Source organism: Pseudophryne corroboree, chromosome 4, assembly GCF_028390025.1.
Source record: "Pseudophryne corroboree isolate aPseCor3 chromosome 4, aPseCor3.hap2, whole genome shotgun sequence".
Lineage (NCBI taxonomy): Eukaryota > Metazoa > Chordata > Amphibia > Anura > Myobatrachidae > Pseudophryne > Pseudophryne corroboree.
Genome location: NC_086447.1, coordinates 729,051,223 through 729,123,311, shown reverse-complemented (window position 1 = coordinate 729,123,311; position 72,089 = coordinate 729,051,223). Strand labels below are relative to the sequence as shown.

The 72,089-nt window shown below is 47.7% G+C and overlaps 1 protein-coding gene and 1 pseudogene across 2 annotated transcripts; one reads left to right on the top strand and one right to left on the bottom strand.

Annotated features, from left to right (window-relative positions):
• Positions 1–13,022: 13,022 nt before the first annotated feature.
• On the bottom strand, positions 13,023–13,141 carry LOC134912372 (5S ribosomal RNA; annotated as a pseudogene).
• Positions 13,142–49,814: 36,673 nt separating this feature from the next.
• On the top strand, positions 49,815–63,466 carry LOC134910250 (TOG array regulator of axonemal microtubules protein 2-like). 2 transcript variants are annotated; one of them, XM_063918074.1, is made up of 7 exons: positions 49,815–51,228; positions 51,652–51,813; positions 54,554–54,700; positions 60,767–60,886; positions 61,016–61,154; positions 62,223–62,317; positions 63,237–63,466. In XM_063918074.1, the coding sequence occupies exons 3-6, from the start codon at positions 54,616–54,618 to the stop codon at positions 62,266–62,268; spliced, it is 390 nt and encodes a 129-aa protein (XP_063774144.1). In that variant the 5' UTR covers positions 49,815–51,228; positions 51,652–51,813; positions 54,554–54,615; the 3' UTR covers positions 62,269–62,317; positions 63,237–63,466. The 2 variants fall into 2 exon arrangements, with proteins under 2 accessions (XP_063774144.1, XP_063774145.1); XM_063918075.1 differs by lacking the exon at positions 54,554–54,700.
• Positions 63,467–72,089: the final 8,623 nt, after the last annotated feature.

Here is a 72,089-nt window from a genome sequence, read left to right as displayed (position 1 = left end):
CTGTGGAGATCACCTGCGATAAAATTTGCCAGCCAACCCCTGGAAGTGTGATAGCTGGGACATGGAGGAGGAGACACCTGGAGCATCGTAAGGTCAGTGACAGCAGTGCTACGGAGTGTGCAGAGGGTGGTTGGGGGGAGGGAGCTGGTTGCATTGCTGGCTCCCTCTGATAGTGTCAGGATTCCAGGCCCACTCCTTCCCACCATTGCTCTCTTCTTGTCCCCCTGCTTCCCACTACTACACCCATCCTGTCCCCATACACCCCCTACGCTGCACTACTACTATTGCTCCCATTCTGTCCCCTACACTCCCTACTCTGCACTACTACTACTCCATCCTGTTCCCTACATCCTCTACTCTGCACTACTACTACTCCCATCCTGTCCCCTACACCCCCTACTCTGCATTACTACTACTCCCATCCTGTACCCTACACCCCCTACTCTGCACTACTACTACTCCCATCCTGCCCCTACAACCCCTACTCTGCACTACTACTACTCCCAGCCTATTCCCCCACTGGTGTGCACTACTACTCCCATTTTACCCCCTGATCTGTACTACTACTCCCTTTTTGCTCCCGCTTCCCACTTCTAATCCTTCCCTGCCCCCCTGATCCACATTACAACTCCCATTTTACCCTTGCTTCCCACTGCAAATCCCTTTCTACCCCTTCATTTTAAAATGGGTGTGTGTGGGGGATGGACAATAATTTTGTGCCTAGGGGGAACCTGACCCTTAAATTTGCCACTGCATAGACCCTTTTGTGCACGTGATGAAGATATACACAACAGGCTTCCAAATTTGCACATCAAAACGTGGGGAGGTAATAAAACTAATTTCTCATACGTCCTAGAGGATGCTGGGGACTCCAAAAGGACCATGGGGTATAGACGGGAGACATGGGCACTTTTTAGACTTTTAATGGGCGTGAACTGGCTCCTCCCTCTATGCCCCTCCTCCAGACCTCAGTTAGATTCTGTGCCCAGAGGAGACTGGTTGCACACTAAGGGAGCTCTACAGAGTTTCTCTAGAAAATACTTTTGTTAGGTTTATTATTTTCAGGGAGCACTGCTGGCAACAGGCTCCCTGCTTCGTGGGACTGAGGGGAGAGAAGCAGACCTACTTCTGTGAGTTCAAAGGCTCTGCTTCTTAGGCTACTGGACACCATTAGCTCCAGAAGGGGACGGCGGCGCGGCTCTGGGAACGAACAGCTAGGCGCACCAAGTGATCACTTGGTGCACCTAGCTGTTCGTTCCCGGAGCCGCGCCGCCATCCCCCTCACAGAGCTTGAAGAGAGGAGCAGGGTGAGTAAAGAAGCAAAGAAGACTTCAAATGCGGCAGAAGACTTCAGATCTTCCGGAGGTACTGCGCAGCGGTCGCGCTGCGCGCCATTGCTCCCTTACACAAGCGGCACTACATGGGTGCAGGGCGCAGGGGGGGCGCCCTGGGCAGCAATAAAACCTCATGTTTATCCTGGCTATATGTATATACATTGCCTAGGCAATGTATAGGGACCACCGCCAATATAAAAAAACGCGGGACCGAAGCGCGCCATATAGGGGGCGGGGCTTCCTCCTCAGCTCAAACCAGCGCCATTTTCTCCACAGCACAGCTGCAGAGACGCTGCTCCTGGCCCTTCACTGCTACCACAAGTAACAGGGTGCACAAAACGAGGGGGGGCACGGCAATTTGGTGTTGATTACTATTATATAAAAGGCGCTTACAGGTCTGGGGCATTGGTTAATTCCTTCAGACCGGTGGGGCGCTGGGTGTGAGCTGGCAAACTCCCTTTCTGTCTCTCTGAAGGTCCTTACTGTGGGTCTGTCCCCTATAGCCCAGTGTGTTTGGGGGTGTCAGTACGTGTGCGTCGACATGTCTGAAATTGAATGCTTTTCCCAGGAAGAGGCTGGTGAGGGAGCTGAACAGAATGTGGGAGTGACTCCGTCAGCACCGCCGACTTCTGATTGGGTAGATATGTGGAAAGTTTTAAATGCGTGGCTTTATTGCATAAGAGGTTAGACAATTCTGAGTCTCAGAACCAAGCATGGAGACAATCCATGGGTGATGTTTTATCACAGTCTCAGGCCCCCTCAGGGTCTCAGAAACGTCCATTTACCCAGGTAGCAGACACAGATACCGACACGGATTCCGACTCCAGTGTCGACAATAATGATGCCAAGTTACATCCTAAAGTGGCTAAGAGTATTCAGTACATGATTGTGGCTATTAAAGATGTGTTGCATATCACAGAAGACCCCACTGTCCCTGACACAAGGGTATGTATGTTTAAAGGAAAGAAACCTGAGGTAATGTTTCCTCCCTCTCATGAATTGAATGCTCTTTTTGAAAAGGCTTGGGAGTCTCCTGACAAGAGACTGCAGATTCCCAGGAGAATTGCTATGGCGTATCCTTTCCCCTCGCCGTATAGATTACGGTGGGAATCATCACCCACAGTGGACAAAGCCCTGGCGCGTTTGTCCAAGAAGGTGGCGCTACCGTCCCCTGACACGGCAGCCCTTAAGGATCCTGCTGATCGAAAACAGGAAACTACCTTAAAATCTATTTATGTTACTACCGGTACGCTACTCAGGCCGGCCGTGGCATCGGCATGGGTGAGTAGCGCTATTGAAAAGTGGGCAGATAACTTGTTATCTGACATAGACACCCTGGATAGGGACAGTGTAGTTTTGACCCTGGGTCACATCAGGGACGCAGCGGTTTATCTAAGGGAGGCTGCGAGGGATATTGGCCTCTTGGGATCAAGGGACAATGCCATGGCAATCTCGGCTAGGAGGGCGTTGTGGACTCATCAATGGAATGGTGATGCTGACTCTAAGAAGGCTATGGAGGCTCTGCCCTACAAAGGTGAAGTTTTTTTTGGTGAGGGCCTCGCGGACCTGGTTTCCACAGCTACCGCGGGTAAGTCTTCCTTTTTGCCTTTTGTCCCTCCACAGCAAAAGAAAACACCTCAATACCAGATGCAGTCCTTTCGGTCGCATAAGTTTAGGAAAGGACGTGGTTCTTCCTTCCTCGCGGCCAGAGGTAGGGGAAGAGGTAAAAGTCCTCCCCGGCTTCAACCAAGTCCACCGCATGATGGTGGGGCTCCGCTGCGGGAGTCCACACCGGTGGGGGCACGTCTTCAACTCTTCAGTCAGGTCTGGGTTCACTCGGACCTAGATCCTTGGGTGCTGGATATTGTGACCCAAGGATACAAGCTGGAATTCCAAGACGTGCCTCCGCACCGATTTTTCAAATCGGCCTTACCAGTTTCTCTTCCAGAGAGAGAGGTAGTATGTGCTGCAATACAAAAGCTGTGTCAACAGCAAGTCATTGTCACGGTACTCCCGTCACAATGGGGAGACGGGTTTTATTCAACCCTGTTTGTAGTCCTGAAGCCGGATGGCTCGGTCAGGCCGATTCTGAACTTAAAATCCCTCAACCTTTATTTAAAAAAATTAAAATTCAAGATGGAATCTCTCCGAGCAGTGATCTACAGTCTGGAAGGGGGGGATTTTATGGTGTCGGTCGACATAAAGGATGCGTACCTACATGTCCCCATATATCCTCCTCATCAGGCGTACCTGAGGTTCGCTGTTCGGGATTGTCACTACCAATTTCATACGTTGCCGTTTGGTCTTTCCACGGCCCCGAGGATTTTCACCAAGATAATGGTGGAAATGATGGTGCTCCTGCGCAAGCAAGGGGTCACAATTATCCCGTACTTGGACGATCTCCTGATAAAGGTGAGATCACAGGAGCAGTTACTGAAAAGCGTTGCGCTCTCCCTGCAGTTGCTGCAACAGCATGGCTGGCTCCTAAATTTACAAAAGTCGCAGTTGATTCCGACAACTCGGCTATCGTTTTTGGGCATGATTCTGGATACCGACCTGCAGAGGATCTTTCTCCCGTTGGAAAAAGCTCAGGAAATCCAGAACATGGTCAAGGAACTTCTGAAACCGCCAAGAGTGTCGATTCATCACTGCACTCGAGTACTGGGAAAAATGGTGGCGGCCTACGAGGCCATTCCGTTTGGCAGCTTCAATGCAAGAATGTTTCAGTGGGATCTGCTGGACAAGTGGTCCGGGTCCCATCTGCAGATGCACCGGAGGATAAGCCTGTCCCCCCAGGGCCAGGGTTTCTCTCCTGTTGTGGCTCCAAAGTTCTCACCTTCTAGAGGGTCGCAGGTTCAGAATCCAAGATTGGATTCTGGTGACCACGGACACGAGTCTCCGAGGTTGGGTAGCAGTCACACAGGTACAAAATTTCCAGGGAAAATGGTCAAGCCAGGAAGCTTGTCTGCACTTAAACGTGCTGGAGTTAAGGGCCATCTACAACGGTCTGCGGCAGGCGGAACATCTTCTTCGCGACCTGCCCATCCTGATTCAGTCGGACAACATCACAGCCGTGACGCACGTAAACCGCCAGGGTGGAACGAAGAGCAGAGCGGCGATGACGGAGGCCACCAAGATTCTTCGCTGGGCGGAAAAACATGCAAGCGCTCTGTCAGCGGTCTTCATTCCAGGAGTGGACAACTGGGAAGCAGACTTCCTCAGCAGACACGATCTCCATCCAGGAGAGTGGGGTCTTCATCAAGAGGTCTTTGCAGAAGTGACAAGTCGTTGGGGACTTCCTCAAATAGACATGATGGCGACTCGCCTCAACAAGAAGCTTCGGACATATTGTTCCAGGTCAAGGGACCCTCAAGCAATAGCAGTGGACGCACTAGTGACACCGTGGGTGTTTCAGTCGGTCTATGTGTTCCTTCCGCTTCCACTCATCCCAAAGGTATTAAGGATCATAAGAAGAACAAGGGTTCGGACGATACTCGTTGTTCCAGATTGGCCACGAGGGCCTGGTATCAGGATCTTCAGGAATTACTCACAGGAGATCCCTGGCCTCTTCCTCTCAGAGAGGATCTGTTACAGCAAGAGCCGTGTGTGTTCCAGGACTTACCACGGTTGCGTTTGGCGGCATGGCGGTTGAACGCCAAATCCTAGCTAGGAAGGGTATTCCCGGGGATGTCATCCCCACTCTACTCAAAGCTAGAAAGGAGGTAACGGCGAAGCATTATCACCGTATTTGGAGAAAATATGTGTCTTGGTGTGAATCCAAGAAGGCTCCTACAGAAGAATTTCAGCTGGGGCGTTTTTCTCCACTTTTTGCAAGCAGGTGTGGATGTGGGCCTGAAGTCAGGCTCCATTAAAGTGCAGGTGTCGGCCTTATCAATTTTCTTTCAAAGGGAATTAGCCTCACTTCCAGAAGTGCAGACTTTCGTGAAAGGCGTGCTACACATGCAACCTCCGTTTGTGCCCCCTGTGGCACCGTGGGACCTTAATGTGTGTTACAGTTCCTTACGTCACATTGGTTTGAACCTTTACAAAAGGTAGAGTTGAAATTTCTAACTTGCAAGGTAGTCATGCTATTGGCCTTGGTGTCCGCAAGGCGGGTGTCCGAATTGGCGGCTATGTCTCACAAAAGCCCCTATCTAATTTTCCATGAGGATAGAGCAGAGTCGAGAACTCGTCAACAATTTCTACCAAAAGTGGTTTCTTCGTTTCACATGAACCAACCTGTTGTGGTGCCTGTGGCTACTGAAGCCTTGGCTGATTCCAAGTTTCTTGATGTGGTCAGAGCTTTGAAAATTTATGTAGCCAGAACGGCTCGGGTTAGGAAGACAGAGGCGCTGTTTGTCCTGTATGCGGCCAACAAGGTTGGCGCTCCTGCTTCTAAGCAGACTATTGCACGCTGAATCTGTAATACGATTCAGCAGGCTAATTCTACGGCTGGTTTGCCGTTCCCGAAATCGGTGAAAGCCCATACCACTAGGAAGGTGGGCTTGTCTTGGGCGGCTGCCCGAGGTGTCTCGGCTTTACAGCTTTGCCGAGCAGCTACTTGGTCGGGGTCAAACACTTTTGCAAAGTTCTACAAGTTTGATACCCTGGCTGATGAGGACCTCCTGTTTGCTCAATCGGTACTGCAGAGTCATCCGCTCTCCCGCCTGGTTTGGAGCTTTAGTATAAACCCCATGGTCCTTTTGGAGTCCCCAGCACCCTCTAGGACATATGAGAAAATAGGATTTTAATACCTACCAGTAAATCCTTTTCTCTTAGTCCGTAGAGGATGCTGGGCGCCCGTCCCAGTGCGGACTCTATCTGCAGTAATTGTATATAGTTATTGCTTATGTTACACAAAGGTTGTGTTTTGGTAAGGGTCAGCCTGTTGCTGATCTCGTTGGTTCACGCTGTTAACTGATGTTAGTGAAATGCCATGTTGTACGGTGTGTTGTGGTGTGAGCTGGTATGTATCTCACCCTTAGTTTAACAAAATCCTTTTCCTCGAAATGTCCGTCTCCTCTGGGCACAGTTCCTATAACTGAGGTCTGGAGGAGGGGCATAGAGGGAGGAGCCAGTTCACGCTCATTTAAAGTCTTAAAGTGCCCATGTCTCCTGCGGATCCCGTCTATACCCCATGGTCCTTTTGGAGTCCCCAGCATCCTCTACGGACTAAGAGAAAAAGATTTACCGGTAGGTATTAAAATCCTATTTTATCACTTAGGATTGTCCCAGGTTTAAGAGAGTGTCTAATTCAGTGGTTTTCAAACTTGGCCCTCAGAACACCAAACACTTCATGTTTTCCATGTCGCCTAGCAGGTGCTCAGGTGTATTCATTACTCACTGACACATTTGAAAAAAATCACAGCTGGAGCAGAGCTAATTATTTCTATGAGAAGACCTGGAAGACATGAACTGTGTGGTTCTAAGGACCGAGTTTGAGAACCTGTGCCCTAACCATATTTTTTAAAATATGTGTAACTAAGATCTCTGAATTTTCTATCACCATATTGAGGTGTATTGAATGCTTGTCAGATCCTTTCCGACGGAAAGGATCCGACAATGCAGTATTCAAAAATATACTGGTAGATTAATTGGCTCCCAACAAAATTAACACTAGCGTGAATGTGTCTGTGTGTACATGTGATAGGGAATATAGATTGTAAGCTCCACTGGGGCAGGGACTGATGTGAATGGGCAAATATTCTCTGTAAAGCGTTGCGTAATATGTGTGTGCTATATAAATAATTGGTAATAATAACTGGTAATAATTCAATTACTTTTTTTAAAGGCGGATTGACATTGTCGGAAAAGGGGCTAAAACCTGTCGGATTTGGCCGCGCTTCCGACAAAACACGTGGATCTGCGGCTATTCCGCCGTTCCACGTGTTTTCCGACAAGTCAGAATTGCTGACTTGTCAGAAAAACGGCACGGGGATGGAATAGGTCGGACAAGATGGCAGTTCCGACTACAATTGAATACCCCCCATAGTGTTCAAGTCTTGTTACCAATACTTCATTGGTGTGCTGGGGAAGTCCCCCCCCCGTCCCCCCCTTGGTTTCTAGAATGGAGTAACCCCTCTCTTTCAGCACTTGAGGGGGTATGTGTCTGTGTACATGTGATAGGGAATATAGGGGTCTATTTACTAAGCCTTTGGTGGAGATAAAGTCAGTGCTTAAAGTGGTCCTAGAGAGGTGGCGGAACCCCCCCTTCTCCCCCGCCGCCCATGTAATAAAGGTGAAAGGGGCGAGGTCTCAAATAGGGGCATGGTCACACAATAGTAATAATGCCCACAGTAGTAGCACCCCTAATACACATAATGCCCACAGTAGTAGCACCCCATAATACACATAATGCCCACAGCAGTAGCACCCCTTGTACAATGCCCACAGTAGTAGTGCTCATTATGCAATGTCAACTGTACTGGTAGTGCCCACAGTGGTAGTGCCCCTTATATAGAGCCCATAGTAGTGGTGCCCCTTATGCAATGCCCCCAGTAGTAGTGCCCCTTATGTCCCCAGGAGTGATGCCCCTTATGAAGTGCCCCATTTGCAATGCCCTCATTAGTAGTGCCCCCATTAGTAATGCCCTTAATGGTAATGCCCCTTGTAGTATTGCCCCCAGTAGTAATGTCGCCTGTAGTAATGCCCCCAGTAATTTAGCCCCAGTAGTTATGTCCCTGTAGTTATGCCCCCAGTAGTTTAGCCCCCAGTGATAATGCCCCTGCAGTTATGACACCAGTAGTTTACCCGCCCTTTAGTTTAGCCTCCCAGTGGTAATGCCCCCAGTAGTTTAGCCCCTGTAGTTTAGCCCTCATGTAGTTTAGCCCCCCCTGTAGTTTAGCCCCCAGTGGTAATGCCCCCTGCAGTTTAGTCCCTGCAGTTATGCCCCCCCAGTAGTTTAGCCCCCCAGTAGTTTAGCCCCATGTAGTTTGTCCCCAGTAGTTAGTCCCGTTAGTAATTCCCCCAGTAGTTTAGCCCCCAAGTAGTAATGTCCCCAGTAGTTTAACCTCCAAATAGTAATGTTCCCAGTAGTTTAGCCACTGTAGTCATGCCCCTAGTAGTTTAGCCCCCAGTAGTTTAGCCCCCCTGTAGTTTGCCCCCTTGTAGTTTAGCCCCCAGTAGTAATGTCCCCAGTAGTAATGCCCCCTGTAGTTTGCCCCATTGTACTTTGGCCCCCAAGTAGTAATGCCCCCAGTAGTTTAGCCCCTGTAGTTACGTCCCCTTGTAGTAATGCCCCCAGTAGTAATGCCCCCCTGTAGTTTGCCCCCATGTAGTTTAGCCCCCCTGTAGTTTGCCCCCTTGTAGTTTAGCCCCCAGTAGTAATGTCCCCAGTAGTAATGCCCCCTGTAGTTTGCCCCATTGTACTTTGGCCCCCAAGTAGTAATGCCCCCAGTAGTTTAGCCCCTGTAGTTATGCCCCCAGTAGTTTAGCCCCTGTAGTTGTGCCCCTTGTAGTAATGCCCCCAGTAGTAATGCCCCCCTGTAGTTTGCCCCCATGTAGTTTAGCCCCCCCTGTAGTTTAGCCCCCAAGTAGTAATGGCCCCAGTAGTTAAGCCCCTGTAGTTATGCCCCCAGTAGTTTAGCCCGCCTGTAGTTTGCCCCCTGGTATTTTCCCCAAGTAGTAATGCCCCTGTAGTTATGCCCCCAGTAGTAATGCACCCTTGTAGTTTGCCCCCAGTAGTTTTCCCCCTTGCAGGTTGCCCCCAGTAGCTTTCCCCAAGTAGTTTGCCCCCAGTAGCTAGCCCCCCTTGTAGTTTGCTCCCTTGTAGCTTGCCTCCTTGTAGTTTGCCCCCAGTAGTTTGCACCCATGTAGTTTGCCCCATGTAGTTTGCCCCAGTAGCATGCCCCTTTGTAATTTGCCCCCCAGTAGTTTGCTTCCAGTAGAAGCACTCACACACATAAAAAAAACTCACCAAGCCCTGCTTCCGCGTCTGACCACAGCAGTCTTCCTGGCGTTCACTCCTCTGAACTATGGGAGAGACATCATGTTCCGCTCCATTCCGGCTCACTTTAACCCCTGGAGATAAAGCACCAGCCAATCAGCTACTAACTGCCATTTTTCAAACACAGCCTATAGTATGGTAGTTAGTAGCTGATTGGCTTGGACTTTATCTCCACCCACTTTATCTCCATCCAAGGCTTAGTAAATAGACCCCATAGACTGTAAGCACCACTGGGGCAGGGACTGATGTGAATGGCCAAATATTCTCTTTAAAACCCTGTGGAATATGGGTGCGCTATATAAATAACTGGTAATAAATAAATAATTACTAGATTGATTGAGCAACTACCATTCTATACAGCAGTTCAGAGATGCACAGATGGGGCCAGCATTTGTTCAAGTCTTGCAATTGATACCCCTTGGTGTGCTGGGGAACACCCTCCCCTCCCCTCTCCTCTATTCACCTCACCTTTCCTTTCCGTGAGGAGATCTGGAAAACATGAACTGTGGGGTCCTGAGGACCAAGTTTGAGAACCTATGGCCTTATTATTTATATAACATATATAATTCTATTAATTACATTTGTGTTATTTAGCTTTATTTGTCATGATATTTTAATACTGGCAAACCATGGGACATAAACTAGAACTGACAAATCAATGTATATTATATAAAATCACCTTTTATCCTGGGCAAGATATGGGCCAGCGCATCATATAATTCTAAAATCCTGCTTGTTCTACATTAGTGTGAGGTATATTACAGTATACAAGCAGTGGATAAAATACTACAACAATAGGACATGTTCAGCTACAAGATGATGTATTTGCATCTGGCAATTGTATCTATGGGACACAGCAGAAAATACAGCATGTTCTGGGCAAAATACCATACAATGTATATCCACAGCCAGCTACAAGAGACTTTCTAAGACAATAGTATAACGGTACAGTATATTCCGAAAACATTGCAATGCCTCTCACCTCTACATAACAGTTAAGTGACCCCTATGTTGCAATGTACTATTGTAGTTTAGCATAACATCTTGTAACTACTCTCCACCAGTAACTGCTGGTGTGAAATCACAGCTACAGTACTGAGCAGCTCTCCATACAGACACCTCCAGCCAGGGGCAGATTGAGATGGAAAACTAGCCCAGTAAATTTATGGAAGCATCCCTAATGGGGGTGCGGTCTGATTAGGGATGGGGTCTCTCCTCATAGAGCCTGATTGTAAGCAATTTCAGCTTTCCTTGCATCATTTGCTGCAGCTATGTGTGAAACCAGGGGCAGATTGGGAGCTAAAAGTGGCCCTGTAAAATTTTGTAGAAGCAGCCCGTCATGGGCAGCACAAGAGGTATAACATACTGTGCTGCCATGGCAGCATCACTGGATGGAAGAGCTGCTGTACTGCATAGATAGAATAACAGAATGAATAGGGACAATGCGGTCTACTAAGTGCCATAGCCATATTAAGGGGGGGTTGCAGGGCATACTGTACCCCAGGCCCCCCTTTGTCAGCCCCCCCCCCCCCCCCCCCCCCAGCCAGAGCACACTGACATCACTAGCTTCCCCTTTTATGCGGCAGCAGCCAGAATGCTAGCAGGACAGTATGCAGTGCAGGCAGAGACACAGGAGTATCATGTTTCATGAGCTACCGACAGAGCATTCCAACTAGAGGACAGATAGTAGGGTGGACAGAGCTGTAAGTGACACAGGGATCCCAGCTTCTCCTCCTCTCCACCTCGGGTCTGAGTCCTGTGTTATCTTAGGAAGGTTTAGAGAGAGAGAGAGACACACACACACACACACACAAACACACACACAGACACACACACACAGTCCTCCTGCATCCTGTCCCAGTGTGTAAGTAGTAAAGAGGCTGCTGCTATTCTTTCATGTGACAAAATAAATTATAGATTTTATTTTTCTATGTGTATTTTAAGGTTAAGTTGTCTTTGTTCCACTACAAGAAAATGTAATAAAATAGTTGTCTTTCATTTAGGTGGCACTGTAAACAGTACCCAGGCATTATTAAACTATCAGTTTAAAACTAATATACACCATTGGTTTAAATTTAGTATACACAATCCATACCACCCAACATAACCTGTTTCAGGAGGGATAAAATGCTCTCTACCTGGACTTCCCTCTTAATTTATGATTGCAATCACCTGTGTTGAAATACCTTCTTATAAATAAAATACTTCAACACAGGTGACACCAATCAAATGTTATGTGGGAAGTCAAGGTAGAGAGTATTTTGACCCTCCTGGAATGGGTCATGTTGGGAGGTATGCACAATCTAATATACACCTCCCCCCCCCCTCCCCTTCCTTCCACAGGATCACCCCTATCTTAAGTGCTCTGGGCAGTGGCGTCACAAGGCGGGTGCGGGGGGTGTGGCCCGCACCCGGGTGTGACGCCTGCAGGAGGGTGACACCAAATGTCAGCTCCTCCGCACTGACAGGAACCAGGTGCTGCAGTGAGAAAGTCTCCTACAGCACCCGGCTCCTGTCACAGAAGAGGAGCCGACAGTGGACGGAGACTGGCCCTGGGGGAAGCCCAGCATCTCCGGATATGCAGGGCACGCCCCCCATAGTGACGATTCTGGGACCCCACGAAGCCACGCCCCCTAAGTACAAGGCCACGCCCCCTTTTGCCGCGATCGCGGCAGGAGATCAGGGGCGCGCACCGGGTGTCACCACACCCGGTGACGCCTCTGGCCCTGGGCACCTCCCATTCTTAATCCGGCCCTGCTGAGTGCGGTGAGATTTCTGTTCATGTGGGCAGTCGTGGCAAGAGGTGGTGGGGGGGGCAAGTACTATATACCCGGGCCCAGGTCTAATGGAGAGGTCCAGGTCCCCACCCCTTACCTGGCAGCAGCACTTGCAGCTCTTCTCCTCAGCCCAGCACACACTGCTTTTCCCATGATTAGGCCACACACCCCGAAAAGTACCTGGGCCCAGCCAGGCTCTCTCCAGCCCTGCATGTGGGGCATGGGGCCACATGACAACACACTAAACAGGCCCCACAGAAACGTCAGCCTACCAGGGATCTTCCTGGTGAACCCTATAGGCGTGTACACACGATGAAATAAATCTGTAAGATTTTGACAATAAGAGTGATGGGGGATACCGCACCTGACCATTGATATTATGCAATCAGCATAAAAAAGAACCAAATCATTTTTAATATTATGCCTAAATTCCTGTTAATTTAGATTGGTGGTGCACCTAGAGTCAGTGTTATGTATAACAATTTAAATGAGAGAAAAAGAAGACTCTTGTGTGGGTGCACTCTTAGAAACGTCAGAAGATGACTATGTAATAAAGTATTAAAATATACAGATTTATTAGTACAGATTAAAAAATAAGACAATCGGTGTATCCAATAATAACAAAACAGTGATAAACAAATATACTTGTTAAAAAGTCCGTCATGCAATAGGTCTAATAGTAACAAGCAAATGCAAATATTGCCCTATATATGGAGACCGTTTATATGTTAATGTAAGTGATCAGTCCCGGTCACTGAAGCCAATAATTTAGTTATCATATGGGAACAAGCAAATAGCTGTAAATAGGTGATGTACAAATCACAAAAATAAACCAATATGATAAATGTTCACACACCTTAACAGTGCATTAGAAATCAAGTATAAAGAGTAAAGCCATAAGGCAGAGGAGAATAAGAGGTGAATCTGCTGTCAGCGTTTGGGGTCAGAGCATCCAAGTAACTCCTACCTCTACTATACTTGGTATTCCTGGGGGGTCATCCACCTCAGTACTGACCAAGCCCACACTGCTTCGCTTCCAAGATCGAAACGGAATCGGGCATTTACAGTGTGGTATGATAGTAGGGGTACAAATACCCTTCTCTGGAGTTGCTGATGAGAGTTCACATGGAAGAATAAGAGTAAGCACAAGATAAAGACAAATTACATAGATAGAGTCAAAGGGGATCTGCTGCCAGTGTTAGACGGAGGTGTCGGGATTAATACCCGCTATCGCTGAATCGCTGGTGAGAGTCCAGAATAATAGTGAAGGAATAAAGGAAAGCAAAATATCTATCCAATCAGACTTAACTATGAAGTATATAATATATAAAGCTTGACAGAGAAAGCTGATCTAATAATCGTACGGCCCAATATTGGCAGATATATCTACATACCTCCCAACATGACCCTCTCCAGGAGGGACAAAATGCTCTGCTCCTGGACTTTTTTTAAAAATTATGATTGCCGGCACCTGTTATGAACAGGTTAATGGATAAGAAAGGTGTTTCAGCACAGGTGAATGCTTTCATAAATTAAGAGGGAAGTCCAGGAGCAAAGCATTCTGTCCCTCCTGGAAAGGGTCATGTTGGGAGGTATGTATCTATCTATCTATCAGTGTGTACCCACCATTAGTCAAAATCGTACATAGACAAAATCTCAAATACAGATAATCAAAATCTGTACTATCTGTGCTATCTGGGCTCTGGGGGAGTTCATGGGAAATCGCATAGTCAAAATCGGGCATAGGAAGGATCTCACTTTTAGGCCCTACACACTGGCCGATAATCCTCAAAGACATGAGCGATCTTGTTAATTATTGAACGAGATAATGGTCATATCTTTGAGTGTGGAGTCACCAGCGATGAACGATGCGCGGCCCCGCGCTCGTTCATCGCTGGTGCCCAGTCGGCTGTGCATGCAGGCCAATATAGACGACCTCGTCCATATTTGCCTGCACTTCAATGGAGCCGGGAGACGGGGGGAGTGAAGAAACTTCATTCCCTTCGTCACGGCCCCCCCGCCGCCGGGTTGCCCGTCAGCCGTATCCGCCGTCGGGCAGCTCGGCGGCGGATCTTTAAATGTGTAGGGCCCTTTTGTGTACACACCTTATGGCCAATCCGCCCTTGCCTCCAGCCTTTATACTGTATGCAAATATTTAAACAAGATTCAGTGAATATTTAGATAATAAGAATTTACTTACCGATAATTCTATTTCTCATAGTCCGTAGTGGATGCTGGGGACTCCGTAAGGACCATGGGGAATAGCGGCTCCGCAGAAGACTGGGCACAAAAGTAAAAGCTTTAGGACAACCTGGTGTGCACTGGCTCCTCCCCCTATGACCCTCCTCCAAGCCTCAGTTAGGATACTGTGCCCGGACGAGCGTACACAATAAGGAAGGATATTGAATCCCGGGTAAGACTCATACCAGCCACACCAATCACACCGTACAACCTGTGATCTGAACCCAGTTAACAGCATGATAACAGAGGAGCCTCTGAAAAGATGGCTCACAACAATAATAACCCGATTTTTGTAACAATAACTATGTACAAGTATTGCAGACAATCCGCACTTGGGATGGGCGCCCAGCATCCACTACGGACTATGAGAAATAGAATTATCGGTAAGTAAATTCTTATTTTCTCTAACGTCCTAAGTGGATGCTGGGGACTCCGTAAGGACCATGGGGATTATACCAAAGCTCCCAAACGGGCGGGAGAGTGCGGATGACTCTGCAGCACCGAATGAGAGAACTCAAGGTCCTCCTCAGCCAGGGTATCAAATTTGTAGAATTTAGCAAACGTGTTTGCCTCTGACCAAGTAGCTGCTCGGCAAAGTTGTAAAGCCGAGACCCCTCGGGCAGCCGCCCAAGATGAGCCCACCTTCCTTGTGGAATGGGCATTTACAGATTTTGGCTGTGGCAGGCCTGCCACAGAATGTGCAAGCTGAATTGTACTACAAATCCAGCGAGCAATAGTCTGCTTAGAAGCAGGAGCACCCAGCTTGTTGGGTGCATACAGGATAAATAGCGAGTCAGATTTTCTGACTCCAGCCGTCCTGGAAACATATATTTTCAGGGCCCTGACTACGTCCAGCAACTTGGAGTCCTCCAAGTCCCTAGTAGCCGCAGGCACCACAATAGGCTGGTTCAAGTGAAATGCTGAAACCACCTTAGGGAGAAATTGAGGACGAGTCCTCAATTCTGCCCTGTCCGTATGAAAAATTAGGTAAGGGCTTTTATAGGATAAAGCCGCCAATTCTGAGACACGCCTGGCTGAAGCCAGGGCTAACAGCATTACCACCTTCCATGTGAGATATTTTAAATCCACAGTGGAAAGTGGTTCAAACCAATGTGATTTTAGGAATCCCAAAACTACATTTAGATCCCAAGGTGCCACTGGAGGCACAAAAGGAGGTTGTATATGCAGTACCCCCTTGACAAACGTCTGTACTTCAGGAACTGAAGCCAGTTCTTTTTGGAAGAAAATTGACAGGGCCGAAATCTGAACCTTAATGGACCCTAATTTTAGGCCCATAGACAGTCCTGTTTGTAGGAAATGCAGGAAACGACCCAGTTGAAATTCCTCTGTAGGGGCCTTCCTGGCCTCGCACCACGCAACATATTTACGCCAAATACGGTGATAATGTTGTACGGTTACATCCTTCCTGGCTTTGATCAGGGTAGGGATGACTTCATCCGGAATGCCTTTTTCCTTCAGGATCCGGCGTTCAACCGCCATGCCGTCAAACGCAGCCGCGGTAAGTCTTGGAAGAGACAGGGTCCCTGCTGGAGCAGGTCCTTTCTTAGAGGTAGAGGCCACGGGTCCTCTGTGAGCATCTCTTGAAGTTCCGGGTACCAAGTCCTTCTTGGCCAATCCGGAGCCACGAGTATAGTCCTTACTCCTCTCCTTCTTATGATCCTCAGTACCTTGGGTATGAGAGGCAGAGGAGGGAACACATACACTGACTGGTACACCCATGGTGTTACCAGAGCGTCCACAGCTATTGCCTGAGGGTCCCTTGACCTGGCGCAATATCTGTCTAGTTTTTTGTTGAGGCGGGACGCCATCATGTCCACCTTTGGTTTTTCCCAACGGTTCACAATCATGTGGAAGATTTCTGGGTGAAGTCCCCACTCCCCCGGGTGGAGGTCGTGTCTGCTGAGGAAGTCTGCTTCCCAGTTGTCCACACCCGGAATGAACACTGCTGACAGTGCTATCACATGATTTTCTGCCCAGCGAAGAATCCTTGCAACTTCTGTCATTGCCCTCCTGCTTCTTGTGCCGCCCTGTCTGTTTACGTGGGCGACTGCCGTGATGTTGTCCGACTGGATCAGCACCGGCTGACCTTGAAGCAGAGGTCTTGCTAGGCTCAGAGCATTGTAGATGGCTCTTAGCTCCAGGATATTTATGTGAAGTGATGTCTCCAGGCTTGACCACAAGCCCTGGAAATTTCTTCCCTGTGTGACTGCTCCCCAGCCTCTCAGGCTGGCATCCGTGGTCACCAGGACCCAGCCCTGAATGCCGAATCTGCGGCCCTCTAGAAGATGAGCACTCTGCAACCACCACAGGAGAGACACCCTTGTCCTTGGAGACAGGGTTATCCACTGATGCATCTGAAGATGCGATCCGGACCATTTGTCCCGCAGATCCCACTGAAACGTTCTTGCGTGGAATCTGCCGAATGGAATCGCTTCGTAAGAAGCCACCATTTTTCCCAGGACCCTTGTGCATTGATGCACTGACACTTGGCCTGGATTTAGGAGGTTCCTAACTAGCTCGGATAACTCCTTGGCTTTCTCCTCCGGGAGAAACACCTTTTTCTGGACTGTGTCCAGAATCATCCCTAGGAACAGCAGACGTGTCGTCGGAATCAGCTGCGATTTTGGAATATTTAGAATCCACCCATGCTGTCGTAGCACTACTTGAGATAGTGCTACTCCGACCTCTAACTGTTCCCTGGACCTTGCCCTTATCAGGAGATCGTCCAAGTAAGGGATAATTAAGACGCCTTTTCTTCGAAGAAGAATCATCATTTCGGCCATTACCTTGGTAAAGACCCGGGGTGCCGTGGACAATCCAAACGGCAGCGTCTGAAACTGATAGTGACAGTTCTGTACCACAAACCTGAGGTACCCTTGGTGAGAAGGGCAAATTGGGACATGGAGGTAAGCATCCTTGATGTCCAGAGACACCATATAGTCCCCTTCTTCCAGGTTCGCTATCACTGCTCTGAGTGACTCCATCTTGAATTTGAACCTTTGTATGTAAGTGTTCAAGGATTTCAGATTTAAAATAGGTCTCACCGAGCCGTCCGGCTTCGGTACCACAAACAGCGTGGAAAAATACCCCTTTCCCTGTTGTAGGAGGGGTACCTTGATTATCACCTGCTGGGAATACAGCTTGTGAATGGCTTCCAATACCGCCTCCCTGTCGGAGGGAGATGTTGGTAAAGCAGACTTCAGGAACCGGCGAGGGGGAGACGTCTCGAATTCCAATTTGTACCCCTGAGATACTACCTACAGGATCCAGGGGTCCACTTGCGAGTGAGCCCACTGCGCGCTGAAATTCTTGAGACGACCCCTCACCGTACCTGAGTCCGCTTGTAAGGCCCCAGCGTCATGCTGAGGACTTGGCAGAAGCGTGGGAGGGCTTCTGTTCCTGGGAAGAGGCTGCCTGCTGCAGTCTTTTTCCCCTTCCTCTGCCCCGGGGCAGATATGAGTGGCCTTTTGCCCGCTTGCCCTTATGGGGACGAAAGGATTGAGCCTGAAAAGACGGTGTCTTTTTCTGCTGAGAGGTGACCTGGGGTAAAAAGGTGGATTTCCCAGCCGTTGCCGTGGCCACCAGGTCCGATAGACCGACCCCAAATAACTCCTCCCCTTTATACGGCAATACTTCCATATGCCGTTTGGAATCCGCATCACCTGACCACTGTCGCGTCCATAACCCTCTTCTGGCAGAAATGGACAGCGCACTTACTCTTGATGCCAGAGTGCAAATATCCCTCTGTGCATCTCGCATATATAGAAATGCATCCTTTAAATGCTCTATAGTCAATAATATACTGTCCCTGTCCAGGGTATCAATATTTTCAGTCAGGGAATCCGACCAAACCACCCCAGCACTGCACATCCAGGCTGAGGCGATTGCTGGTCTCAGTATAACACCAGTATGTGTGTATATACTTTTTAGGATATTTTCCAGCTTCCTATCAGCTGGCTCCTTGAGGGCGGCCGTATCCGGAGACGGTAACGCCACTTGTTTTGATAAGCGTGTGAGCGCCTTATCTACCCTAGGGGGTGTTTCCCAACGCGCCCTAACCTCTGGCGGGAAAGGGTATAATGCCAATAATTTTTTAGAAATTTGCAGTTTTTTATCGGGGGAAACCCACGCTTCATCACACACCTCATTTAATTCATCTGATTCAGGAAAAACTACGGGTAGTTTTTTCACACCCCACATAATACCCTTTTTTGTGGTACTTGTAGTATCAGAAATGTTCAAAACCTCCTTCATTGCCGTGATCATGTAACGTGTGGCCCTACTGGAAAATACATTTGTTTCCTCACCGTCGACACTGGAGTCAGTGTCCGTGTCTGGGTCTGTGTCGACCATCTGAGGTAATGGGCGCTTTAGAGCCCCTGACGGTGTTTGAGACGCCTGGACAGGTATTAACTGTTTTTCCGGCTGTCTCATGTCGTCAACAGTCTTTTGTAAAGTGCTGACGCTATCACGTAATTCCTTCCATACGACCATCCAGTCAGGTGTCGACTCCCTAGGGGGTGACATCACTATTACAGGCAATTGCTCCGCCTCCATACCATTTTCCTCCTCATACATGTCGACACAACGTACCGACACACAGCACACACACAGGGAATGCTCTGATAGAGGACAGGACCCCACTAGCCCTTTGGGGAGACAGAGGGAGAGTTTGCCAGCACACACCAGAGCGCTATATATATACAGGGATAACCTTATATAAGTGTTTTTCCCTTATATAGCTGCTGTATTATTAATCTGCCAAATTTAGTGCCCCCCCTCTCTTGTTTTACCCTGTTTCTGTAGTGCAGGACTGCAGGGGAGAGCCAGGGAGCTTCCCTCCAACGGAGCTGTGAGGGAAAATGGCGCTTGTGTGCTGAGGAGATAGGCTCCGCCCCCTTCTCGGCGGCCTTTCTCCCGCTTTTTTAAGGAAAAACTGGCAGGGGTTAAATGCATCCATATAGCCCAGGAGCTATATGTGATGTATTTTTAGCCATCTAAGGTGTTTTTATTGCGTCTCAGGGCGCCCCCCCCCCAGCGCCCTGCACCCTCAGTGACCGGAGTGTGAAGTGTGCTGAGAGCAATGGCGCACAGCTGCGGTGCTGTGTGCTACCTTATTGAAGACAGGACGTCTTCTGCCGCCGATTTCCCGGACCTCTTCAGTCTTCTGGCTCTGTAAGGGGGCCGGCGGCGCGGCTCTGGGACCCATCCATGGCTGGGCCTGTGATCGTCCCTCTGGAGCTAATGTCCAGTAGCCTAAGAAGCCCAATCCACTCTGCACGCAGGTGAGTTCGCTTCTTCTCCCCTTAGTCCCTCGGTGCAGTGAGCCTGTTGCCAGCAGGTCTCACTGAAAATAAAAAACCTAAAACTAAACTTTTCACTAAGCAGCTCAGGAGAGCCACCTAGTGTGCACCCTTCTCGTTCGGGCACAAAAATCTAACTGAGGCTTGGAGGAGGGTCATAGGGGGAGGAGCCAGTGCACACCAGGTAGTCCTAAAGCTTTTACTTTTGTGCCCAGTCTCCTGCGGAGCCGCTATTCCCCATGGTCCTTACGGAGTCCCCAGCATCCACTTAGGACGTTAGAGAAAAGATGTTAATGCTGAAGCAGGCAGTGGTATTTTATATAAAGTAGCTGCAATGATGTGGAAAAGAGCAGCAAATTAGCTTTACTAATATCAAGGAGCAATAGTGGACCAGGTTTTAAGTATATCCATGCTTTGCCACAGGTGACATAATTAGTACCTCAATGTGATTTAACCATCTGTGCTGAGTCATAGCTATACTTAAAACCTGGACTGTTATTGCTCCTTGAGGACAGACTTCACAGACTGTGGCCATTTGGGGGCGGGGTGGGGACAGCACTGGGCAACTTTCACATTTTCTGTGAGGGGCATGTCCTCCAAAGACGCAACTGCTGCGCAAAACCATCCATCTCTGAATCAGGCCCCGTGTTAGAACAGAAGATACAAATTCCACAATTGAAGATATCTCCATACCAATACTGTACTTACTGTATATAAATCATATTAGTTGTAGTAATATCCAATCTCCTGGCCTTTGAGCTGCTTCTAAAAATTGAAACAACAAAACATAGCCTAGTGGTGTAGTATGTACAAAACACATCATTTACTCTACACAGAAAACTTCATATTAGTCCCGTACATTAAAAAAGACAAATTAAAGCGTGCCTGGTATATAATGTACATCAAGAAGCAAGGTTTCAAACACCACCCAACGTGTTTCATCCTTATTTAGTACCTGGGACTTCTTCAGGGGATATTGCCAATAATAGTGGGTGGCGCCAATATTATGTAGCTGTCCTAAAACCAAAGCCAAACACAGTGACGTTTCTAGACAATTTGGCTCCCGGTGCGAACAGTAAAAAAATGCACACACCCCCATAGACATTCAAAATGCGCATACCCCCACAGACATTAAAAGAAAACCTGTTTTGTGCTCGCCGAGGGGGCAAGGCCTCACTAAATGGGTGTGGTCTCATTTTAAAATGGGAATGGCCTCGCAGTAAAAGACTACTATTGACCCTGCAACAACAGACCTCTGCCACCCCAGGAATAATTAAAAACTCCACTATATTAAGCCCCACACAGTAATGTCCCTTGCACCATATCGTGCCATACACCGCAATGCCCATGATACATGATGCCCTACAGTAAAGCTTCTAATTACTTTTAACTTACCTGTTCATTGCCAGGGGTTTCACGCGCTGGGTGTCATGCTCGTTGCCAGAGGTTTCATGCGCTGGGTGTCATGCTCATTGTCAGGGGTTTCATGCGCTGGGTGTCATGCTCGTTGCCAGAGGTTTCATGCGCTGGGTGTCATGCTCATTGTCAGGGGTTTCATGCGCTGGGTGTCATGCTCCTTGCCAGAGGTTTCATGCGCTGGGTGTCATGCTCATTGTCAGGGGTTTCATGTGCTGGGTGTCATGCTCGTTGCCAGGGGTTTCATGCACTAAGGTCATGCTCATTGCCAGTGGTATCATGCGCTGAATGCCATGCTCGTTGCCTGGGGTTTCATGCGCTGGGTGTTATGCTTGTTGCCAGGGGTTTCACGACATGGCTGTCATACTCGTTGCCAGAGGTTTCATGCTCTGGGATCCATGCTCGTTGCCAGGGGGAATGCTCTTTGCCAAGGGGAATGCTTGTTGCTAAGGGGAATGCTCGTTGCCAAAGAATTCACTGGCGGGCGCACTTATATCATGCTCCCCCTCCTTCCTAGTAGAGATGAGCGGGTTCGGTTTCTCTGAATCCGAACCCGCCAGAACTTCATGTTTTTTTTCACGGGTCCGAGCGACTCGGATCTTCCCGCCTTGCTCGGTTAACCCGAGCGCGCCCGAACGTCATCATGACGCTGTCGGATTCTCGCGAGGCTCGGATTCTATCGCGAGACTCGGATTCTATATAAGGAGCCGCGCGTCGCCGCCATTTTCACACGTGCATTGAGATTGATAGGGAGAGGACGTGGCTGGCGTCCTCTCCGTTTAGACACTTGATTTACTAATTTTGGGGAGCATTAGGAGTACTCAGTAGTGTACAGTGCAGAGTTTTGCTGATAGTGACCAGTGACCACCACTTTTATTTATAATCCGTTCTCTGCCTGAAAAAAGCGATACACAGCACACAGTGACTCAGTCACATACCATATCTGTGTGCACTGCTCAGGCTCAGGCCAGTGTGCTGCATCATCTATTATCTATATATAATATTATATATCTGTCTGACTGCTCAGCTCACACAGCTTATAATTGTGGGGGAGACTGGGGAGCACTACTGCAGTGCCAGTTATAGGTTATAGCAGGAGCCAGGAGTACATAATATATTATATAGTGAGTGACCACCAGACACACAGTGCAGTTTATTTAATATATCCGTTCTCTGCCTGAAAAAAGCGATACACACAGTGACTCAGTCAGTCACATACCATATCTGTGTGCACTGCTCAGGCTCAGGCCAGTGTGCTGCATCATCTATATATATTATATATCTGTCTGACTGCTCAGCTCACACAGCTTATAATTGTGGGGGAGACTGGGGAGCACTACTGCAGTGCCAGTTATAGGTTATAGCAGGAGCCAGGAGTACATAATATTATATTAAAATTAAACAGTGCACACTTTTGCTGCAGGAGTGCCACTGCCAGTGTGACTAGTGACCAGTGACCTGACCACCAGTATATAATATTAGTAGTATACTATCTCTTTATCAACCAGTCTATATTAGCAGCAGACACAGTACAGTGCGGTAGTTCACGGCTGTGGCTACCTCTGTGTCGGCACTCGGCAGCCCGTCCATAATTGTATATACCACCTAACCGTGGTTTTTTTTTCTTTCTTTATACATACATACTAGTTACGAGTATACTATCTCTTTATCAACCAGTCTATATATTAGCAGCAGACACAGTACAGTGTGGTAGTTCACGGCTGTGGCTACCTCTGTGTCGGCACTCGGCAGCCCGTCCATAATTGTATATACCACCTAACCGTGGTTTTTTTTTCTTTCTTTATACATACATACTAGTTACGAGTATACTATCTCTTTATCAACCAGTCTATATATTAGCAGCAGACACAGTACAGTGCGGTAGTTCACGGCTGTGGCTACCTCTGTGTCGGCACTCGGCAGCCCGTCCATAATTGTATATACCACCTAACCGTGGTTTTTTTTTCTTTCTTTATACATACATACTAGTTACGAGTATACTATCTCTTTATCAACCAGTCTATATTAGCAGCAGACACAGTACAGTGCGGTAGTTCACGGCTGTGGCTACCTCTGTGTCGGCACTCGGCAGCCCGTCCATAATTGTATATACCACCTAACCGTGGTTTTTTTTTCTTTCTTTATACATACATACTAGTTACGAGTATACTATCTCTTTATCAACCAGTCTATATATTAGCAGCAGACAGAGTACAGTGCGGTAGTTCACGGCTGTGGCTACCTCTGTGTCGGCACTCGGCAGCCCGTCCATAATTGTATATACCACCTAACCGTGGGTTTTTTTTCTTTCTTTATACATACATACTAGTTACGAGTATACTATCTCTTTATCAACCAGTCTATATATTAGCAGCAGACACAGTACAGTGCGGTAGTTCACGGCTGTGGCTACCTCTGTGTCGGCACTCGGCAGCCCGTCCATAATTGTATATACCACCTAACCGTGGTTTTTTTTTCTTTCTTTATACATACATACTAGTTACGAGTATACTATCTCTTTATCAACCAGTCTATATATTAGCAGCAGACACAGTACAGTGCGGTAGTTCACGGCTGTGGCTACCTCTGTGTCGGCACTCGGCAGCCCGTCCATAATTGTATACTAGTATCCAATCCATCCATCTCCATTGTTTACCTGAGGTGCCTTTTAGTTGTGCCTATTAAAATATGGAGAACAAAAATGTTGAGGTTCCAAAATTAGGGAAAGATCAAGATCCACTTCCACCTCGTGCTGAAGCTGCTGCCACTAGTCATGGCCGAGACGATGAAATGCCAGCAACGTCGTCTGCCAAGGCCGATGCCCAATGGCATAGTACAGAGCATGTCAAAACCAAAACACCAAATATCAGTAAAAAAAGGACTCCAAAACCTAAAATAAAATTGTCGGAGGAGAAGCGTAAACTTGCCAATATGCCATTTACCACACGGAGTGGCAAGGAACGGCTGAGGCCCTGGCCTATGTTCATGGCTAGTGGTTCAGCTTCACATGAGGATGGAAGCACTCAGCCTCTCGCTAGAAAACTGAAAAGACTCAAGCTGGCAAAAGCACCGCAAAGAACTGTGCGTTCTTTGAAATCCCAAATCCACAAGGAGAGTCCAATTGTGTCGGTTGCGATGCCTGACCTTCCCAACACTGGACGTGAAGAGCATGCGCCTTCCACCATTTGCACGCCCCCTGCAAGTGCTGGAAGGAGCACCCGCAGTCCAGTTCCTGATAGTCAGATTGAAGATGTCAGTGTTGAAGTACACCAGGATGAGGAGGATATGGGTGTTGCTGGCGCTGGGGAGGAAATTGACCAGGAGGATTCTGATGGTGAGGTGGTTTGTTTAAGTCAGGCACCCGGGGAGACACCTGTTGTCCGTGGGAGGAATATGGCCGTTGACATGCCAGGTGAAAATACCAAAAAAATCAGCTCTTCGGTGTGGAGGTATTTCACCAGAAATGCGGACAACAGGTGTCAAGCCGTGTGTTCCCTTTGTCAAGCTGTAATAAGTAGGGGTAAGGACGTTAACCACCTCGGAACATCCTCCCTTATACGTCACCTGCAGCGCATTCATAATAAGTCAGTGACAAGTTCAAAAACTTTGGGTGACAGCGGAAGCAGTCCACTGACCAGTAAATCCCTTCCTCTTGTAACCAAGCTCACGCAAACCACCCCACCAACTCCCTCAGTGTCAATTTCCTCCTTCCCCAGGAATGCCAATAGTCCTGCAGGCCATGTCACTGGCAATTCTGACGAGTCCTCTCCTGCCTGGGATTCCTCCGATGCATCCTTGCGTGTAACGCCTACTGCTGCTGGCGCTGCTGTTGTTGCCGCTGGGAGTCGATGGTCATCCCAGAGGGGAAGTCGTAAGCCCACTTGTACTACTTCCAGTAAGCAATTGACTGTTCAACAGTCCTTTGCGAGGAAGATGAAATATCACAGCAGTCATCCTACTGCAAAGCGGATAACTGAGTCCTTGACAACTATGTTGGTGTTAGACGTGCGTCCGGTATCCGCCGTTAGTTCACAGGGAACTAGACAATTTATTGAGGCAGTGTGCCCCCGTTACCAAATACCATCTAGGTTCCACTTCTCTAGGCAGGCGATACCGAGAATGTACACGGACGTCAGAAAAAGACTCACCAGTGTCCTAAAAAATGCAGTTGTACCCAATGTCCACTTAACCACGGACATGTGGACAAGTGGAGCAGGGCAGGGTCAGGACTATATGACTGTGACAGCCCACTGGGTAGATGTATGGACTCCCGCCGCAAGAACAGCAGCGGCGGCACCAGTAGCAGCATCTCGCAAACGCCAACTCTTTCCTAGGCAGGCTACGCTTTGTATCACCGCTTTCCAGAATACGCACACAGCTGAAAACCTCTTACGGCAACTGAGGAAGATCATCGCGGAATGGCTTACCCCAATTGGACTCTCCTGTGGATTTGTGGCATCGGACAACGCCAGCAATATTGTGTGTGCATTAAATATGGGCAAATTCCAGCACGTCCCATGTTTTGCACATACCTTGAATTTGGTGGTGCAGAATTTTTAAAATAACGACAGGGGCGTGCAAGAGATGCTGTCGGTGGCCAGAAAAATTGCGGGACACTTTCGGCGTACAGGCACCACGTACAGAAGACTGGAGCACCACCAAAAACTACTGAACCTGCCCTGCCATCATCTGAAGCAAGAAGTGGTAACGAGGTGGAATTCAACCCTCTATATGCTTCAGAGGTTGGAGGAGCAGCAAAAGGCCATTCAAGCCTATACAATTGAGCACGATATAGTAGGTGGAATGCACCTGTCTCAAGTGCAGTGGAGAATGATTTCAACGTTGTGCAAGGTTCTGATGCCCTTTGAACTTGCCACACGTGAAGTCAGTTCAGACACTGCCAGCCTGAGTCAGGTCATTCCCCTCATCAGGCTTTTGCAGAAGAAGCTGGAGGCATTGAAGAAGGAGCTAAAAGGGAGCGATTCCGCTAGGCATGTGGGACTTGTGGATGCAGCCCTTAATTCGCTTAACAAGGATTCACGGGTGGTCAATCTGTTGAAATCAGAGCACTACATTTTGGCCACCGTGCTCGATCCTAGATTTAAAGCCTACCTTGGATCTCTCTTTCCGGCAGACACAGGTCTGCTGGGGTTGAAAGACCTGCTGGTGACAAAATTGTCAAGTCAAGCGGAACGCGACCTGTCAACATCTCCTCCTTCACATTCTCCCGCAACTGGGGGTGCGAGGAAAAGGCTCAGAATTCCGAGCCCACCCGCTGGCGGTGATGCAGGGCAGTCTGGAGCGACTGCTGATGCTGACATCTGGTCCGGACTGAAGGACCTGACAACGATTACGGACATGTCGTCTACTGTCACTGCATATGATTCTCTCAACATTGATAGAATGGTGGAGGATTATATGAGTGACCGCATCCAAGTAGGCACGTCACACAGTCCGTACTTATACTGGCAGGAAAAAGAGGCAATTTGGAGGCCCTTGCACAAACTGGCTTTATTCTACCTAAGTTGCCCTCCCACAAGTGTGTACTCCGAAAGAGTGTTTAGTGCCGCCGCTCACCTTGTCAGCAATCGGCGTACGAGGTTACATCCAGAAAATGTGGAGAAGATGATGTTCATTAAAATGAATTATAATCAATTCCTCCGCGGAGACATTGACCAGCAGCAATTGCCTCCACAAAGTACACAGGGAGCTGAGATGGTGGATTCCAGTGGGGACGAATTGATAATCTGTGAGGAGGGGGATGTACACGGTGATATATCGGAGGGTGAAGATGAGGTGGACATCTTGCCTCTGTAGAGCCAGTTTGTGCAAGGAGAGATTAATTGCTTCTTTTTTGGGGGGGGTCCAAACCAACCCGTCATATCAGTCACAGTCGTGTGGCAGACCCTGTCACTGAAATGATGGGTTGGTTAAAGTGTGCATGTCCTGTTTTGTTTACACAACATAAGGGTGGGTGGGAGGGCCCAAGGACAATTCCATCTTGCACCTCTTTTTTCTTTTCTTTTTCTTTGCATCATGTGCTGATTGGGGAGGGTTTTTTGGAAGGGACATCCTGCGTGACACTGCAGTGCCACTCCTAGATGGGCCCGGTGTTTGTGTCGGCCACTAGGGTCGCTAATCTTACTCACACAGTCAGCTACCTCATTGCGCCTCTTTTTTTCTTTGCGTCATGTGCTGTTTGGGGAGGGTTTTTTGGAAGGGACATCCTGCGTGACACTGCAGTGCCACTCCTAGATGGGCCCGGTGTTTGTGTCGGCCACTAGGGTCGCTAATCTTACTCACACAGTCAGCTACCTCATTGCGCCTCTTTTTTTCTTTGCGTCATGTGCTGTTTGGGGAGGGTTTTTTGGAAGGGACATCCTGCGTGACACTGCAGTGCCACTCCTAGATGGGCCCGGTGTTTGTGTCGGCCACTAGGGTCGCTAATCTTACTCACACAGCTACCTCATTGCGCCTCTTTTTTTCTTTGCGTCATGTGCTGTTTGGGGAGGGTTTTTTGGAAGGGACATCCTGCGTGACACTGCAGTGCCACTCCTAGATGGGCCCGGTGTTTGTGTCGGCCACTAGGGTCGCTAATCTTACTCACACAGCTACCTCATTGCGCCTCTTTTTTTCTTTGCGTCATGTGCTGTTTGGGGAGGGTTTTTTGGAAGGGCCATCCTGCGTGACACTGCAGTGCCACTCCTAGATGGGCCCGGTGTTTGTGTCGGCCACTAGGGTCGCTAATCTTACTCACACAGCTACCTCATTGCGCCTCTTTTTTTCTTTGCGTCATGTGCTGTTTGGGGAGGGTTTTTTGGAAGGGCCATCCTGCGTGACACTGCAGTGCCACTCCTAGATGGGCCCGGTGTTTGTGTCGGCCACTAGGGTCGCTAATCTTACTCACACAGCTACCTCATTGCGCCTCTTTTTTTCTTTGCGTCATGTGCTGTTTGGGGAGGGTTTTTTGGAAGGGACATCCTGCGTGACACTGCAGTGCCACTCCTAGATGGGCCCGGTGTTTGTGTCGGCCACTAGGGTCGCTTATCTTACTCACACAGCGACCTCGGTGCAAATTTTAGGACTAAAAATAATATTGTGAGGTGTGAGGTATTCAGAATAGACTGAAAATGAGTGTAAATTATGGTTTTTGAGGTTAATAATACTTTGGGATCAAAATGACCCCCAAATTCTATGATTTAAGCTGTTTTTTTAGTGTTTTTTGAAAAAAACACCCGAATCCAAAACACACCCGAATCCGACAAAAAAAATTCGGTGAGGTTTTGCCAAAACGCGGTCGAACCCAAAACACGGCCGCGGAACCGAACCCAAAACCAAAACACAAAACCCGAAAAATTTCAGGCGCTCATCTCTACTTCCTAGTACTCTATTCGGAAGGGCGGAGTTTCACGGAATGACATGGTTGCATCGTGATGAAACTCCATCCCCCCAAGAGTACTCGGGAAGAGGAGGGATGAGGGGGAGCAGTAAGGGCCCGTGTGGTTGCACGGCTCATCCACCGCAAGAAACGGAGGAAACGGCACTGGTCTAATAAATAGTCCTTGATGAAGATGCAATGATCCTAATGAAAACAAGTGGTACTCTGTAGTATAGTATTTTCAGTACATAAAAAGTACCACACAGAAAAAGTTCCTTCAAAACATGATAGCAAAATAATGTAATACTGAGCAGACAGTAACTTAGTAACTGTGGTCTATCCCCTACCAACCTCAACATCCAGTACCACATAGAGATCCAAGAAAGAAAGAAAAAAGAAAAAAAATACTGGCCCTCATTCCGAGTTGTTCGCTCGGTAAAAATCTTCGCATCGCAGCGATTTTCCGCTTAATGCGCATGCGCAATGTCCGCACTGCGACTGCGCCAAGTAAATTTGCTATGTAGTTAGGAATATTACTCACGGCTTTTTCATCGTTCTGGCGATCGTAATGTGATTGACAGGAAATGGGTGTTACTGGGCGGAAACAGGCCGTTTTATGGGCGTGTGGGAAAAAACGCTACCGTTTCCGGAAAAAACGCAGGAGTGGCCGGAGAAACGGAGGAGTGTCTGGCCAACGCTGGGTGTGTTTGTGACGTCACACCAGGAACGACAAGCACTGAACTGATCGCAGATGCCGAGTAAGTCTGGAGCTACTCAGAAACTGCTACGAGGTGTGTAATCGCAATATTGCGAATACATCGTTCGCAATTTTAAGATGCTAAGATTCACTCCCAGTAGGCGGCGGCTTAGCATGAGCAAATCTGCTAAAATCCGCTTGCGAGCGAACAACTCGGAATGAGGGCCCCTGTACAGTATGCTTCATTATATATTTTTATATATATATATATATATATATATACACTAGGTGATTCATCGCGCCCTACGGGCACTCTTCACACCGTCGTAAGGGGCTATGCCCCCATAACCCTTGCACATCCTTGTGGCGTGCAATATTTTTATTATATGGAGTATTAAATCCAATCACAATTGTGTGAGTGGTTAAATATTGCACGGACAAAGGGCGTGCAATGGTTAAGGGGTCGAAGCCCCTTGTAACGGCATGAACAGTGCACACAGAGCCTGATGAATCACCTAGTAGGTGCTTTGGTTGGGGGAGTAGTGGGTGCAGGGAAGACGCAGATGGGATCCTGGGGTGCCGCAGGAGGGGCGGTTACGGTGGTGCCGCAGGTGGGGGAGGGTGCGTGGGTGCCGCGGGTGGTGGTACGGAGCCACTGCGGGTGGGGAAGGAGCAGTTGCAGGGGTGCCCCGAGTGGGGGAGGGGCGGATGCGCTGGTGCGGCAGGAGGGGCAGGTGCGGGGTTGCTGCGGGTGGGGGAGGGGGTCCGGAGCTACCGCGGGTGCTGGAGGGGGAGTGTGGGGGTGCCGTGTATGGGGCCCGGAGGTACTGTGAGGAAGGGGCGGGTAATGCTTATCCTGCTTCTCCTCCTGTCAGCAGCTAAGCTGCTGTCCTCCCTTTGGCAGTGGCTCTCCCGGAGACTCGCACAGCAGCCAATCACTATTGTTAGCGCCGGTGTCCCAACGCGCCACATTACAGGGAAGAAAATGCACTCAATAAACTACAGCTCCCAGCAGCCCTATGGGCCGGAATGCTTCGGCGCTAAGGGCTTCTGGGAGCTGTAGTTTATTTAGTACATCTACTTCCCTGTAATGCGGCACGTTGGGACACCGGCGCTAACAATAGTGACTGGCTGGCAGAACTGACTGACTGGCTGAATCAATCAGGCCCGGCGCTAGCCGCTCAGCAAAGGGATGCAGTGCAGGGAGGCACCAGGAAAGTGAGGCGTTCTCCCTGCTCTGCATCCCTGTGCTGAGCTGCTGCTGCTATCCCTGCTGCTGCTGCCGGCTGCTGTCACACATGCTACGCAGCGGCAGCAAAAAACCTCCTCTCCCCCTCCCTTGTGTGACATTCAGTGACCAGGTGGGAGCCAAAGGGGACAGGGCTAGATGGGACCATACTGCAGCAGCAGGATGAGCTGCTACAGCTTCGGCCAGCCAGACTTCATTAGGTAAGTGTCTGGAAAGAGAGTGAGTGTGTGTGTATATACAGTGTCTGTGTATACTGTATATATGTGTGATTGTGTATGTGTGTAATGTATGTACAGTATGTATGTGTTTGTTTGTATATATATATATATATATATATATATATGTGTCTGTTGTGTGTGTGTGTGTATGTGTGACTGTGCCATAATGTATGTAAGCGTCACTGGTACAGGAGGCGTTACGTGTGTAAGCGGCACTGGTACAGATGGCGTTACGTGTGTAAGCAGCACTGCTACAGGGGGCAATACGTGTGTAAGCGGTACTGGTAGAGGGGGCATTACGTGTGTAAGCGGCACTGGTACAGGGGGCATTACGTGTGTAAGCGGTACTGGTACAGGAGGCGTTATGTGTGTAAGCGGCACTGGTACAGGGGGCATTACATGTGTAAGCGGCACTGGTACTGGGGGCGTTACGTGTGTAAGCGGCACTGCTACAGGGGGTGTTACGTGTGTAAGCGGCACTGGTAGAGGGGGCGTTATGTGTGTAAGCGGCACTGCTACAGGGGGTGTTACGTGTGTAAGCGGCACTGGTAGAGGGGGCGTTATGTGTGTAATCGGCACTGGTAGAGGGGTCGCTACGTGTGTGTCACTGGTACAGGGGGAGTTACGTGTGTCAGTGTCACTGGTACAGGAGGCATTACATGTGTAAGTGTCACTGGTACAGGAGGCTTTACGTGTGTAAGCGGCACTGGTACAGGAGGCGTTACGTGTGTAAGCGGCACTGATAGAGGGGGCGTTACGTGTGTAATCGGCACTGGTAGAGGAGGTCGTTACGTGTGTAAGCGGCACTGGTACAGGGGGCGTTACGTGTGTAGGTGTCACTGCTACAGGGGGTGTTACGTGTGTAAGCGGCACTGGTAGAGGGGGCGTTACGTGTGTAATCGGCACTGGTAGAGGGGGTCGTAACGTGTGTAAGCGGCACTGCTACAGGGGGCGTTACGTGTGTAAACGTCACTGGTACAGGAGGCGTTACATGTGTAAGCGTCACTGGTACGTAAGGCGTTACATGTGTAAGCGTCACTGGTACAGGAGGCGTTACGTGTGTAAGCGGAACTGGTAGAGGGGGCGTTACGTGTGTAATCGGCACTGGTAGAGGGGGTCATTACTTGTGTAAGCGTCACTGCTACAGGGGGTGTTAAGTGTGTAAGCGGCACTGGTAGAGGGGGCGTTACGTGTGTAAGCGGCACTGGTACAGGGGGCGTTACGTGTGTAAGCGTCACTGCTACAGGGGGTGTTAAGTGTGTAATCGGCACTGGTAGAGGGGGTCGCTACGTGTGTAAGTGGCACTGGTACAGGGGGCGTTACATGTGTAAGCGTCACTGGTACAGGAGGCTTTACGTGTGTAAGCAGAACTGATAGAGCGGGCGTTACGTGTTTAATCGGCACTGGTAGAGGGGGTCGTTACGTGTGTAAGCGGCACTGGTAGAGTGGGCGTTACGTGTGTAATCGGCACTGGTAGAGGGGGTCGTTACGTGTGTTAGCGGCACTGCTACAGGGGACGTTACATGTGTAAACGTCACTGGTACAGAAGGCGTTACATGTGTAAGCGTCACTGGTACAGGAGGCGTTACGTGTGTAAGCGGCACTGGTAGAGGGGGCGTTACGTGTGTAATCGGCACTGGTAGAAGGGGTCATTACGTGTGTAAGCGGCACTGGTACTGGGGGCATTACGTGTATAAGCGTCACTGCTACAGGGGGTGTTAAGTGTGTAAGCGGCACTGGTAGAGGGGGCGTTACGTGTGTAATCGGCACTGGTAGAGGGGGTCGTTACGTGTGTAAGTGGCACTGGTACATGGGTCGTTACGTGTGTAAGCGGCACTGCTACAGGGGGCGTTACGTGTGTAAACGGCACTGGTCCAGGAGGCGTTGCGTGTGTAAGCGTCACTGGTACAGGAGGCGTTACGTGTGTAAGCGGCACTGGTACAGGAGGCGTTACGTGTGTAAGCGGCACTGCTACAGGGGGCGTTACGTGTGTAAGCGGCACTGGTAGAGGGGGCGTTATGTGTGTAAGTGACACTGGTATATGGGGCGTTACGTGTGTAAGCGGCACTGGTAGAGGGGGTCGTTACGTGTGTAAGCAGCACTGGTACAGGGGGCGTTTTGCGTGTAAGCGTCACTGCTACAGGGGGCATTACTGTGTAAGCGTCACTGGTACAGTGGGCATTATCGGTGTAAGCGTCACTGGTACAGGGGGCGTTACGTGTTTAAGCGGCACTGGTACAGAGGGCGTTACATGTGTAAGCGTCACTGCTACAGGGGGCATTATGTGTGTAAGCATCACTGCTATAGGGGGCGTTACATGTGTAAGCGTCACTGGTACAAAGGGTGTTACGTGTCTAAACAGCACTGGTACAGAGGGCGTTAGGTGTGTAAGCGTCACTGCTACAGGGGGCATTACGTGTTTAAGCATCACTGCTACAGGGGGCGTTACATGTGTAAGCGTCACCGGTACAGGAGGCGTTACGTGTGTAAGCGTCACTGCTACAAGGGGCATTACGTGTGTAAGCGTCACCGGTACAGGAGGCGTTACGTGTGTAAGCGTCACTGCTACAGGGGGTGTTACTTGTGTAAGCGTCGCTGGTACAGGGGGGCGTGACATGTGTAAGCGACACTGGTTCAGGGGGCATTACATGTGTAAGTGTCTCTACTACAGGGGGTATTATGTGCGCTGTGCGTTTGTAAAGTATGTGAGGGTGCAAATGTATAGTTTGTAGGGGAGCGCCGAACACCTTAGCACCTGCACAGACTGCACACCCACTGCACTGCACAGCACTGTCACCTTTTACATTGATGCAGCGTCCATACATTACCCTCTGCGATATCACCCACTCTATCCGTTACATTACCCATCTCGGGGCTTCCAGGCCGGCAGCCCAGGTGCTGTGTTGCGGAGTCAGGGCCTCTGGGGATCTGGGCGAGGCTGTGGCGGGGAGGCACTTCTGTGACATCACGCGCAGAGGAGGCTCCGCGGCTCAGAGAGTATGCAGCGCAGAGAGGGCTATGAAAGCCTTCCGCTGCGCCGCTTTCATACACATCTATGCCAGTGGCCACAGCAGCTTTTGCACCACCTGCGCCGCGGCTAGGGAGTGGGGATTGATGGTGCCGGAGGGGGCAGGCGGACTGGCAGCAGGACATAGGATGCTGCCAGTAAAAGGATTTTTTTTCCCCTATCTACAGCGCAGAGACTTGCTGCAGATGCAGTGGCACACCCTCCAGCTGCACCTTTTTGGCAGGTACAGTCTCTTTTTTTTTATGGTCTGTACCGATTTTTGACTCTCCAAGCTTCCATTGAAAGTATAGGAAAAGGGGCGTGACCACGCCGCTGTACCCGTGGCCACGCCCCCTTTTCAATTTTTTATCATTGTTTACAGTATGTGTAAATTGGCTGGAGCTGCAGCTTCATCAGTCCCATTGCTTATCCTGCTCTGCGAAAACACAGCAGGCAAAGGGCAGAGCCTCCCATTGGATGTAACCTGTGTGGGAGGGCGTTTCTCACCCAATCAGCTGTGGACTGGGTGTGATAGACATGCTGCTAACCCAATGAGAGCTCCTAGCCACGGCCAGCGTTAGAGCTCCAGGCACAGAATCACAGGGCTATTATATAGGAGATGCCTTTGTGCCAAGGGTTTAATTCATACGTCACTGCATATTTTTAAGGCTTCAGAACTACTAATCTTAGCAAATAAATCTGCCACCCGGAAGATAAGACTCCCACCGAAGCCATTGCAAACTGATTTGCAACTGCATAAACATACGCAAGAATGAGGAACATTGGGGGTCATTCCGAGTTGATCACACGTAGCAACTTTTCGCTGCTCGTGCGATCAACTAGACACCGCCTATGGGGGAGTGTATTTTAGCATAGCAAGGTCGTGATCGCTTGTGCAGCCCTGCTATGCTAAAAATGTTTTGTGTAAAACAAGACTAGCCCTGCAGTTACTTAATTGGTGCAATGGATCCAGCGATGAAGGTCCCGGAATTGACGCCAGACATCCGCCCTCCAAATGCCTGGACTCACCTGCGTTCGCAGTTCCACTCCCAGAAAACGGTCAGTTGACGCCCCGGAACGCCTTCCTCCTGTCACTCTTCTTGCGATCGCAGCAGCGATCGCTTTCTTCGTTATTCTTGTCGTTGGCCAGCAATGCACCGCAGCGTGCGAACGGATCAGATTGACCCCCATTATTATTATTATTATTATCCTTTATTTATATGGCGCCACAAGGGTTCCGCAGCGCCCAATTACAGAGTACATAAATAATGAAACAGGAAAACAGCAACTTACAGTTGATGACAGTATAGGACAAGTACAGGGTAAATAAACATAGTTACATCAGCAGATGACACTGGAATAAGTTTCAGGTGGCAGAAGACTGCTGGAGTTGATGCAGTTGAAGATTATTAAAGTAAGAAAGGATAAGCACATGAGGGAAGAGGGCCCTGCTCGTGAGAGCTTACATTCCTGTTAAGCTAGCCCGATGGCTGTGCAGACTGACCGTGGCACTAGCGACATTGCTGACATGTTTCTCTACTAACTTTGTCTCAGATACATGCCCTGAACAACTATGACATGCCTTTTGCATGCAAACATGAATTAGGCCCCAAGTGCAGCAAATAATTGTGCTTCAAAAGATCTATATTCAACAGCTCCCAGGATGTATTCCACAGAACCGGAACGACAAGAAACAGAAAAAGTGATAGTATAACACTGATAAATTCATATACGTATTAACCATGTGCAAATAATAACTGCCTGCGTACCAGAATGCAGAAAAGAACTGCATATCTTAACTTGATCCTGCAAAGTGCATGATGTTAAGTCACTTCAAATTAACATGAAATGAAGACAAAATACACACAGGCCCATATGTAATATTCTGGGAGTTAGGGAGATGCTAAGTACCTGGGCCCAGCATTGTCTGAGGGGGAAAAATGTCCTCATCTGCAGCACAATGCAGGGTGCGTAAAGAATTTTCCTTTTTTTTTTCTCCTGAAGGGGCATAACCACTTCTCCCACAATTTGGTCATGCCCCGTCTCTCCTGGGCCCACAATTTGTCTCAGCAGCCCTGCAAGGAGTTCCAGGTATTGGCCAGATTCCATAAATTTAAAGTGTTAATAATACTCATTTCACATCGCACAAATAACCCAGTATATTGCTGGATCGATGCTGGTCGCGGTGCGGTGTGAAATGGGTAATGTTCCTATTTCCCTGGTCGTCTGACCCGGTATTTCAATCCGGGAATAAAGCATGGTTATTCCTGGGCTGAAGTGCAGTGTGAACAGGTTGCCGGGCGATACGACCCAGGACCCTGTTCACACTATAGAGACTGGCGGCGCTGTAGGGCCAGACGGCGCTGGGAGAAGATCTGATCTCCAGGCGCCGCCTGCACACACGTCACCAACCCAGCAATTTGCCAGGCTGGTCCACCAGTCTGACAGGGGTCTCAAGCGGGTCACACCCGGGAAGGACCCGTGTAGAAGTCCCGGGTGTGGTAAAATATAATAGGCAATATGAGCCAGGTTCCTGCAACTCGCAGGCAATTACATGTGGGCCATATTTTGCAATTCTGTGTAAACCAATTGTGTCCAAGATAACAGCGAAAACGTGGGCCTGCATAGCATATCCTAGCAGTGCTCGTGTTCTCCCCCAAAATCCCACCCCCTTACTATCATGCATGCCGACCAACAGGGACTATTTCCACTCGTGGGTGTCCACGACACTCATAGAGCCCCTCCCGGCGTCGGTATGCTGACCGGCGGTCAGGAGACCATCAGTCAGCCATACCACACCTCTCGTGTTCATCTATAGCAGATGCAAATACTTAAAGCCTCATTTCTTCCTTAGCTTTAGAAAAAAAAATTTGGCCACCACCTGACCCTGCATTCATGTCAATGCAGAGGAAAGACAGCCTTGTGGGTAATGCATGTACAGTACATTAAACAAGAGGCAAGTAGCTTAAATAAATACCGTTTGCTATTAATAAATTATCCTTACCCTTTGATTTACAGACAGACACACTCAGTCTCTGATGTTATTTCATGGGGCATACATAAAATCCTTCAGAGCATGTATTAATGTATGTCAGTGTACCAGTACTTTCCACCCATTCAGGGGCGTAACTTCATGCCAGGAGTCCAGAGGAGACATACTTATGGTGCTCCACTTCCCCCCCCCCCCTTATTAGCATTCACTACCAACACCCCAGCAGCACACATTCATACATGTACTCCAGCCTGTGCCCCAACGCTTTTATGTACATTGCTGCGGATTTCTTGCTGGAAATCCATCCCTAGCCTGGGACGGGACTCTGGGTTGGACCTGGGAGAGGGAGGACTGTGGCACATGCCCCTTGGGCTCTCTTCTTATTCCTGCTCTGTGGCACTCTATGGGCGCTATTCATTTCTTTTCACCCTCTTCCACACCTGTTATGTTTCTGCTGACGGATGTGGTATAATCATTTCAGCTCGCTACCCCCGCAAGTAGTGAGGGTGCCCAACCCTTTACGCAGCTAAACCTGATTACTATGGGCGCTATTTGTGCGATAACGGGGATCACTTTAGAAAGGAAATTGAGCGTGACATATCATTTGAATTTCCCCTATATCTGTGAACGATGGAGTTCACAGACAGATCGCCCATACACACTGGCCTACGGACCCGCGATATATCAGCCGATCAATAGAACGGCCGATATATCGGCCAGTGTGTACGGGTCTTTACTGTACATGGCAGATTGTGAAGTGACAGTTGACCAGACTGGTCATGTGACTCACTGACACACCTCAGCTTGGACATTCTGTTGTCAGTTATTTCTGCTGCCAGCTCATCTCACGGTGTAAGGTAAGCTTATTTTATCCTAAATGTTACATGAAAAATAGGGGCAGATTTAACAACAAGTCATATTTTTGTTATTACGGATGTTATATGGTGCTCCAACCAATCAGCTCCTAACTACCATTTCTCATACGTCCTAGAGGATGCTGGGGTCCACTTCAGTACCATGGGGTTTAGACGGTTCCGCAGGAGCCATGGGCACTTTAAGACTTTTCAAGGGTGTGAACTGGCTCCTCCCTCTATGCCCCTCCTCCAGACCTCAGTTTTAGAAATGTGCCCAGGCAGACTGGATGCACTCCAGAGGAGCTCTACTGAGTTTCTCTGAAAAGACTTATGTTAGGTTTTTTATTTTCAGGGAGAACTGCTGGCAACAGTCTCCCTGCTTTGTGGGACTGAGGGGGCAGAAGTAGGAACCAACTTCCTAAAGAGTTTCATGGCTCTGCTTATGGCTGACAGGACACCATTAGCTCCTGAAGGAAACTGAACGCTAGCCGTGCCTAGATGCTCACTCCCACAGCACGCCGTCACCCCCCTCACAGAGCCAGAAGTCAGAAGACAGGTGAGTGTTAGAAGACAGATCTTCAATCAAGAAAGTGACGGCTAAAGTAACCGCGCGGCTGGCGGGAGCGCAGCGTGCCATGTTGCCCACACATACACACGCACTGCAGGGTGCAGGGCGCGCGGGGGGGTGCCCTGGGCAGCATGAAACCTATGGAAACTGGCATAAATAAGGGGCATAAGTTGCAGAGGCACAGTCCTACCCCCGCCAGTATAAAAAATTACCTCATAAAAGCTGAGGAGAAACTACCCATTGAAGAGTGGAGCTTCCTCCTCAGTCAGCCAGCACACTGCTCGTCACCATTTTATCTCTCTCCTCAGGCTGCAGAGACAACGCTGGTCCTCCTCCACTACTGAACAAGTATCAGGGTGCTAAACAGGGAGGGCCACAGTGAATTTGGTGCTATATAATTGTGTGATTAACATTATAAAAGCCCTGCATATCAGTGGGCATTTTGTGTTCACAGACATTGTGCTACTGGCGCTGGGTTGTGAACTGGCAAATCCTATCTGTGTCCCTCTGACAGATTTTACTGTGGGTCTGTCCCCTATAAGTCCCGGAGTGTCTGTGGTGTGGTTGTGCATGTGTGTGACATGTCTGTGGCAGGGAACTCTGTGGAGACATGTTAGGGACACAGAGGTGTAATATGACACCAAGAGCCTAACTGGGTGAAAGGTTACATGATAGTGTGAATCATCAGTAAGAGCATACCTCCCAACTTTTCATTGCTATAAGGAGGGACACAAAAAGGGGTGTGATCTAAGAAAAGGGGGTGTGGTTTCGCGGGAGGACCCGCGGTCGTGAGCCACGCCCACGTTTTCGTCAGTGAGGGGGCATGCCCAGCGCTCTGTGAGCCGCTGGCATGCCCCCTCTCCCTCTGACTCCAGCGAATAGATGCTGTGTGCATGCGCAGCGTCTATTCACCGCTGCTCTGCTAAGCAGGGCAGCGAGAGACAGATCCACCCAACTGCCCCCCCCCCCCCCCCCCACCGCGGGACACTGCGGCCAGCAGGTGGGACAGCGGGACAGTACTCAAAAAACGGGACTGTCCTGCGAAAATCGGGACAGTTGGGAGGTATGGTAAGAGGTTGGACTGAATCTCATACAGAAAATGAAAATAATCTGTTGAAGATGTGATTTATAATAGTTCTGCCTTTCATCCACAGGAACCTTTCTGGGTCACATACAAATTTGCACAAGTAGTACAAACTGATACTGACACGGACTCTGATTCCTGTGTCGACACTAGTGATTCCAGGGGAATAGGTCCCAAGTTAGCAAAAAAGCATTCAAACATGTTTTAGCTATAAAGGAGGTGTTAGAAGTTACGAAGCCCCCTCTTTTACCACAAGGAGAGGGTTTACTTTAGTAAAGAAGTAAAGTAATGTTCCCTCCACCTCAGGCAGCTTACCTTTTTTCCAAAAAAGGTGGGAGTCACCCCGCATTTTAGACAGGGCCCTGTCATAAAAGAGAAAAGGTGTTTCTCCCTGCGCATGGAATGGCTTCACTTAAGGAGCTGACAGACCGCAAGTGAGTGAGGTGATCTATTGATGTGGCCAATGGGACACTACTCAGGCCTACCATTGTCTGTGAGTGGGTGAGCAGTGCTATTGAAAAGTGGTCAGAAAACTTGTCATTAGACATTGACACAATAGATGGAGACGAGATACTCCTAATGTTAGGTCATATCAAAGACGCTGCTGCGTATGTACTAGAAACCATAAAATATATTGGTTTCTTGTGATCAAGAACCACTACCATAGCAGTATCGGCTCGGAGGGCGTTGTGGATTCGCCAATGGAATGCTGATGCAGATTACAAAAGAAATATGGAGGCTCTCCCGTATAAAAGTGAGGCCTTGTTTGGTGAAGTGCTGGATGCATTAGTCTCGGCGGCTACCGCAGGTAAGTCAACATTCTTGCCTTATGCTCCTACACCGGCGAAAGAGACACATCACTCTCACATACAGTCCTTTCGGCCCAACAAATACAAAAAGGCCAAAGGTTCCCCCTTTTTTGCAGGTAGGGGAAGGGGAAAAGGAAAGAAATCCGCAGCGTCTCCCGGATCGCAGGAGCAGAAGTCCACCCCTGCTTCTTCCAAATCTGCAGCATAACGCTGGGGCTCCCTTGTGGGAGTCCGCTCGGGTGGGAGCACGTCTGAAGCTTTTCAGCCATATCTGGAATCAATCTGGCCTGGACCAATGGGTCTTACAAATAGTGTCCCATGGGTACAAACTAGAGTTTCAAGACGTCCTCCCATGCCGTTTTTTTCAAATCGACCTTGCCAGCTTCTCTTCCGGGAAGAGAGGCAGTAACAACGGCAATTCAAAAATTGTCAGGATCAGGTCATTGTCCTGGTACCCATGGCACAGTAAGGAGAAGGTTTTTTATTCAAGCCTCTTCGTAGTTCCGAGGCCGGATGGCTCGGTCAGACCAATTTTAAACCTGAAAAATCTGAATCTCTACCTGAAAAGGTTTAAGTTCAAGATGGAATCCCTGAGGGTAGTGATTTCCAGTCTGGAAGAGGGGGACTTCATAGTGTCAGTAGACATAAAAGATGCTTACTTGCATGTTCCCATTTATCCTCCTCATTAAGCTTATCTGAGATTCGCAGTACAGGATTGCCCTTACCAGTTTCAGATGTTGCCGTTCGGACTCTCCACGGCACCGAGGGTATTCACCAAGGTGATGGCGAAGATGATGGTCCTCCTTCGTTAAAAAGGAGTCAATATAATCCTTATCTGGATGATCTCCTGATAAAAGCGAGATCCAGGGAACAGTTGGTGCAGAACATCGCACTCTCCCTGTCAATACTCCAACAACACGGTTGGATCATGAATTTTCCAAAGTCGCAGTTGGAAACGACGACAAGATTGTCATTTTTAGGGATGATTCTGGACACAGAAGTACAGAGAGTATTTCTTCCAGTGGAAAAGGCTCTGGAAATCCAGAAAATGTTCAAACAAATATTGAAACCAACAAGCGTGTCGATCCATCAATGCATTCGGTTGTTGGGGAAAATGGTAGCGGCCTACGAGGCCATACAGTTTGACCGATTTCATGACAGAGTATTCCAGTGGGACCTGTTGGACAAGTGTTCCGGATCCCACCTACACATGCACCGGAAAATAATCCTGTCCCCCAAAGCCAGGATTTCGCTCCTGTGGTGGCTACACAGTTCTCACCCACTAGAGTGACGCAGGTTTGGGATTCATGACTGGGTCCTAATAACCATGGATGCAAGTCTCCGAGGCTGGGGAGCTGTCACACAGGGGGAAAGCTTCCAAGGAAAATGGTCAAGTCAGGAAGCCTGCCTTCCTCTGGAATTGAGAGCCATTTACAACGGCCTTCTACATGCGGTACATCTTCTTCAAGATCATCCCGTGCAGATCCAGTCGGACAATGTAACAGCAGTCGCGTACATAAACAGGCATGGCAGAACGAAAAGCAGAGCGGCAATGGCAGAGGTGACAAGGATTCTCCTCTGGGCAGAAAGACATGTTAGAGCTCTGTCAGCAATTTTCATTCCGGGAGTGGACAGTTGGGAAGCAGACTTCCTCAGCAGACACGATCTCCATCCAGGAGAGTGGGGCCTCCACCAAGAAGTCTTCGCAGAGGTGACAAGTCTTTGGGGAGTTCCTCAAGTAGACATGATGGCATCTCGTCTAAACAAGAAGCTTCAGAGATATTGTTCCAGGTCGAGAGATCCTCAAGCAATAGCAGTGGATGCACTGGTGACCCAGTGGGTGTTTCGGTCGGTATATGTTTTCCCTCCACTTCCACTGATTCCAAAAGTTCTCAAAATAATAATATGAACAAGAGTTTGAGCAATCTTCATTGCCCCAGACTGGCCAAGGATGGCTTGGTATCCAGAACTTCAGGAGTTGCTCATAGAAGATCCTCGGCCTCTTCCTCCTCAAGAGGACCTACTACAGCAGGGGCCGTGTGTGTATCAAGACTTACCGTGGCTACGTTTGATGGCATGGCTGTTGAGCGTCGGATCCTAGCCCGAAAGGGTATTCCCAAGGAAGTCATCCCCATTCTTATTCAGGCCAGGAAAGGAGTAACGTCTAAACATTACCACCGTATTTGGAGAAAATATGTGTCTTGGTGTGAATCCAAGAAGGCTCTTACGGAAGAGTTTGAGTTGGGACGTTTTCTCCATTTTCTGCAGGCTGGTGTGGATGTAGGCCTTAGACTGGGGTCCGTCAAGGTCCAGATTTCGGCCTTATCAGTTTTCTTTCAAAAACAATTGGACTCCTTTCCAGAAGTTCAGAGGTTTGTGAAAGGGGTTCTGCACATCCAGCCTCCATTTGTGCCTCCAGTGGCACCATGGGACCTTAATGTGGTGTTGCAGTTCCTTCAATCACATTGGTTTGAACCTCTGCAGGAGATAGAATTGAAGTTTCTCACTTGGAAAAGTGGTGATGCTTTTGGCCTTGGCATCCGCAAGGCGGGTGTCTGAGTTGGGGGCCTTGTCTCACAAGAGCATTACCTGATCTTCCATGAAGATAGGGCAGAGTTAAGAACTCGTCAACAATTTCTTCCAAAGGTGGTTTCGTCCTTCCACATAAACCAACCTATTGTGGTGCCAGTAGGTACTGACACTTTCACTGAGTCACAGTCTCTAGATGTGGTTAGAGCTTTGAAGATTTATGTTGCAAGAACAGCTCGATTACGGAAAACAGAGACTCTGTTTGACCTGTATGCTCCCAGCAATATTGGGTGTCCTGCTTCTAAGCAGACTATTGCGCACTGGATCAGAGGGACAATTCAGCACGCTCATTCTACGGCAGGCTTGCCGGTACCGAAGTCGGTGAAGGCCCATTCTACTAGGAAAGTGGGCTCATCCTGGGCGGCTGCCCGGGGCGTCTCGACTTTACAACTTTGCAGAGCAGCTACTTGGTCAGGGTCAAACACATTTGCTAAATTTTATAAGTTTGACACCTTGGCCGATGAGGACCTCAAGTTCGGTCAATCGGTACTGCAGGGTCATCCGCACTCTCCCGCCCGTACTGGAGCTTTGGTATAACCCCATGGTACTGAAGTGGACCCCAGCATCCTCTAGGACGTATGAGAAAATAGGATTTTAATACCTACCGGTAAATCCTTTTCTCCTAGTCCGTAGAGGATGCTGGGCACCCGACCCAGTGCGTACTTTACCTGCAGTTTGTTCTTTATAGTTACACAAGTTGTGTTTCATTTGTTTTCAGCATGTTGCTGTAAATGGTTCATGCCTGTTGGCGTGTGTCATGTTGAATGCCATGTTGTGTGGCATGGTTGAGGTGTGAGCTGGTATTAATCTCACCATTAGTATAAAAGTAAATCCTTTCCTCGAATTGTCCATCTCCCTGGGCGCAGTTCCTATAACTGAGGTCTGGAGGAGGGACATAGAGGGAGGAGCCAGTTCACACCCTTGAAAAGTCTTAAAGTGCCCATGGCTCCTGCGGAACCGTCTATACCCCATGGTACTGAAGTGGACCCCAGCATCCTCTACGGACTAGGAGAAAAGGATTTACCGGTAGGTATTAAAATCCTATTTTTTCAAACACATGACAGTTAAGAGCTGATTGTTTAGAGCACCATTTAACATCATTTGTAACGAGTGATAACAAGAATATTACTAGTTGTTAACTATACCCCATAGTGTTTAAATTTACATTGATCGTCTATGTCTGAAATATAGTTTAACTGCTTGATCCTAAAGTAACAACCCCCAAATGAACAGGCTTAAACGGTTCCATTAAGTGTTGTGAATTTGCTAAAACCATAGAATAACCCCCAGAAAATACTATAGGCCTATTAATTAAAAAAAAGTTATGGGGCAGATTTAACAAAAACTGATATTTGAATCACTTGTTACGAATGGTAAATGGTGCTTCAACCAATCAGCTCCTGTCATTTTTCAAAAACATGACAGTTAGGAGCTGATTGGTTGGAGCACCATTTCACAATTGTAATGAGAGATAAGCATATCATTTGTTATTAAATCTGCCCCATAGGGGCCCGTTTATCAATAATTTTTAGCTATTTAAAACTATTTGTTTTTGATAAATGGTGCTCCAGCCAACCAGCTTCCAACTGTCATTTTTCAAACATACAACAGGAGCTGATTGGCTGAAGCACCATTTTTCATACATAATGAGTTTTAAATAGCTAAAAATCATTGATAAATGGACCCCATAGTGCTTAAATTAATTAACATTGATCGCATAAGTCTGAAGCATAAATTTACTTTCCATCTAAAAGCAAAAAACCTAACTTAATAGGCTTAAACAGTTTCATTCATTGTTGTGAATTTGATAAAACCAAAGAATAACCCCCAGAAAATTATATAGCACCATTATTTTAAAAAGTTATGGGGCAGATTTAATGAGTGATATTCTTGTTATCACTCATAACAAAAGTTAAATGGTGCTCCAGCCAATCAGCTCCAAACTGGCATGTGTTTAAAAAATGAGAGGAGCTGATTGGCTGGAGCACCATTTATCATTCGTAACGAGTGATAACAAGAATATTTCTCGTTGTTAAATCTTCCCCTATATCTTGAAAAAAAAAAAAAATTGGATTAATATTTTGCCTGGAGTAGATTCTTTTTCTGTGCTTGTATTACACATAGATTGTATTATGATCAAGTCCAGTGGTCAGTTCTTGTTGGGCGTGTAGTGTCCTACAGTATGTCTGTATAGGGTGTAAAAGATGTGTATTATGGCATGCCCACTGGTCAGGTTATGTTGGGGGTGTAGTGCCCTATGTCTGTATAGGGTGTAATATATGTGTGTTGTGGCCATGTCCAGTGGTCAGGTCATGTTGGTTGGTGGTGTAGTAGCCTATGCTGTAAAGAGTGTAATAGATGTGTGTTGTGGCCATGCCCAGTGGTCAGGTCATGTTGGGGGTGTAGTGCCCTATGTCTGTGTAGTGCCACACTCAGTTGCTTCTGTTACTCATGGGGACTTACATAAAATCCTTCCCAGCATGTATGTCAGTGTACCTGTACTTCCCAATCAGGGGCGTAACTTCATGCCAGGAGTCCAGAGGCGAGATAGTTATAGTGCCCCCCCATCCCCCCATATTAGCATTCACTACCAACACCCCAGCAGCACACATTCATACATGTACTTGTTCCCCAACGCTTTTATGTACATTGATGTGGTTTTCTTGCTGGAAATCCATCCCTAGCCTGGGACGGGACTCAGGGTTGGGCCTGGGAGAGAGAGGACTGTGGCAAATGCCCCCTGGGCTCTCTTCTTACTTCTGCTCTGTGGCGCATGAAGCAGAAACTGGAGCAGTGTAAGAGGTCACAGTGCCCCCTTCAGGGCTAGTGCCAGAGGCGACTGCCTTCCATTGCCTCCTGTATTTACACCGCTGCTCCCAAAAACACCTTTATCCTGCCAACTCTTTGCTTCTGTGGATGATATTTTCTGTAATTTCCCATTTTATAATGTTTCTTTTTACATTTGAAATACAAATAATAGTTGCTTTTTGGGAGTTATTGCACTTTTATTGTGTAAATTGCAATGATACTACTATACAAACAAATACAAGGTTAGCGTATGTCACCGCACCCTGGTATATAGATTGTGCCCTGTAACTGGACATTGAGCTCGCTCAGTAAAGTCAGTTGAAAACACTTAAGCTGGGTACACACTGGCAGATATATCTGCTGTTCAATCGATCTGCAGATATATCTGCAGATGGTGGTTGTTCATACACACAGAAAGATGCACCAATATATCTTAAAGACATATCTGCTGTTCAATCGATCTGCAGCTATATAAGCAGATGGAGATTGTTCATACACACTGAAAGATGCACTAATATATCTGCAGATATATTGGTCATCTGTTGTGTCGCACAGCAGATGCAATATATCTGTGAAAGACGTCTTTCACAGACATATTGCTTGTACACACCTGCAGATCAGCAAAAGATATATTGGACAACCAACTGATTGGCCAATATATCTGCCAGTGTGTACCCAGCATTACTGTACATGGCAGACTGGGAAGTGACAGTTGACCAGACTGGTCATGTGACTCACTGACTCACCTCAGCTTGGACATTCTGTTGTCAGTTATTTTTGCTGCCAGCTCATCTCACGGTGTAAGGTAAGCGTATTTTATCCTAAATGTTACATGAAAAATAGGTGCAGATTTAACAACAAGTCATATTTTTGTTATTACGGATGTTATATGGTGCTCCAACCAATCAGCTCCTAACTATTTTTTTTATTTTTTATTTTTTTCAAACACATGACAGTTAAGAGCTGATTGTTTAGAGCACCATTTAACATCATTTGTAACGAGTGATAACAAGAATATTACTAGTTGTTAAATATACCCCATAGTGTTTAAATTTACATTGATCGTCTATGTCTGAAATATAGTTTAATTGCTTAATCCTAAAGTAACAACCCCCAAATGAACAGGCTTAAAAAGTTCCATTCAGTGTTGTGAATTTGCTAAAACCAGAGAATAACCCCCAGAAAATAATATAGGCCTATTAATTAAAAAAAAAGTTATGGGGCAGATTTAACACAAACTGATATTCGGATCACTTGTTACTAACGGTAAATGGTGCTTCAACCAATCAGCTCCTGTCATTAAAAAAAAAAATGACAATTAGGAGCTGATTGGCTGGAGCATCATTGCACAATTGTAATGAGAGATAAGAATAACATTTGTTATTAAATCTGCCCAATAGGGGTCCATTTATCAATACGTTTTAAACAATTGTATGTGTATGATAAATGGTGCTCCAGCCAACCAGCTTCTGTCATTTTTCGAACACCCGACAGGAGCTTATTGGCTGGAGCACCATTTTTCATACATATTGAGTTTTAAATAGCTAAAAATCATTGATAAATAGACCCCATAGTGCTTAAATTAATTAACATTGATCGCATATGTCTGAAGTATAGATTTACTTTTCATCTAAAAGCAAAAAACCTAAATTAATAGGATTAAACTGTTTCATTCATTGTTGTGAATTTGATAAAACCAAAGAATAATGCCCAGAAAATTATATAGCACCATTCATTTTAAAAAGTTATGGGGCAGATTTAATGAGTGATATTCTTGTTATCACTCATAACAAAAGTTAAATGGTGCTCCAGCCAATCAGCTCCAAACTGTCATGGAGCACTATTTATCATTCGTAACGAGTGATAACAAGAATATTTCTCGATGTTAAATCTTTCTCTATATCTTAAAAAAAAATATTGGATTAATATTTTGCATGGAGTAGATTCTTATTCTGTTCTTGTATTATATATAGATTGTATTATGATCATTTCCAGTGCTCAGATCATGTTAGGGGTGTCGTGTCCTATGCCTGTATAGGATGTCATAGATGTGCATTATGGTCAAGTCTGCTGGGATATTGTCCTATGTCTGTATAGGGTGTAATAGATGTGTATTATGTCCAGTGGTCAGGTCATGGTGGGGGTGTAGTGTCCTACAGTATGTCTGTATAGGGTGTAATAGATGTGTATTACGGTCATGCTCACTGGTCAGGTAATGTTGAGGGTGTAGTGCACTGTGTCTGTAAAGAGTGTAATAGATGTGTATTATGGTCATGTCCAGTGGTCAGGTCATGGTGGGGGTGTAGTGTCCTACAGTATATCTGTATAGGGTGTAATAGATGTGTATTATGGTCATGCTCACTGGTCAGGTAATGTTGAGGGTGTAGTGCACTGTGTCTGTAAAGAGTGTAATAGATGTGTATTATGGTCATGTCCAGTGGTCAGGTCATGTTGGGGGTCTAGTGCCCTATGTCTGTAAAGGGTGTAATAGATGTATATTGTGGCCATGTCCATTGGTCAGGTCATGTTGAGGGTGTAGTGTACTACAGTAGGTCTCTATAAGGTGTAATAGATGTGCATACTGGTCAGGTCATGTTGGAGGTATAGGGGTAAATTTACAAAAGGTTCTAAAACAAACAAGTGAAGGTGTTGCCCATGGCAACCCATCAGTTTCTAGCTATTATTTCTCTATTGCATTCTAGAAAATGATCCGATTGGTTGCTATGGTCAGCACCACCACCACTTCTCTGTGTTCTATGTCTGTGTAGAGTGTAATATAAATGTATTATTATTTCCAATGATCTGGCCATTTCTGGCAGGAGGTTCACTATTAATATTAGCCGGTGAGATTGTATGTATGGTGGTACAGTATTTAAATTAGTATGCAATGTTTCTCTGGGAGTGAATATCAGATATTACCAATTAGTTTGGCATCTCATGGCTTTCTTACATTGATGGTTATATGCAGGTGGTCAGTATTTAGGATGGAATTCATGTAAGGGTTATATACAACATAAAGGGCATTATCTGCCCCTGAAGAAACCTTTTCCTGAGCTGTCAGCCCTTCTATCTGTACTTACCCTACACAGAAGTGACACCTCTCTCCCTTTTCCAGTTTGGAGGGTAAAATGTATGCATTGATAACAGTCATACCTGGGCTTTAGTATGAGAGGCCATTCAGTTCAAAATGACAGCTTTCTGGTGAATATGACACGTAGCAAGATGACATACAGGGGCCATTCATCATGAGAAAAGTTTGTATGGCGATAATTATGTTTTGAAGTTGCATTGAGTTCAGTGCAAATATCAGAGGCATTTATCATGGGTTGGGTACATGTGACCAGCGGTCAGGAGGCCGCCAGTCACAATACCGACGTTGGGATACCGGCTGTTAGATGGCCGGGGGGCGAGTGCAACAAAGCCCCTTGTGGGTTCGCTGCGCTCACCATGCAGTGGGCTCGGTGGCTTGCTTTGCTCGCCACAGGTTCTATTCCCACTCTACAGGTGTCATGGAGTAATGGGAATAGTCCCTGTTGGTCGGCATGCCGACTGTCAGGATAGTGAGGGTTCAGAATGTAGGTGGCAGTATTGTGACTGCCAGTCACATAACTACATCCCATCATCATATTTCCTTTACTATACAATCACTTCTGAAAACCATTCTGCAGCCTGGCTGGTAAAAGTTAATATTCATTCACCTACGTTTGAAGAAATTAAGGGATGATCAATAGACTCCATAGTGAGATGGATATGACATGATAGATTCAACCAATCACAGCAAGAGCTCGTAACTGTGCACTTTGGTAAAAACACTTTGCAAGTTATACAGTGAGGGGAAGAGTATGTATGCGAAGTAAATACAAAAGCTCAAAAGGGGCCAAAAAAATTCTTCTGAATACTGTCCAGGAGGAGTGTGGACAGCTATTTTTTTTCCATCTTTTACCTTATATGGACTTTGCATAAGGTAAAAACTTTGTTTTTAATTTTTTATGGTTTTTTTATTCAGAAGAATTTTTTTGGCCCCTTTTGGGCTTTTGTATGTACTTTGTTGGTCTTTTGAATATTGTCGTTTGGCCCACTTTCATGTGGAGAGTGGTGTGGAATAAATACAAGTATTTTTTATCTTACCGTGGATTTCTCAAATTTATGGGACTATATATGCCTGATTGGAGGTTATCCAGAGGAGCTATATGACAGAGGATAAAAAGAAACCTTGATGCGCATGGCTAGAACCAGCTAGATTGTGAGTGGGGTACGCTTGTTGGAATTTCTCCATTTTTACTCTATACCAAGAAACTGCTATGTGTATATTACTTCACCCACCTTGTGTAAGTGGGGTACGTCCATTCTAATCTAACACCAGTTTATATACTGGGTTTACTCTCAAAGCCATATATACCACATATAAATAGGGTATGTTCCTATACTGTTGGGTATTATCATATATATATATATATATATATATATATATATATATATATATATATACCTTCATAAGGGGATATCCCCTTTTTTCATGGTACATTTCTCTCAAACATTTGATGAGAGGCTTTTACACATATATATGTTCTGCACTAATTTATTAGTCCAGTCTACACATTTGTTTTTTAAAAATTCTTTTTCACATATTTGGCACTGAATCCTTGGGGGAGATCGAGAAGAAAATTAAAGCCACCTTCACCAGAAAAACCAAGGGAAAGAAACTTTGATACACATGTCATTACTTTCAACCTTGTAAGTAGGGTACGCATTTGGATATACTATTGAAGATAAAGATACCTTTATGAGCTTTCTCTACTCCACAAACTTAGTGAGTGGGGTACGCCAATCTAAACACAGTATAATCGGTGGTCTGGTGGTGGAAAAAAGATCCCTTTATATATATAGCTTCATGTTGAATTGTGTGAGTCGGGGTACACCAACATCACGTTTTATTTATTCATCTGAAGGATATCATATGGTGCATAAAAAAGCGACTTTCTTAAGAAATTAGACTGTTCTACACATATATTATTTTTATTTTTGCATATGATTCACAACACTGGGATACAACACTGGATGAACATTGAAAGAAGAGAAGACATCACCTGGGGATCCATTGAGAGGAACGTATTGTGTAAATTTTAATATACAGTATATGTACATGTAAAGTGTTGGATATTGCGGTATAGCGCCAAGAGCCATATCCTTTCCACCCCTTTTTTTGTATTGTCTATCTGTTGAAAGTGTGGTGACACTTTCAGGAAGGGACGTAGTTCAGGGCAGCTTAAAGGCGCCAATGTAATAGGAGCCCCCCACCTTCTCTTTTTTTCTTCGGTTAAATGTATATACACCAATTCTCAATTTATTCTATTTAATATTATTACAGACAATGGGGTCCACATTTGTTTATAGATTCAGGCTGTACCTAGGCTACAGAACAGAAGTAAAATTATTGTGCAACCTACTCCCAATAAATCTCCTAGTAACCCGGGGCTAGTAATGGTGTTGGGTGTTACTATGTCATGGATCCCTACAATGCGGGCCACACATGCTACAATTTCCAGTATGATCAGCACATGGCTATGACGGCCAATAATAACCTAAGAAACCCCATGTGATCATTTCTGAGCATGCTGAAAAATTACCGCAGATCACCCTTAATGGACCGGAAGAGGGGATGTATTAAATCTTGGAGAGTGATAAAGTACTAGTCAATCAGCTTCTAGCTGACTAGTTGATACTTTACTGAACATTGCTGTGGCACATCTTGGAGAATTGCATTGCTCCCTATATTACAGGCAGTGCTTGCTGGGATGTGCTGCACCACAACAGTAGGAGAGCCACAGACAGCCAGGGTTAGCAGGGCATCCTGCTATTTGTAGTCCCACAGCAGATGGTGCACTACAGGTTAAACATACATGATCCATCATCTACAGTATGTCTCTGCTCTTAAAAGGTGGGTACACACTACGTCGGGCGGTCGGCAGAAGTGCGTACACTGAGCGATATGATAACCGTATCGCTCAGTGACGTCACGCCTTTGCCGGGCCGTGCATGCAGTTTTTGGATGACAGTCCAAATTAAGTTGCATTCACGGCCGACAGTGAGAGTCGTTAACGACCCGCTGGGCCGTGCATTGCTCACTGGTGGCGGCATACACACTGGCCAATATAGTAAACAACGTCGCTCAGGAAGGGTGAAAATGAGGGACTTTCTCAGCAAGTGTGTATGCACATTTAGAAAACCATGTTTTCTATTGATGCAGCAAAACTTAGACTCATATTTTAATAAGTACAGTGACTTGTTTTATGGTGGATTGTCTGGAATATAAAATGGAATATGATACTTTTTGCTTTAATGTATTTGATTTGTTTCACAGTGCCAGCAGCTATGACTACTTTGGGTCTGAACAAGGGGCCAGTCAGGGCAGATAAAGGAATTGCGGGAGCGGAGATCAGCCTATAAACACAGATGAGGCGGCCTGCTCTGCCCAGCATTCGTACTGTGCATCTGGCCCCTGCTGACTTTCACCATGCCTCAGGTAGGTCCCATGTCAATGCTTAGAAGTGAGCAATTGACGGGATCAGATCAGGATCCTGATGGCCAGGATCCCGGCAGTCTAAATACCGATGCCGGGATCCCAGCTCTGTCTAAATACCGATGCCGGGATCCCAGCAGTCTAAATACCGATGCCGGGATCCCAGCGGTCTAAATACCGATGCCGGAATCCCAATACTGCTCAATGCCACCAACGGCGAGGGTTAGGTTTAGGCTGCGGGAAGGGAGGGTTAGGGATAAAGGCTAGGGGAGGAGGGTTAACATACTTACCCGATACCTGTTGAAATTCTAACCATTGGGATGCTGCAGTCAATATTCTGACCAGAGGCGGAACTACCATTGGTGCAGCAGGTGCATTGCACTGGGGCCCCTGAGGACTAAGTGACCAACTACTGCCCAGATCAGCAGTGAGTTTTCCCCTGGCCCCCTTGCAGACCTTTTTGAGCAATGTTGTATAAATAGCCCAGTGCAGAGAGCAGGGTGGGCTCCACTGCCTGAGAGATCTGCCCCTTACCTTAGGAGGCAGGGCTGACCTTGTGTGTGCCACACTGAAAGAGGAGTCCTGTCATCTATCAGCACTGATAATCACAGCCATAACCCTGTCACCCTCTGCCTCCCCCTGCCTTCCACTGCCACCCTCTGCTTCTCTATGTTAACCACTGCCTTCCCCTGCCTTACACTGTCACACTCTGTCTCTCCCTGCCACCCATTGCTGGGTGGCATATAGTGAACTTGGGTTGGGGTGGAGGACGGAGGCCCAAATTATATTTTTACACCTGGGCCCACCACTCACAAGGTTCAACACTGATTTTGACTAACAGCATCCTGAACGCCAGCATATCATCCCCAACACCCCCCCCCCCCTTCATCACTGCAACACAGTGTGGTGTGCATATAATGCAACTGGTTTCATATACTTGCATCTCACAGCTCTGATCACCCATGTGGATAAGATTAGCTGAAGGCTGCATAAGCCTGAGGCCATATAAGAGCCCAATTTTTTGTGATTGGTTGTCTATGATTGAGTAGTTGCTAGGTATTTTATGGTTTTCTGTTGGATTTTCCTATAGGATTATTGGGCTGTCCGTCAAGGTGTTTAGGGGCTGGGTTTAGGATAGTAAATAATCCAAAGTCATGTGCCTCAGACTTCCTCTTGCCATTTTGAATGGCCCAGGAAGGCTGAGTACTTGTCCAGTTTTGATATTGGCCTTGTTTGTGTGCTGTTCTGATTTCTTATTAGTTATTGTCACAGTATTCATTATATCTCCCTCCCTAACCTTTCCTCCTGCTCTTTGCTGTGCCCTGCTTTGTGCTGTCTCCCCCTCCTCCATCATGCCACGTCCCCGCAGGTCCACTCCCCCCTCCCGTTGCCTCTTAGAGGTCGCGGGTACCCAGCGCCCGCGATCACGGAGCGCAGCTCCCCGTGTGTTGCTCCCCGCGTCTGAGGTCTTGCGGCGGGGTCGGGCCGCTGTGCCCAGCGCCCCTGGTAGTGCTACTTGTGTGGCCAGCGGGCGCGCTACCCCGGCCGCCGCGGGTAGTGTCTCGGCCGAGCCGCAGTCGTGGGCATCCCCGGCGACCTTGGTTCGCCTGGCGGCTCCCTCGCCCGGCGCGGCGGCTTCTAGCGGATCCTCCTTTTCCCCCCACCGGCGGCTCTGGCCAGCGGCGCGGGCGCCCATGTGGTGCCTGGCGTCCGCGGACGGGCTGCGGGTGGTGAGGGGGAGCGGCGGCTACAAGGGGGTATTATCTCTGTGGGGCAGCAGGGGTCTCCTGTGCCCCCAGTGCCTTCGGCCAGGGCTGATGCTGATGGGCTCCCCTCTGTGGGGGGGCTCTTTTCGCCCGCCTATACTGTGGGAAGTGGGGATGGTGGGGCAGGTCCAGGTTTTTTAAGGGGGGTTGTGACTCCACGGGGTGCCGCGTCGGAGGCCCCGCGGGCGGCTCTGGCGCTGGGATTCCCTGCTGGGGTGCTCTCGGCGGGGGCGCTGCTGCATGGATCCCGGTCACCCGCCGGGTCTCTGCGCTCGTCGGCGTCCCCTTTCGTTGGGCTCCATGCGCAACCTTCCGGCCCAGTTGGCACGGTGCAGATGGTGGCGACTCAGTCGTCCGTTGCTGCTGCGTTCCACCTTCATGGCCCTCCTCAGTCGTTTGCTGCGTCCGACGGGTTGACCGGGGGTCAGTTTTTCCCCGGTGGCCTTGCCTGGCTAGTTGCGCAGGCGTTTCCCGCATCCTCTGGGGCGCCTTACACAGGTCTCCCAGTTTCCTCTGCCCCGCAATTTTCTCCGTATTTCTCGAGTTCGGCCGCTGGGGTCCAGCCCACATGGTCAGTCGGCGGCCCTTGGGTTGCGATTTCCCCCCCTCCAGCTTTTGCGGGCTCGTATCTCGGGTCCTCTCCTGCTGTGGCGACCCCGTTTGCCCAGTTTTGGCAGTCATCCCCCGCTCCTGCTCCATTCCCTCCTGTTTTGTCGGGGTTTCCCTGGTCGGCTGGGTGTCTTCCCCCGCCCGCGTGGCTTCCTGCCTACACCATTAGTGGCGCGCACGTGGTCGGGGCTACCTCCCCCCCCCGACGGTTTGTCCTCCTCCGTGGGGTGCCCTCCCCCTGCCGCTGCCCCCTGGCCCCCCTCCACTGAGCGAATGTGCTTTGCCCCCGCTCCCGCTTGTTCCCTCCATTTCTGTTGATGCGCAGGTTTCTCCTGCACCTGTTGTCCCTTCTGTTTCCTCCGCTCAAGTGATGGCGAGTCCGGGGGCATTGGGGACTTCGTAGCGGAGGGGTCGGAGGTCGAGGAGAGCGATGGCTGCGACACCGACAGGAGACGTTCTGCCCCGACCGGTGGCAGGTGAAGCGACTGACGCAGTTCCGGGTCCTTCAGGCGCTGGTGAGCATGCTATTCCTTCTCCCTGTTCTTCTAGCACTTCTTCTACCTCTTCTAGTAGTGTTTCTTCAGGTTCTCCTCGGCGTAAACTGGCTAGGCTCATTGCGCGGCGTGTGGCTAAGGAATCTAGGAAGGCGGCTGCACCGGCGGCTTCGGTTCCCTCTGATCCCCCTCGTTTTACGGAAATGGTGCATTGCACCAATACGGCCGTTAGTCGGGGGGTTCGCAAGCGGATGAGGTAGAAAATCAGGAAGGGGAAGTATGTCGACATTTTCACCCTTACGGATGAGATGTGGCAGGCTTTTGACGCGGCCAAGAAAACGGGGGGCATGGGGGAGAATGCTTTCCATAATTTTCATCAGTGGTTACGGGGTTTCTTGGTTTTCACGGCTTGTTACACCGAATCGCGGCCTGCAGAGTATCCCAACTTGGTTAAATACCTGTTTCTGGTGCATGACATGTACTTGAAATCCAAAGGCTACGCTTGGCTGGATTACGACGAGAAATTCCGTCGTAATCAGGATGTTAATGCCATTTTGCCCGCGGGTTTCAAAGACGTGGAAGTATGGGTGGAGGTCACCCAGCAGGTTAAGCCCCCCGGGAGGTCTCGGGTAAGAAGCCTCTTGCGGTTGGCACTTCCAGTTCACGCTCCTTAGGAAAGGGTAGGTGTTTCGCTTACAATGAGGGTAAGTGCGCCAGAGGCGTGAATTGTCATTTTTGCCACTCATGCAAGGTATGTGGGGCTGGTCACCCATCCAAGGATTGCCCCTCGGCCGCGAGCGGTAAGCCCTCTGCTCTGGCTGAGGCCGCGGGAGGTGGTAAGTAAGGCTCATTCCCCTGTTCGGGTTCCTGAACTGCGGCGCTGGCTTGGTTTGTACCCCCGTCAGGTCGGCCGCGCGGTTCCTCTTGGAGGGTTTTAGTCACGGTTTCCGCCTGCCCATTTTGAATTCGGTGCATGTAGTGGCGCGCCGGAATTTGAAGTCGGCTCGCGAGTTCCCGCATGAGGTTCGGCGGAAGGTGGACGCGGAGATCGGCTTGGGGCGCATGTGTGGGCCCTACGCCGTTCCCCCTCTTCCAGCCTTGTGCATCTCCCCCATTGGGGTGGTGCCCAAGAAGGCCACGGATAAGTTCCGCCTGATTCAGCACTTGTCGCATCCTCATGGTGGTTCAGTTAATGACTCCATTCCCGAGGCCGTGTGCAGAGTGCGTTATCAGTCTTTTGACGAGGCTCTGCGCTTGGTTCGGGACTATGGTCCGGGTGCCCTGTTGGAAAAATTAGACGTGGAGTCGGCTTTTCGGCTCCTTCCCCTGCACCCTGATTCCCTTCGGTTTCTGGGTTTCAAACTGGGAGCCGAGTTTTACATGGATAGGTGTCTTCCCATGGGCTGTTCGGTGTCCTGCGCCTATTTTGAGAGATTTAGCACTTTTTTGCATTGGTGCATCCAGGCCGCCTCCGGTCACCCCGGGGTTGCTCATTACCTGGACGATTTTCTCTTTATGGGTCCGGGAGGCAGTTTGGTCTGGGGCGATATTTTGGCGTTGCCAGGTCCTTGTTTGAGGGTTTGGGGGTTTCCGTTGCGCCAGACAAGTGCGAGGGCCCCACTAGTTGTCTGAGCTATCTGGGGATTGAGATAGACACCGTTGCGGGTTGCTGTCGCCTCCCCGCTGATAAAGTGTGGAAGCTTTTAGGGTTGATTGACAACTGTTTGGGGAAGTGCAGGGTGCAGCTTAAGCAGGTGCAGTCGTTGCTTGGCTCCTTCAACTTTGCGTGCAGGATTATTCCCATGGGTAGGGTTTTCTGCCGGAAACTTGAACGAGCCACTGCGGGGACGGTCAGGCAGCATCACACGGTGTACCTCTCCCGCGAGATCAGGGATGATTTGCAGGTTTGGTCCTCTTTCCTGGTGTCCTTCAACAGAGAGGTTTTGTGGCCTCCCCCTCGTTGTTCCAACCAATGTCTCCAGTTCACAGATGCCTCGGGCAGTCACGGCTTTGGGGCCTTTTTTGCCGGTTCCTGGTGCGCTGCTGCCTGGCCACCTTCTTGGGTCACGCGGGGTTTTACTAGGAACATCTTGTTGCTGGAATTGTTTCCGATCATTGTTGCCCTGGAATTGTGGGCCTGTCAGTTTTCGAATCGGGACATTTCATTCCATTGCGACAACTTGGGGGTGGCGCACGCTATTAATAATCAGCGTACTTCTTCTCCCCAGGCTTTGCGGCTGTTGCGACATCTTGTGCTTGTCTGCTTGCGGCGCAGTATTAATTTTAGGGCCACGTTCCCGGAACCAACAACGGGATTGCGGATGCTTTGTCTCGGTTTCAGTTTGATAAGTTCCGTGAGTTGGTTCCGGGAGTGGTGGCGGAGGGTTTATCGTGCCCGCCTTCTGTCTGTCAGATTGTCGAGTCGGGTTAGCTGTTCTGGCCAGGTATGCGTTTGCTCCTTCCACGCTTAGGGCGTATGATGCGGCCTGGCATGATTGGTCGGCTTTTCAAAGTAGGTACGGTATGGCAGGTGAGTCCCCGGTAGACGTTTTGATGGCTTTTGTTTGGAAGCATTATCAAGGGGGTAAGTCCAAAGCGGCCATGTCTTCTGCCCTTGCGGGCATTTCTTTTCACTCTCAGCTCCGCGGGATGACGGACCCCACTGGGTCTTTTATCCTTTCCAGAGCACTTAAGGGATGGGCTAGGGTGCGACCCGCGGCTGCGGACTCCCGTAGGCCCGTGACTTTACAGATTCTAACGGAGTTGCTGGGTGTGCGGCCTCAAATCGCGGACTCAGAGTTCGAGGTGGCTCTTTTTAGGTTTGCTTTTGCTTTAGCTTTCTTTGGGGCTTTCAGGGTGAACGAGGGTGATCCTGCAGGCGTCATCCTGGGATGACGCCTGCAGGATGGCCTGTTGCTCTGTAGGATTGTGCAGTCCCAGACAGATCAAACAGGTCGGGGTTGCTGGGTGTCCTTGGAGGCCTGGGAGGATGCGGGTGTCTGCCCGCAGCGGGCAGACACCCCCGGATGCCTCATCCGGAAATACTCCTGCGCCAGGCGCAGCGCCTGGCGCAGGAGTATTTCCGGTTGAGGCCTCCGGGGGGCGACCAGTTGCTAGTGCACGCGCACGGTGGTCCTCTTACTAAGTTCCAATTTGCTTCGGTGTTTAAGAAATGTTTGGAGTCCTTGGGTTTGCGCTCTGCGGATTTCGGTACCCATTCCTTTCGGATTGGGGCAACTACCCATGCATCAGCTACGGGCTCCTCCCCGGCGGCTATTCGGGAGCTGGGCCGTTGGAAGTCCGCCTCTTGTAGGTCTTATGTTCGTTTGGATAAAGTTTAAGTGCGCCTGTAACCCAAAAACTTGTTTACCCGTCGGTTTTTGAATGAGTAGCGTTCAGAAATCGAGGGTGTGAAGTGAATTTTTACATTTTCCTCCAAGGGGTCCTAATTTCAATTGGCTATACTCTAAGGTCCACGGGAGGTTTTTTGAGTTTTCTCCTTCACTTGGGTTATCTCTGTTTCTTGTCATTTGTTTTCTATGTATTGTATTTCAGTGTTTCTGATGTTAGGATGTTCTTCTTTTTCAGCCGTCGTCGATTTTGGGGAACAGGTGTGGCTGGTTGGCCACTCTTACATTTTTTGGGCGGCAAGGCATCCCATGGCACTTAGGTCGGCTGATGTTTTTAGTTCCCGGGTGTTTCGTTGGTTAGGTGTACGTGGTCTGCTTTGGGGTGATTTGTTGCAGCTCCTTTTTCACCGTGAGCGCCGTTGGGGTTGCCCCAACTGTATTGTCCTGCATTTGTGCGGTAAGGATTTGGGTCGAGTTAAAGGCATCAACCTTATTTTGTCTATTACGGCTGATTTGGTGGCGATTCGTTGTCACCGGCCGGGAGTCCGTATTGTGTGGTCGGAAATAGTCTGCGTTTTCATTGGAGGGGGGCGGTGCGTTTCTCGGCTCTTGAGAAGGCCCGCAAGAAGGTGAATTCGGTAGTGTCGCTGTTTGTTAGGGCTTTAGGTGGAGTGGCTGTTAGGCATCCTTTGCTTGTGCTGCATAATCGGCAGTTCTACAAGGAGGATGGGGTTCACCTTTCTCCGGCCAGAGTTCAGGTTTTCCTAGATGATGTTTTTGGTCCTTTTTGTTAGGGGTCTTTTGTTTTTTTCTTTGTTTTGTTGTTTGGATGGCAGTGGCGGTTTGTTAAACCTTTGTGGTGGGAAGTCGCTACCAACCAGCAGTCAGATAGGCATAAGTGGTCATTGTGGGGCACCCTCTTTAGAAGGACGGAAGGTGTGTCCTTCCCTTGCGGGTGGACATTTAGATGTTCCCCTGCGGGAACAGAACGTTTGCCAGAGATCAGAGTGGTGAGGCCAGCACAATGCGGGTTATGCAGGTAGGAGGTAATGCGGGTTATGCAGGTAGGAGGTGTTGTTGGTTAGTCCCCTCCTTGGTTTTTGGATTTCATCTAGGTGACTGGAGCTGGTGTCTGGTAGCGGCTTTTCCTTTGCCATCCTCCAATCTAAAATTAATTTCACAATCTAAAATTAATTTCAATTACAATTATAGTTTAAAGAGTTGGTCAGCGATCAATAAATATCGTCTGACCTTTAACTCCAGCTACCGTGTCCGTGTCTTTATTTTAGTGTTTGTCATTTATTTTAGTGGTAAAATAGCTTAAAGAAGTGTTTATGTTAATCGCAATAAAATTATGGGCGCCTTAGATTAGCTGAAGGCTGCATAAGCCTGAGGCCATATAAGAGCCCAATTTTTTGTGATTGGTTGTCTATGACTAAGCAGTTGCTAGGTAGTTTATGGTTTTCTGTTGGATTTTCCTATAGGATTATTGGCCTGTCCATCAAGGTGCTTAGGGCTGTGTTTAGGGTAATATATAATCCAAAGTCATGTGCCTCAAACTTCCTCTTGCCATTTTGAATGCCCTCCCGCCCTCCCTGATTCTTTTTCCTTTGTTCTTGTCCTCTCCAGTTGGCTCTTGACAGCCAGATTGGCGGGAAGTCGATACCAACCAGCAGTCAGATAGGCATAAGTGGTCATTGTGGGGCACCCTCTTTAGAAGGACGGCAGGTGTGTCCTTCCTTTGCGGGTGGACATTTAGACATTCCCCTGCGGGAACAGAACATTTGCCAGAGATAAGAGTGGTGAGGCCAGCACAATGCGGGTTATGCAGGTAGGAGGCGGTGTTGTTGGTTAGTCCCCTCCTTGGATTTTGGATTTCATCTAAGTGACTGGAGCTGGTGTCTGGTAGCGGCTTTTCCTTTGCCATCCTCCAATCTAAAATTAATTTTACAATCTAAAATTAATTTCAATTACAATTACAGTTTAAAGAGTTGGTCAGCGATCAATAAATATCGTCTGACCTTTAACTCCAGCTACCGTGTCCGTGTTTTTATTTTAGTGTGTGTCGTTTATCTTAGTGGTAAGCTAGCTTAAAGAAGTGTTTATGTTAATAGCAATAAAATTATGGGCGCCTTATATGCTATACCTAAGGGAGGGGTGTAGTACGGCTGACCGGCGGTCTCCTGACCGCCTGTCAGCTTACCGACGCCAGGATTCCGGCAGCATACCGATGCCGGGATCCCGGCGGGGAGGGGCGAGTGCAGCAAGCTCCTTGCGGGCTCGCTGCGCTCGCCACGCTGCGGTCTCCACGGGTTCTATTCCCACTCTATGCGTGTCGTGGACACCCACGAGTGGAAATAGTCCCTGTTGGTCGGCATGCCGACCATTGGGACAGTGACCCGTCGGGCTGGTGGAGGAGGTCATGTGACTGTCGGTCAGCTGACCGGCGGTCACATGAATACCACCCCTAAGGGAGGCCCCAACAGTGACAGAAATGAGCCACCCTTGAATCTGCACTGCCAGGGTGCTTTAACAAGACCATAGTAGCTCTCAGCAGGCATGACGTTATAGCAGGAAGGAGAACAGACAAGATTTAAATTACCCATGCTCCTCTGCTCCTCAACTTGTTCCCAGTTTCCCCATCTAGCATGGAAAGGAAATACATAGAGCTTTGCAAAGTGAGAGATATGCTGGGCATAAATGATGCTGGATTTTTTATACTATATTTTCTTCTCAGCTTGGAATCAGCCAATCAGCTTGGAAACAAGTGCTGACCTAAACAAACCAGCGTGCCACCTTACTCTCCCCAGCATCCAGACTGTGACCCGGTACACTACTAGCTTTCATCACCCCTCAGGTAGGTCCCATATCAAAGATTTGAATTGATGAAGATACACATGTAATCATGCTCTCACTGTGTGGTGCACATTTAATGCAAGGAGTTTGGGAAATTACGACTGCATCATTGTGTCTGCTTTATGTACAGCATGTCCCGTGCCTGTTACCTATCCAGAATGCTCTGAAGGGGACTCAAACCTATGGAATGGCAGCCCAGGATCTCATCCTATGCCCAATCCAGAACAAGGGTTGATAGAGGCTCTGAAGTGCCTTAATCACAAGGACTGGTGAGCGGTCTCATATATGATATGATGTTTAGAAGGGTCATAGCCAGACCTTTGTGGGCCCCATAGCAACATTTTGTAGGGGCCCATGTCCAATTGTTTCTAGAAAGACCCCTCCCCGTAGCAGTTGTGAATTGTATTCCCAACAAGAGTGCCCTAGTTCATTTTCTGAACCATAGTAGTGCCCTAGTTCACATTATGTCACATTGTAGGGCTGCCAGGACACATTATCCAACACAGTACCCCCAATTCACATCATTACATACAGTGTCCCTAGTTCATATGGTGCCACATAACAGTGCCCCACTTCATGTTATGTAACATTACAATGCCATCCAGTTAATTTTATACAACAATACAATGAACAGGTCGAGGGGCATAACTAGATATACTTACTGTATATCTATTTCTATGATATAAGTTTGTAAGGGCCCCATGTATCTACCAATAGTTAAAAATGTATATAACACGTGTAACAGTGACAGGGAAGGTGGGCCCCTCACAGTTCTGGGCCCCATAGCAGCTGCACTACCTGCACCTATAGTAGCTACGCACTTAATGTTTAGTCTCCTTATCATATTCTTATAGAAGAGACATGTGCTGAGCTTCAGTGCTGCTAAATTAACTGATTTATTTACATGACACCTCAGCGACTTCTCCCCAACACACAATGGGACACATTTTTTGTGGCGATCATTTACTGGGATCTAGTAACCTCATTAAAGGGACTATTTGGGTTGGTGATGAAATGCCGGCAGGTGGGATGTTATTATTATGTGTGTGTCTGCCGCTGTAACTGCATACAAAATGGTACTTTACAGTATTTCTAGGAAGACACTGTAACATACCATTTCGTATGCAGATACAGCAGTGGTCACACACAGAAAATAGGCATGCCGCATATCATTTTAAGCAGCTTAATCTACTTGTGCCTCCTATTCATTTACTTTTGCGAATAAGACACGTTTTAATAGAAAAATTTGCACATAAAAACACTCAGTGCTACATAGCCATTTTTAGTTTACATTATCTGTACTAATGTTCTACTTTTAATGATTGTGTGATCTAAAGGGAGAAGAAGCAAAAGGGTGAGTTCCCTGGCTTCCTGGCACCCTAATGTCCTCATCTCAAAAATCCATGTGATATGTTTAGCAGTTACCAGAGAGGTAAGTTGTTTAGTGCAAGCCATATTATATGGGAAAGCTGTCTTACTAGAGCAATGTGTACCTGGACAATATTCTGATGACAGGCCGACATCTCATGCTGCCCATACACATCAGAACAATGTAATGAAGGCAGAATGACATCTAATTCTGTCCATCATTACATTGCACTGCACCACATGCAATATCATCCAGTTGGCCATGCAGCGCAGCTGACAGGACAATATCGCATGTGGCCACAGGAGTGTGCAGATTGGGAGTACACACAGAATGATCCACCCGATATGTCACTCCCATTCAGCTGGAAATGACATATCAAGCCAAGATCGCTCTGGTGTGTGCCCGGCTTTATACTGTGCATCCTATACATAGACTGGTTGCCCTTCCTAGAATCCTGGGCTGGAGGGACGTCCACAAACCACACAGGACATTCATTCTTAATGAGATAATTTGAGTAATCAATAATTATAAATTAACTAATTAGACCACAAAGGTAGTAGGGAGTATCCTGGCATAGATCTGTTACAGTACTGCCCTCTGTTATGACGCCAGCCCTGTAATTACGGGATGGTAAAGTGTATGACTTATCAAATGGGAGTAAGCAAATACAAAGGTCCATAGTTAGAGGCGCAAATAAAATAGAATAAACCACCTTGGCCAGAGCAAATGACCACTACTGCCATGTTTAAATGGATTATCCTCCTTTTGATGACTTATTAATGTATTGTTTATTGCCTGATAATATGAATGCATGTTGGAAAACACAGAAAGAAGCTTAACTAACAATAACAAAAATGTAACTAATGTAATAAATGTTGCAATTGGGCATATGGAAGAATATAAACTAAAGTTTTCTGAAGTCCCTCTAAGTGATGTGAAACTATAAAATCACAATGGAAAAAACTGCTTTGTTCCTCGTCAGGTCAGCAATCTGCGGTCCAAAGTTGCTTGCCAGGCCATTCAGACACTCTGTGACCTCTTCAGGGTCCTGAAGAGAGACATGGACCAAGAGGTAGAAGATATCACCCAGGTTCTGCTGCAGAAGATCGGTGTCTGCAACAGCTTCCTAAAGGAAGAATCGGACAAATGTCTCTCAGTTATGGTGGCATTTGTCAGCCCGGCCAAGGCCATGTCAGCACTAATTGCTGTGGGCAGTAGGTATGTAGTAGTTTATCAAGCCCATTACCTGGTAATGACTTTTATTGGATCAGATAGCAGAAATGGACTGTAACATATCGCAGCCAGTAATTCTTGTAATTAGTTCAGCTTGCGTTTCAGCAGTCTCTGTTGGGCATGGGTGGGGGGTCAGAGATTCATACAGTATATAGAATAAACCTAGATTGATTTTTTACTTTGGAGCTAACAAATAGAAGACGTAAATTCTGCCCTTTCTTATCCTGGTACAGTTTTAAAGAACATTTAATATTATTTATATAGGTATTTTGCCATTTTGCCGTTATCATGCTTTCCTGTTCTGATTGTACACCCAGATGGGCAGAGATGTAGAACAATAGACAATTTCTCTTAAAGAACATGCAACATCAGCCGCATCACTTTGCAAGTTACAGCCTTTTATAGCTTGCTTCATAATGCATATAGCACAAGGAACACACAGTAAGAAATTTGTCTGTCAGCTTGCTCAGGTTCCATTATGCTTATCTGTGTCATTCTCCCATTCTCCCTGCAGTCATCGCAACAGCTCCATCAGAAAGCACATGGCAAAACATCTGCTGGCAGTGGTGGAACAGCTTGGTGCACACAAGCTTTTGTCCGGACCCAGGGAGAGGACAGACACTTTCCTCCAGACCCTGGTAAAGCTGGTGCACGATGGACAACAAGTCACCAGATAACCTCAATTTGTATAATGACTGTGAGGTTGCAGGTGGTATGGGGGAAATGAAGAGAGGGATTCTACTCCTGATGGCCGTCATAATACCTTAGAAAAGAAATTATAAAAAAGGCCATTATATATCTTAGGTTGGAGGTAGTACTTGCACACATTTGACCACCCTCACCCCTCACAGTCTCCAGACACAGGAGAATATAGAGAAAATCTGCTTAGAACAGGAATCAGGAATATATGGAGGGTGAAACCTCCCCTAAGGATCAGCCAGAGTTGCATCTTCATTTCTTAAATCTCAAAAACCTGAATCTTTTCTACCTCACCCAGACTATAGTAGCAGCGTTTTCTCCTAGTAGATAGGTGACGCCATGGTATCCAAATGTAATAATTGCATTAATAAGAGGAAAAGGGTTTACATTTTAATCTGTGAGTGGTGTGACTGCCTCATGAACTCTTTCTAGGTAATTTGCACCATACAGATGCTGAACACAATCCAACAATGTCACAGTCACCGAGTCAGTCAAATGTACAAAAATCCTATCACCTCTGTAACTCTATCCTCTTTGGGTTGATGATACATTTTACACCAGGCTAACTACCTATTAAGATGGACCATCACCTGCACACCAATATCCGTGCACATCAATTTGATATTAATGCAATAAACAGTTTATTTACCTTTGTCCCTGATCTATCAGTCAGTCATTCTTACATTAATATGCACTACTTTAGGTTCTATGCGCGCCAGATTTTTACCAGCATTATGGATCACCGCAAGTTTGCCGCCAAAATGGAGCGAGTGATCCCACCAGCTGAACTGCGTGCCCTCACCGCAACCATTGCACTAACAGTACGTAAGCTTATATAATGCATATCAGAATTTTCTTTCTGATTTTTTTATACAGTATACATATAGCCTGTCTTCTATCTGATGTAAAACCTAATGACCTCTCACTAGTATTTCATTCATAATATAATTCTTACTAATTCTAGGAAAAGAGAGAGTGTGTTGAAGTTGCACCATCTGGAAAGACCCAGCAAACTCTCCAGACAAACTGCACGGCTAGAGAAGCACAGTAGGCAAAAAAAAAAAATGCATTGTACCTTTAAATTGCCATAGGTCCTGCTGCTCAATAGCAGTGTCATACGTGAAGACAAAATCCTCACGTATCTCCTTCCATAATCACTATGATAAGCACTACTACACAAGGTAATGAGGGAGGGACACTGATAGGTAGATGTATAATTGCTCTTTATGGGGGAGAAGCGGTATCAGCACCATTATGTGCCCTGATACCGCTTCTCCCCATGTATTAAGAAGGAGAAGATTTACACCTCTGTCATTATTGGCATTGCTATCTAAAAGATAGCACACCGACATGCAGGGCAATGTATGAAGGGTCAGTTGCACTGACCGCTTCGATGCCTACAGCTATCGATTTCGACAGCTGCAGGTGTTGTTGTCCATACACCACGGCCAGGGATAATGAGATCTGGAGCACGCCCAGAATAGCCGGCCAGGAGAGACACACAGCACATCAGCACTAGGCTATGTTGTGTGCTCGAGCGGGGATCGCCGGAGGGCAGAGTTTTCACTCTCCCACTATAGCCACATGATGTTAATACATCTTGTTGGTGTGGCTTCCTGCTTCGCCTTGGAAATGAGGCGAAGCAGGAAGTGCTATAGCTGCACGATCCGTGCCACTATAATAGATCTTCCCCAGAGTTTCATAAGCACAGATATGATACCAAGTACCTCCACCCACAATCACTGTAAGGAACACTGATACACAAGGAAACAGAGAGGGGCAGAGTATCATAAGCACAGATATGATACCAAGGGGTTGTGAAACCCAGCGCTTCTGAGCGTGTTTTTCACAGGAATGCTGTGATCGAAAGCCACACATTTTATTACGGTGGGGGCAAGCCCAGTGCACTGGGAGCTGCTGGTCTTGCCCCCTCTCCTTCTCTCCCGTGAAGAGATGCGCACAGCAGTGCGTTTCAGGGGGCCTTACAACTCCCCTTCCCCCCCGTCATCCCGCCGCCACCACCGCAGGACACTGCAGTCTGAGGGTGGGACAGAGGGACAGTGCCCAAAAACAGGACTGTTGAGAGGTATTAGTACATCCTCTCGCAATTCATGTGAGGAGCACTACTACACAAGACAATGAGGGGGCATAATATCATACACATAGATGTGATCACCAGGTGCTGATATTTAGAACACTGCTGTACAAGTGAGGTTATTTTAAATACAGTTTAGTAGATTTGAAATATAGTGCTCCTAACTGCAGAAACCTATGCTTGTATAGGAAGTAATATGGTAACATGACCTCCTGCTCCATTCCATTACCTTATCTGACACTCAGTTACCTGCAGTAAGCTACCATAACCATCTTCTACTACAGTGCAAGTGGGACTGCCGGCATCAGCAAGAAGAGCAGATCCAGACATGAGGAGCCAGAAATACCAATACCGCAAAGGCGTTTCTTTCCTCCAGGACACTGCCAGACACTATTCGTGAACAGCCAAATATGAACAGTCAAGTTCGGCTGGATACATCAGTCACTTATTATGAACTGCTGGACACTTGTGACGAGTCACCTGACTAAAGACTTACTATACACATAGTACCCTTGGGACAAAGTCCCCAGTAGTGTTTTCTACCATCAGAATTTTTTTCAACCACACTATTAACAAGGACTTGGGGTGAATTATTAATCCCAAAGATCCATCAACAATATATGTAAATAAATGTAAATAGTTTTTTTTTCTACCAGAGTGTACCTGCCATTCATATGTACCCTTACACCTTCTCAGTTATCTGTATCTACAGCCCCAGTGCAGTACTGGCATTAAACCCATTAATTCATACTTACTGACCTCTGGGCTGAGGGGCAGCCAGGTTGACACTGCAAGGGGGGTGATGCAGCAAAAGTGGGTGGTGCAAGGGAGTAATGGTGCTATTGCATCATTGTGGCCCTGCAGCCCACTATACATTGCAGCGATTACTGGCATTGTAAAGTAGGGGATGGGGCCATAATGACGTGAATCATACCATTAGCCACCCAGACCTTCCGCTTCATTCAGGAAGTGGACAGCTGCAGAAGGGCGGTGGGAGACTTCAAGAGACTTTCCCACCCTTCCTCACTGCACGATTTTTGGGAGTAGTCTGGGAGAGTAGGAAACTTGAATGTATTTGTGCACTTTTGGGATATGGTAAAAGCAGGGACGTGCAGTCAGGGGAGGCAGGGGAGGCAGTGCCTCCCCTGTCATTAATGATTAAAATAATACAAAGAGATACTTATGACACATATTCTGTGTCATAAGTATCTGCTTTAGTGTTGATATTATTTAATCATTTTTTCCGTGTAAAAAAACTGTTTTACATGTGTTTCAGAGGCAACGATGTCGGTGCCTCCAGCTGTCAGTGTAAGAGAGCAGGAAGAGGGGGGCGTGGCCAAGCGCTGGGCAGTGAAAGCCCGTAAAAAAATCTAGCAGTAGCGGCACCTTGCAGAAGTGCCGCTTTAGACTGGGGCGTGCTTTCAGCTCATATGAAAGCACGCCCCCATCACAGGCAGATGTAATTGGCCTCCTCCCCTATTGTCTAAACATAAGCAGCGGACACTGTAAGCTGCGGCCGCTGACCCCCTCCCCTACACGCACACACCCCTTTCAGCTGCTGTCTGATCATGCAGACATGTCACAGTCTGACATGTCTGCAGCAGCAGCAGTGCCCGATGCCTGCTCCCCCCTACCCTCTTTGCATGGCCACTCCCTCCCCCTGCACCAGCAACCAATCTCTACTGCAGGCTGCAGCAATACATCCATTCCTATTCCCCTCATGAGGCCCCGCCCCCTCACGGCAGAGACCACGCCCCTTTTCGGCTCTACTTGGGAAGATATGATTTCTCCCCAGCCAGCTCCGTGGGACAAACCAGGGAGGGAATATACAGACACTGCAGCTGAACCTCCCACAATAAAAGGTGATCATCTGTGAGGTATTTGGGGGTGGGGGGGGGGATGGGTGTTTTTTTATATATGGGGGTTGGGGTATATAATATATTAATATTATATAGGGGTTTTGTACTAGTATTATCTTTAGGGGAGTGGTTTGGTAAATAATATTGGGTGGGGTGGGGGTTGTAACACCATCATGGTGTACTATCTTGTATCACAGTACCTGTATATTGAAGTTATTTGGGGATGGTGTAATGTAGTGTGTGTGTGTGGGGGGGGGGGGGAGGGGGGGGAGTGATGTTTTGTGGGATTTGGTTTTATTTTAATCTGTGCACACACACAGCCAGGTGTTTTCAGCAGGGAGGGTCAATGTGCAGTCTTTATCCGGGCCCCCTTCTCTAGCCAGCGGTACAAGTAATACCCCTATCAGACCGCCTGAGGCGTGTCGCACACGGGAGCCTGATACGGGAGCTCACAGTGTGCAACCCGCTGCAGACCCCTTGCCACTGCTGTCTGCAACCCGGCATATTGCTGGGTTGGTGACGTCAGTGGTGACGCTGCGGTTGCGGCGCTTGGAGATCACATGATCTCCAAACGCAGCCCATATACACACACAGTGAACGAGAAACAGATCGCATCGACCCGGCTCCCGTTCATACCGCACAGTGAGCCGGGTTGAACACGAGTTCAACCCTGCTCGCAACCAAGTTTAAAATACAGAGTCGCTCGACCCAGTATTTTAACCCTTGCACCTTTCAGACCGCACCTGAACACGGGTTATGTGCGTTCATGTGCCAATAACCCGTGTTCATAGGTGGTGGTCTGAAAGGGGTATGAGTAGAGTCTGGTGCTGTCCTAGAGTCTACTCACCAGCTTTTCCCAAAAGTCACTTGTGTGGGTTTTTGAAGGAGGTTGGGTGGTAGGCTAAAGTTTTTCCTTGGCGCAGTGCCACCATGCACCAGCCCTGCTCCCAGACACGACCCCGTACCTGTGGAGCTAGGAAGTGCTGGAGGAAGAGCAGCCCCACCACAGGGAGCATGTTTGTTGTTTCCTCTCTCTGTTACCGGCTGCAGCAGGGGCTGGCCAGGATTTGCGTGGGAGAGTGGCGGATACTTTAATTTGACATGGTCTAAGCTCACCGGGGACTGGGCTGTACTGCTTATATTCCATGCTATACTGCGAACAGAGTGGGATAGTAATGTGCTCTCCATAGTATTTATTTATTAACAGTTTCATATATAGCACAGCAAATTCCGTTGTCACCCACTGCTGTCACCCTCTCCCTGGCATCACCCTATCCCTGGCGTCACCCTCTTCCTGTCACCTGCAGTTGGCACCGACTGCTGTCACCCTTTCCCTGTCACCAGCTCCCTGGCATCACCCTCTTCCTGTCACCCACTGCCTCTCTCCATCACCCCTTTACCTGTCACCCTCTCCCCATCACCCACTGCCTCTCTCCGTCACCCACTGCATCTCCCCTGCATCACTGTCTCCCCATCACCATCTCTCGTCACCCTCTGCCTTTCCAAGGCATCACCTTCTCCTTCGTCATATGGATACAGCATTCCCATTGAGGACTTGTTGTTTGGTCACATCCTCATTGCAAGACTATGCCCATTTTTCCGAGAGCTTGTGTGCCTTTCGCACATGCATGGACAGTGGCAGTAGTGGGCATGGTAGATGCTAGAACCAAGTGAGCTAAAGGACCTCTGATGTCAGGGGGAGGAGCTAGGCCGGCGGGATAGCTCTTTCACTATGCACGCCATCAACTACTCCCTTTAGTAACCTGGTGGCGAGCAGAGCGAGCCACAGTGCCCAAAGCACGGTGAATTAATCGAGCCCGCAAGGGTACATTTCGGGTTCCCTGTTCGGCGCTGGTGACGTCAGAGGTTTTTTCTCCAACTTTGTTTTAGCCATTTTAGTGGGCATCGGCTCAGGGGCGGTAGCGTACAATGGCTCGACGGCGGTAGGGGTTGTTGGTGGGACTCGGCGGACATTATGGCTGTAGTGCCTCACCAGCCACTGACCTCACCGCACGCCACTGGGTAAAAGATGGGGATGGTAGGAATTTTTGCAAGTACAATCAGAAGTTCTTCATACAGCTACAAGGAACGGCCATGGGGACCAAATTTGCTCCTGCATACGCCAATCTGTACATGGGTGTTTGGGAGGAGACCTTTATATATGGTTCAAAGTACAGCAATAATCTTGTTTTCTACCAAAGATACATTGATGATCTTTTAATCATCTGGCAAGGTGACACCCCAAGTATATAAGAGTTTATCAGTTTTATCCATGTAAATGATTTCAATCTGAAATTCACACATCGGACTGATGATACCAGTATCGATTATTTAGATCTAGTCCTCACTGCTAGTCATGGAAATGTTGTTGTCACAAAGACACATTTCAAGGAAATTGACGCCAACAGCTACATTCCCAAAACAACTGCTATCTTTCCAGGTAGAAAGAAGGAGTGCCTTTTGCACAATTTTTGCGTATTAGACGTAACTGTAGCAACATCAATGACTATTGAGAACAGTCACAAACTTTGACCGATAGATTCTTGGAAAGGGGATATGCAAAAGAAATTATTGAAGTTGCTAGGAATAAAGCCGCTGCACGTGAAAGAGAAACTATGATTATGCAAAAAAACAAACCCATTACTAAAAGAACCAAGTTATTTAGACCATTTGTTACTCAATATAATTCTGAGAATAATGTCATTAGGAAAATAATGGAAAAATATTTGGACTTGTTAAAAAAAGAAAGACCCGATTTTAGGCCCAGAATTACTTACCAAACCAGAATTTGTATTCCGCAGGGCTAACAATTTGAAGAATGTTGTAGCACCGAGCAGGCTAAAGGTTACTCCAGAGATTAATTCTAAAAATAATTATCTTCCACAGACAAAAGGCTGTTTTCCATGCTCAAAATGCATATTTTGTAAATTTATGGAAAGAAAAGCATTCAGTTGCGAAGTATTTAAGGATAGAATGCACGCGCGACTGTGTGGAACGCATCTTAACAAGGATGCGCCCACAGCTAACAGCGGTCTGGGGCTCCCGTACCCACAAGACCGGAAGTAAGTTGGTGGAACGCACGCATTGCGAATGTGGAACGCAATTAAATAACATTAGCGTCCACAAGCAGCACAATGTATTATACATCCTTTTGATTCATTACCTATTATACCATATTGTTTCTATATAACATATAGGAGACTCTGAAAAACGGTGTATGCCTGTAAATAGTATTCATTTGAACACTCAGCATTATAATCACACAGGAAATGAGGCACAGATGTATAGGGTATTTAAACCCCACAGTGGCTAGTAGACAGTATAGCTGATTAGAAGTGCCAGAGTTCATGCTGACAAGTAAGTAACATTGTATCATAATGCTGGGTAGTTACATTTATGTTTTGTCCACCATCGGATTCAGGTCGTTATGACCACATTGTATGAACTTGGAGATGTTATTGCTAATCATGAAAGACACATATATTGATTATTGTAACAACTGTAAACTACACAGAGATGTATGGGTTATTTGTTATGTGAAATGGTTTGGTCAATACTCTAGTATATGAAGTGGGCTGATGCCTTAATTAATACTACCGTTAAGATTTATATTAGTACAAAGTACAAACGATCCTTTGATGTTACAATTTATATTTCAGTTATATTATGATTGAGAATTAACTATATATTTGGGTATAGAGTTGAAAATTGTATGGCCATCGGATTTAGCTCTTATACTGTTAATGAAAAATAGAATAGTGAAATATTGCAATGGATAAGATGTACTGTTTCCCCTTTTTTGTAGGCTTTTTTTCAAATTGGTTTTATCATTGCTGTTTTATCATGCTGCCCATACACATCAGAACAATGTAATGAAGGCAGAATGACATCTCATTCCGTCCATCATTACATTGCACTGCACCACATGCAATATCATCCAGTTGGCCAT

What these genes read in the sequence shown, in the direction of transcription:
- LOC134910250 (XM_063918074.1), top strand. Translation starts at nt 54,616, where the DNA reads ATGGCTGCGACACCGACAGGAGACGTTCTGCCCCGACCGGTGGCAGGT. An exon ending in TCCGGGTCCTTCAGGCGCTG is followed by an intron (nt 54,701 to 60,766) that starts GTGAGCATGCTA and finishes TTTTCTTCTCAG; the next exon opens with CTTGGAATCAGCCAATCAGC. An exon ending in TGCCTTAATCACAAGGACTG is followed by an intron (nt 61,155 to 62,222) that starts GTGAGCGGTCTC and finishes TGTGATCTAAAG; the next exon opens with GGAGAAGAAGCAAAAGGGTG.